We start from the raw sequence: 72,089 nt of genomic DNA, 5'->3' as shown, positions 1-72,089 counted from the left end.
TCAAATGTTGAAAACGAAAACTTTTAGAATTTAAGCAAAACCCTTTTTCCTTTTAACCAAAGCCTGGAATTATCTTGCTGTGAAATGAAGAGATTTCCTTAGACAATCTAAGCCGAGCGACGACTTCGTTCTAGTTAGGAATTCAGCCTTCCCGTGAAGTAGTGAGCCCCACTGATTCGATGAGTGAGGGGTCATAGGATAACACCACTTACAGGGAATGAAAATTACTTTGGTTTACTATTTCAAGGGTATCATCTTTCCTTTACCTTGCATTCAGAACAGGGATTAAACTGGCTCTGGTTTGCTACAGAGTAGGGCCAAAGGAATGGAGGGCCACAGGAGCAGATTTTGAGTTGCCATGAGGCAGAAAGAGAGCTGTGAATCAACGGGAGGATCTGCGCCTGTGAGACCTGATGTCACCTGGGGCCTCTGCCTGTGGAATTCCAAGTAAAGTGGACTTACCCTTATCCCTCAGGTGAAGGTCCTGAGCCGCCTGCAGGAGTTTGGCAAATCCTTCCCTGTGGTTAATGCTGACCCCAGGTGCCTGCTTGCAGCTGTGCTGTGTCTGTTTTGCAGCATGTTGGTCAGTTAGTACGCTCACCCCAACTCTGATTTTCACACACACATACAAAATTAGAGTGGGGCCAAGTAAAGCAGGAGTTGTTAACATCACAGGAAAACAAGAAAGAACAGCATAGTGTGCTAGACAGAAAGGCTGCTGCCAGCCTCTCAGCGGTGGCTGCAGTGGCCTCAGTCTCTCTCCCTCTTGCTAAATGCACTCTCTTATCTCTCTCTCTCTGCAAACCTCTCCGCCACCCCTTTCAGGAAGAACACAAATTATTCTCCTTGTCTCATACAGGACACCTGAGCATGGCACACACCACACTCTTGGGAGCTCACCATACCCCAGAGCCCCCAAAGTAGTTTATATTTCTCTCTACTCCTGTCATCAGTAGAATTCTGCTTTATCAGAATTATCTTGTTACACTTGGAAAGTAAGTAGTTCCTCCTGAATTAAGTCTGAGTGACTGTCAGAAACTTCCATAAGGGATTCCAGCTCTGGAGGTAGGAGGAGGGTAGTGAAGGGAGTTGGTAGTGAAGGGAGTCTGCTGTCCCTTCGACACCAAAACCCTTTAACTCTACCCTTCAGAAGTAAAGAGATTTCCAAAATGAGAATAGCATAACTATTAGTTCTAACTATGAAGGTAAAATGCATGCGTTATAAACAAACCAACCCAGATAATAAAAAATATAGAAATTAAAATAGTTCACTCATATTTTCTTCACCTGAAGGAAAGCGCTGTCACTTACACATTGACACACATCATTCGAAAGTTCAGATCCATACAGTGTGTATGTACGTATGTATGTATGTATGTACTTTATGAAATGGGATGGGAACCTGCCACTTTATGACCTGTTTTCCCCTCACTGAATATATTTTCATATAAACAATTATAATCCTACATCATCATTTTATTTATTTATTATTTTTTGCTTTTCATTATAATCTCTTTAGTATTTTTTAAATTAAATCTTTATTGTTCAGATTATTACAGTTGTTCCTCTTTTTTTCCCCCCATAGCTCCCCTCCACCCAGTTCCCACCCCACCCTCTGCCCTCACCCCTCCCACTGTCCTCATCCATAGGTGTATGATTTTTGTCCAGTCTCTTCCTGCACTCCCACACCCCTTTCACTCCAAGAATTGTCAGTCCACTCCCTTTCTATGCCCCTGGTTCTATTATAATCACCAGTTCATTCTGTTCATCAGATTATTCACTTGATTTTCAGATTCACTTGTTGATAGATGTGTATTTGTTCATAATTTGTATCTTTACCTTTTTCTTCTTCTTCCTCTTCTTAAAGGATACCTTTCAGCATTTCATATAATACTGGTTTGGTGGTGATGAGCTCCTTTAGCTTTTTCTTATCTGTGAAGCTCTTTATCTGACCTTCAATTCTGAATGATAGCTTTACTGGATAAAGTAATCTTGGTTGTCGGTTCTTGGCATTCATCACTTTGAATATTTCTTGCCACTCCCTTCTGGCCTGCAAAGTTTCTGTTGAGAAATCAGTTGACATTCATATGGGTACTCCCTTTTAGGTAACTGACTTTTTTTCTCCTGCTGCTTTTAAGATTCTCTCTTAGTCTTTTGCCCTTGGCATTTTAATGATGATGTGTCTTGGTGTGGTCCTCTTTGGATTCCTTTTGTTTGGGGTTCTCTGTGCATCCTGGACTGGTAAGTCAATTTCTTTCACCAGGTAGGGGAAGTTTTCTGTCATTATTTCTTCAAATAGGTTTTAAATATCTTGCTCTCTCTCATCTTCTGGCACCCCTATAATTCAGGTGTTGGTATGCTTGAAGTTGTCCCAGAGGCTCCTTACACTATCTTCATAGTTTTGGATTCTTTTTTATTTTTGCTTTTCTGGTTGGATATTTTTTGCTTCTTCGTATTTCAAATCTTTGACTTGATTCTTGGGATCCTCTTGTCTGCTTTTGGATCTCTGTATATTATTCTTTATTTCAGTCAGTGTATGCTTAATTTCTAGTTGGTCTTTTTTCATATCCTCCAGGATCTCACTAAATTTATCAGCAGTTTCTAGAAAATTCTTGAAAAACCTTATAACCATGGTTTTGAACTCTATATCCACTATTTTGCTTTCCTCCATTTCTGTCATTTGTGACCTGTTACTTTGTCTCCGCATTTTTTATGCTTCCCTGTGTTGATAGAGTGGCTTTGTGTGCTAGGTGTCCTATAGGGCCCAGTGGCTCAGCCTCCCCAATTACCTGAGGTGGACACTCTTGGTGCACCCCTTTGTGGGCTTTGTGCACAGTCTTGTTGTAGTTAAGCCTTGATTGTTGTAGGTATCACTGGGAGGAATTGGCCTCCAGGCCAATTGGCTGTGAGAATCAGCTGTGTCTGCAGTGGGAGAACTTCTGTGCTGAAGACACCCTTCTGGGGCAAGACTTGCTTCAGTGGGGCTTTGGTGCTCACTGAGTCTGCCCCCTGAGTGTGTCCCTTATGGATCTGAAGAGTTGTAATCTGGATGGTCCCACTCTGACCACTGGGTATGCTGGCTCTTGGATCTAAGGAGGTGCTAATTTAGCCTCTGCCTGAGGCTACCCAGCAGGAGCTACGAAGAGATCTGCAGATTCCCCTTCCTTGTTTGGGGTTTGGAGGTGCCCAGATGAGGCCCATCTGTGAAGCAATGCAAGCTGCTGTGGGGCCTTGGGCCTTCTCTTGGAAGTTCAGGGTCTGTCTGGCCCAGCTGCAATTTGTTAGGTAATTTTCAGATTGCAAAGGGCCAGAGCATTCCTTTGCAAAAGCCTCTGCTGCAGCCTGGGTGGGGCGGGGTCTCAGGGAATCAACAGGGCAGAGCAAACAGCTATGGCTGATCCTCAGTCCTGCCCTAAGAGGTCCTACGTCTCAGTGTCCCGGTAATCGCTGCAAGCACCGCTGAAAGAAAGCCGCCCTCGAGTTCCGAGTTCTGCCCGCTGCCAGACAGCCCAGTTTCTCCCCGTATGAGTCTGGGTCCCCAGAGTCTCATCCGGAATTGGAGTTCAGAGCAGTTGGGGGCTTGTGACTCCCTCCCGATTCAAAAAGACAGCCACGTCCTCAGATGCCAGCCTTTGCCGCGTGTGCCTCCACACCTCCTCTGAGTCTCAGTGTGCTTTTCTCTTTCCTGCTAGTTGTAGAATTTCCACTCAGCCAGCCTTCCTGTAGTTCTGGATGATGTCTGTTTTGTATTTTAGTTGTATTTTTGAAGTTGTTGTGGGAGGCAGCAATTTCCGGTGTTTACCTATGCCGCCATCTTGGTTTCTCCTCCCTACATCATCATTTTTTTTTTTATTGATTAAGATATTACATATGTGTACCCTCTACCCCCCCCCCCCCCGCTCATCCCCTCACCCCCCCGTTGTCCGTGTCCATTGGTTAGGCCTATATGCTTGCATATAAGTCCTTTGGTTGATCCTTCCCCCTTGCCCCCACCCTCCCCTACCTTCCCTCCAAGGCCCGACAGTCCAATCAAAGCCTCTCCGTCTCTGGATCAGTCCTTGTTCATCAGTTTATGTTGTTCATTATATTCCACAAATAAGTGAGATCTTGTGGTATTTATCTGCTCTCCAGTTCCATCGATGCTGTGGCAAATGGTAAGAGTTCCTTTTTCTTCTTCCTCTTCTTAAAGAATACCTTTCAGCATTTCATATAATGCTGGTTTGGTGGTGATGAACTCCTTTAGCTTTTTCTTATCCGTGAAGCTCTTTATCTGACCTTCCATTCTGAATGATAGCTTTGCTGGATAAAGTAATCTTGGTTGCAGGTTCTTGCTATTCATCTCTTTGAATATTTCTTGCCACTCTCTTCTGGCCTGCATGGTTTCTGTTGAGAAATCAGCTGACAGTCGGATGGGTACTCCCTTGTAGGTAACTGACTGTCTTTCTCTTGCTGCTTTTAAGATTTTCTCTTTATCCTTTGCTCTTGGCATTTTAATGATGATGTGTCTTGGTGTGGTCCTCTTTGGATTCCTTTTGTTTGGGGTTCTCTGCGCTTCCTGGACTTGTAGGTCCATTTCTTTCACCAGGTGGGGGAAGTTTTCTGTCATTATTTCTTCAAAAAGGTTTTCAATATCTTGCCCTCTCTCTCCTTCTGGTACCCCTATAATTCTGATGTTGGTACGCTTGAAGTTGTCCCAGAGGTTCCTTACACTATCTTCATATTTTTTGAATCTCTTTTCTTTTTTCTTTTTCGGTTGGGTATTTTTTGTTTCTTTGTATTTCAAATCTTTGACTTGATTCTTGGGATCCTCTTGTCTGCTGTTGGATCTCTGTAAATTATTCTTTATTTCAGTCAGTGTATGCTTAATTTCTAGTTGGTCCTTTTTCATGACCTCCATGGTCTCACTATACTCCTTGAGGGATTCATTAAATTTATCGGCGGTTTCCATAAAATTCTTGACAAACCTTATAAACGTGGCCTTGAACTCTATATCCAGTCATCTGTCCTCCTCCGTTTCTGACAATTGTGACCTGTTTCTTTGCCTCCGCATTTTGGCTGCTTCCCTGTGTTGATAGAGTGGCCCTGCGTGCCAGGTGTCCTGTAGGGCCCAGTGGCTCAGCCTCCCCAGTTACCTGGGGTGGACACTCTTGGCGCACTCTTGGTGCCTTGGTTGATGTAGGATCACTGGGAGGAATTGACCTCCAGGCCAATTGGCTGTGGGAAGCAGCTGTGTCTGAAGTGGGAGAATGGTCCCCCTCTGACCACTGGGTACAGTGGCTCCTGGATCTAAGGAGGTGCTAATTCAGCCCCTGCCTGAGACCTCACAGCCGGGGCCACGAAGAGGCTCAGCTGTGAAGCAATGCAAGCCGCTGCGGGGCCTTGGGCCTTCTCTTGGAAGTTCCGGGTCTGGCTGGCCGGGCTGCAGTTAGGTAATTATCAGGTTGCAAAGGGCCGGGGCATTCACATGCAAAAGCCTCTGCCGCAGCCTGGGTGGGGCGGGGTCTCAGGGAGTCAAAAGGGCTGAGAAAGAAGCAATGGCTGATTCTCCGAGCCCAGAGTCGCGCGTCTCAGTGTCCGGTAACGGCTGCAAGCACCTCTGAGGGAAATCAGCCCTCAAGTTCGCCCGCTGCCGCCTGACAGAGCAGCCGCTCCCCGTATGAGTCCTGGGTCCCCAGAGACTTCCCGAAACCGGAGATCAGAGCAGTCGGGAGCTTGTGATTCAAAAAGACAGCCGCGTCCTCAGGTGCCACCCCCTTTCCGCGCGCGCGAGCCGCCCGCCGTACCTCTGCACTCAGCCTCCGCAGCTCCTCTGGCTCTCAGCGTGCTTTTCTTTTCTTCTAGTTGTAGGAATTACACTCAGCCAGCCTTCCTGTTTTTCTGGACGATGTTTGCTCCGTCCTTTGGGATAATTTTCAATTGCTGTGGTAGGCGACTATTTCCCGGTGTTTATCTATGCCGCCATCTTAGTTTCTCACATCATCATTTTTGATAGCTACATAGAACCCTGTGATTTATTTAACCAACCTCTGATTTTTTTTGACATTTAGGTTGTTTCCAATTTTTAGATAAGTCTGCATGCAATAAGTATTCTAACATATATATATCTTTTTTATTTTTTGTTAATCCTCATCTGAGGATATTTTTTCTATTGATTTTTAGAGAGAGTGAAAGGGAAGGAGGGAGGGGGATAGAGAGAGAGAGGGGAGAGGCAAAAATATCGATGTGAGAGAGGTGCATTGATTGATTGCTTCCTGCACATGCCTCGGACCAGGGCCAGGGATTGAACCTGCAACCCAGGTACATACTCTGGACAGGAATCAATGCACAGGTGGATGCTCTAACTAGTTAGTCACACTGGCCAGGACCTAGCACATATATCTTTTTGGCTCAGGGGATAGAGCGTCGGCCTGCAGACTGAAAGGTCCCAGGTTCGATTCCGGTCAAGGGCATGTACCTGGGTTGCGGGCATATCCCCAGTGGGAGATGTGCAGGAGGCAGCTGATCGATGTTTCTCTCTCATCGATGTTTCTAACTCTCTATCTCTCTCCCTTCCTCTCTGTAAAAAATCAATAAAATATATTAAAAAAAAAGTTTCCTTTTCCTGAGCATTTTTGAAATTAACTCCTCTATCACACATCTTATTCATACGGGAACCTATTTTTCTTTACATTTTAAAGCTCTTTAACATGCAGTTGTATAATGGTTTTAAAAAAGATGGTTATCAAAAAAATGCTGTATTGTTGCATAATTAGGTAAAGGTAGGTCTTAAAAATTTAAAAAGGGTGTATTTGCATATATTCCAACATGATACACCATGTTAGAAAATATTTCCTATAATTATTATTGGAAACCCTCATCAACGTAATTTTTATCAATTTGTAGCTCACTCTATCACTTTAGGGAAAATTGAAATAATCTGTTTCCTATAGGGAAATCCAGTTTATATGAAGTAATGTATCCATAAAGAGACAGCTGGACTGTGATCCAAATGACTGTAATGAAGCTGATATGATATTTAACAATAAAATTTTCTGTAGTCAAATTGAGATGAGCTCCAAAATTCTACTTACAAAAAAATTCTTGGATGACCTCAAATGAGTTCTAATAGCAGGATTTCCTCTGTTTGGAAAAGAGAATCCTCTTTGGTAATGCTTTAAGATTGATTAATTGGAATTTACAATCTGACCTAGTGGCTATATCTACCAGTTGTACCGGTTAATAATGCGGATTTTGTAATCAAAGAAAACATGATAATTTCAAGAGAAACATCAAAAGTGCTTTATTCAAAGTAATGCCCATCCCTAGCTACACATTTCCCCCATCTTTCAGGTAATTTTTGGATACCATCCCAATAGAACTTTTCTTGTTTTGAGGCAAACCATTCAGAGACCCAATTTTCCACTTCTTTGTATGTTTTGAAGAGCTGCTCAGAAAGTGCCTGTGCCATCTATCGGAACAAGCGGTAATCTGAAGCAGCAAGGTCTGGTGAATATGGCGGGTGGGTTAATACTTCCCAGGCAAGATCTTTTAATGTATCTTTAACTGGTTTTGAAGTGTGTGATGGTGCGTCATCATGAAGCAAAATCACTTTGTTATGTCTTCTGGCACATTCTGGTCGTTTCACGATCAAAGCAGGTTCAAATGGATTATTTGTTGTCAGTAGCGGGGTCAGTATTAACGGTTTCACCTGGTTTTAGAAGCTCATAATACACCACACCTTCCTGATCCCACCAAATGCAGAGCATTGTCTTCTTTCTGAAGTGATTTGGCCTTGCAGTCAATGTTGATGGTTGACCTGGATCAACCCATGATTTTGTGCATTTGGGAGTCTCAAAATAAATCCAGTTTTCACCACCAGTCACAATTCGATGCAAAAAAGACTTTCTTTCATTGTTATTGAAAGCAATATTTTACTTTACGTTCTTTCATGCTGTTGAAGCAACATTTTACTGATGACTTTTCGGTTTTCCATTTGTCTTTCTTTCAGTTGATGTGGCACCCATTTTCCTTCCTTTAAAATCTTTCCCATTGCTTGTAAATGATTGGAAATTGTTTGCTGAGCAATGTTTAATCTTTCTGCAAGTTGTTTTTGAGTTTGACATGCATCTTCATCCAATAATGCTTGTAATTGTTAGTCTTCAAACTTTTTCGGTTGACCTGGATTTTCTTTGTCTTTCACATCGAAACTCTCACTTTTAAAGCATTTAAACCAGCATTCACAACTATCTTGAGATGGAGCATGTTCACCATAAGCTTCCCAAAGTTTACAATAACTTTTTCTTCAAAATAAAGTAATGAATTAAAACTTCCTACAAATGCTCTTTTTTGGGCACGAAATTTGACATTTTTTAAGTGTAAAAATATCTATGATGTTAACACCTTCAGGAAATTGGACATATGGAGTTTTGAAGCTTGATGTCAATACAACAAAATAGCATACATACCAAATCGCATATATATCAACATATGTGTAACTCCATCTATTAAAAAAATCCGCATTATTAACTGTTACACCTAGTAATAGTTGGTTAGAAGTACTTTTCTGATTATAAGTATAGAAATTAGTTCACGCTAACTTAAGCTAAAATGAGAAATTTGTTAAGTGAATATAGAAGTGTCTTGCCATTGGGTTCTTGGAAAGGTCCTGACACAAAGACCTGGAAGCTAAGTGACTCTTCTTTTTAAAAAATTTTTATTTTTATTTTTATTGTTTAACATATTACATATGTGTCCTTATCCCTCAAGTGACTGTTGTTGTTGTAGGATGTCCCTGCTTCTCCTAGCACACTGGCTCATTGTGCTCTTTCCCTGCATCCTGGCCTGTTCTGAAGGTTTCTGTGCTGGGGAGAGGCTCGCCCCACATGTCCGGCTCTCTGAAGAAGGAAAGCCTATTGATCTTGTACTTCTGTCTCCCAATTCCAAGTTTATAGCAACAGAGACTCTGATTGACCCAGCCTGGATTAGATGACTGCCCTTGACCCAATCAAATGTGGCTGGCAGGCAAGAGCAGGTTACTAGTACACATGACGGTTGCCTGGGAGGAAGGCAGCTCGAGTGGCCACTGTGAGCTAGGAAAAACCTCAGAAGCTTTTCTATGAGTACCAAGCTCGAGAGAGAGGTGAGACCTAGAGATAGAGAGAGCCGAACACCATCTATATATGTAAAGAGGTAATATGCAAATTAGGCTGGGATGTCATCATGGTTACAACCAGATAGGAGGAGGTTGCGCATGCAGCAGGCGTAGTGGGCGGGGACTTGCAGCGTTGGGGACTTGCATCACCATCACAATCCATCACCAGGAGGCCTGGGGCCAGGTGGAGGCTTCTGCGGGGCTCTGATGGATCAGCAATGGTGAACGGGGAAGCAGGGTGGGTGGCGGGAGAACCAGGCTGGCTGTCAGGCCATTGGGATCACCAGCTCATCCCCAGCTTCTTGGGGGCTCAGGCCTGCTGGAAAGCAACTTCACCTCCATGTGCGTGCACTGGGCCGGCCGCTGATGGAACGCACTGCCCGCTTGGGCAGCTCACACCGGGGTGGGTTGGTCTCAGGCGCGCCCTGAAGCTTCTGTCAGTGCCTCAAGCCCCAGCAGCAGCAGCAGCAGCAGCACCCGCGACCTACCCGCCCGGCATGAGGGGCCCCAGCGGGCAGTGAGTTCCATCAGTGGCCAGCCCAGCGCAGGCGCACGCAGGTGAAGTCACGGGCACCTGCTTTCCCGCAGGCCTGAGCCCCCAAGCAGCCCGGGATGAGCTGGTGATCCTAGCAGCTGGGCAGTGGAGGCGGCATTGGGCCTGGGGACTGGATGGCCCTGATTGGGCCGCTTGCTGTGACGCCCACTGTAGCCAGCAAACCACCCCATCAGGGGGTGGGGCCAGCAGCCAACCTCGCAGCCCCTTCCCGCTGCCTGCCTGCCCCTCATCAGACTCTCCCATCCCATCAAGAGCACGGCACAGAGAGCCTGAACCCTTCCTGGCAGCCCTGAGTCCATGGGGTTGAGAATTCTGATGGCCCTGCCCAGAGAGTAGAGGTGCCTGAGGGGCAGGGACAGGGACCACAGGCCTCCAGGGAGCACTGCAGAGTTGGCGATGAGAGGAGAGGGCCTGCGAAGGGGAGGAGGTGAAGCCAGCGGACATCAGCCCAGAATCCAGCCCTTCCCCTCCAGAGGCAGCAGGACCTGAACCCAGAACCCCAGCCCGAATTGGAAGAGCCTGAGGGAGCTTCAGGAAGCTCTACGCAAAGATGCGCATTGAGAACGAGAGACTTCGTAAGGCCCTAACCCAGACCACACTGCGGCTGGAGCAGCTCAAGGTGGAGCTGGAGCCCACCACGCAGAGGCAGGAGCGCTTTGCAGAGAGGCCGGCCCTCCTGGAGCTGGAGAGATTTGAGCGCAGGGCCCTGGGTCAGAAGGCTGCTGAGCTGGAAGAGGCGCTGAAGGGTCTGTCCAACCTCCGAGCTGACAACCAGCGCCTCAAGGATGAGAATGCGACCCTGATCCGCATCACCAGCGAACAGTCCAAGTGACCCCAGAGACTTGCCCCTGCACCCACATTTATACAGCTGCTTCTGCCACACGCACCCCTTCCCCTGCGTGAACATGAGTGACAGGGCTGCTGGGGAGTCTCTGAGACGCCATAACCTCCCCTTTGGACCTCCAGGCTGGGAGGGGAGGACAGAGCCCCCAGGAGCCAAGGGGGCCATCTAGGCCAGGATGGAGTTGGGGGGCTGAGCCAGGCAGGGGGACCAGGGCTACAGGCAGGACCGGAAAGGAACCGAGGACCAGGGAGTTCCAGGACCAGTACCTCAGAGTGGCCACCCAGAGGTCCCCTCATGTGTGCTGCCACCAGTCACCCCTCCAGCCCCTGAGCAGGGATCCTAGAATGTGCCAAGCATCCTGCAGCCTGGGCCAGGTGGACCTGTATATAGGGTCCATGTGCAATAGGGAGGGACTTCTTCTATTTTTTGCTGCCTCCTCCCCAACACTGTCCTGGGCAAGGGGAGAAGGTATTTTTCAGACATAGCACAGGCACCACAAATAAAAGTTGGTGAAGTTACCAAAAAAAAAAAAAAAAAAAAAAAGAAAGAGCTGGCCTGCCAGCCAATGCCCCCTCCCTCCCCCCACCCACGCCAGCCCTGCCCTCGATCAGCCTGCCCCACCACAATAGGCCCGCAGCTCCTCCCCATGGCTGCCCACCCATGATCACAACACCCCCACCCCAATAGGATGCAGGGCTGGGTGGCCAACCTCTCACAGCCTCTCCCCAGGCTGGCCGCACCCCTGATCCCCCCACCCCAATAGGGGGCAGGGCAGGCCAGCCAATCTCCTTCAGCCCCTCCCCCTGCCAAGCCCCACCCCAGATCAGCTCCCCCACCCCCATCAGGGCCAGGGCTGGCCGGCCAACCACCCATGGCTCCTCCCCCAGGCCACTGGCCCCAATCGGCAACCCCCACCCCATTCGGGGGCATGGCTGGCCGGTCTACCAACCACGGCCCCTCCCCATGGCTGGCCCTGCCCCCAGCTGGCCCCCGAACCCCAATCAGGCCGGTGGGGGGGAGCAGTTGGGAGTGATCAGGCCAGCGGGCAGGGGCACTTGGGGGTGATTAGGCCAGGAGGGGGGGCAGTTGGGGGTGACCAGGCAAGCAGTTGGGGGCAATCAGGCTGGCAGGCAGAGTGGTTAGGGGCGATCAGGCAGACAGGCAAGTGAGCAGTGAGGAGTCAGTGGTCCTGAATTTTGAGAGGGATGTCCGACTGCCGGTGGGTGATCGGACCTAAACCAGCATTTCCCAAAGGGTTCCAGATTGGAGAGGATGCAGGCCAGGCTGAGGGACCTCCCCGCTCCTTCATGCATGAATTTTGTGCACCAGGCCTCTAGTCCTATATAATAAAAGGGTAATATGCAAATTGATCGAATGGTGGAACTACCAGTTGCTATGATGGGCATTGACCACCAAGGGGTAGACGCTCAACACAGGAGCTGCTCCCTGGTGGTCAGTGCGGTCCCACAGGGGTAGCTCTGCTCAGCCAGAAGCCGGGCTGATGGCTCCTGCCTCCGTGGCAGCGCTAAGGATGTCTGACTCTGGGCCTAAGCCATCAGTTGGACATCCCCCCGAGTGCTCCTGGACTGCAAAAGGGCGCAGGCCAGGCTGAGGGACCCCTCCTCCCAAGTACAGGAATGTCATGCACTGGGCCTCTAGTTAGTTTATAGTTGATGATAACCAGAGGAATAGATGAGATCATGTAGTTAATTTTTAATTGTGTGCAGTAGGGAGGAAAGGATAAGAACAGAATCCTGAGGAATATGACTTATGGGCTGAACAAAGGAAGAGGAGTCATTTCTCCCAAAATGAACCCGACTTGTCAGTGAAGAGAACTCCAGGAATGTGTAAAGAACTGCCAACAAGGCATTTGCTTATCATTTCTGCAATTTATCAAGTTCACTGCTTGTTTCCCTCAAGGGATTTTCTAGATTCCTTGTCCACTCCCCTTCCCACCTGGTGAGGGCTCTATGTGTTTTCTCCTTGATTGATGATAATTCAAAGGCATTTCCTGTTCTGGCATTTCTCCACACAGGGAGGAATACAGTTTTGAATGGAACCTTGAAGTTCACATAATAGTAGGGACCATTTTAAGGAAAAGAATACAAAATTATAAATACAAATTAAGGCACAAAAATAAATATTTAGAATGAGAAAATAAATGACAATAATTACAAATTTTTAAAAGTTGGCAAATATCACAAGCTTTACAAAATCTAGAAAACCACATAATTTTTTAAAAAATTAACTCTTTTAAATACCTCTAACACAATTTCCCCCTAAATTTTTGACTTCCTAGTTTTAAATCTCCTTTTCATATGATTTTATAATTATTACTTTCCATGGAGTAAATAGGAAAGTAATTCAATCTTTCCTCTAGCATAGTTGTTTGCACTTGTAAAAATAGTTCAGAAAGGGTTTTTGTTTGTTTGTTTGTTTGTTTTTAGCATCAGAATAATTATTGATGATGCCATGTAAGTAACATTATTGTCAAATCTGGTAAAGCTATCAGGTTTCTCTCCTATCTGAGTTATAAAATTCGGAAGAGGTTTTCCATAGACTGGCTTCTGGTTCCATACATTCCATACAAACTGCTTCTTCTCCACTCAGCACGTGCATCCCCGTGCTGGCTGCCACAGGGTGCATTCACTACAACACCGCCTCTGGCTCTGCACTTTGGTGTCAGGACATCTCACACAGGAGATGGTCAGGGAAGGGGTAGTCAAGAGCTCAGCCTGGAGGCTGGTCTTGAACAGGCTAGTCACTGGGGTGGGAGACAGCCAGGTAGGTCACTGGATATCCTAAGGCAGTTAGATTTGAAGAGGAGTTGGCAGGAAGTTGAGGGAGTTCTTGTTAATGACTCCCTCATGAGACAAAGTTTAGCTATGGGAGGAAAAGAGGTTAGGAGTAGGAGGGCCAGATTTAGCAAATACAAATACAAAACATGTTAAATATTGCATGGGACAGACTTACACTGAAAACTATTCATTGTTGCCCAGCCAGTGTGGTTCAGTGGTTGAGGGTTGACCCATGAACCAAGAGGTTCTTGGTTCCATTCTGGTTGGGGCACATGCCCGGTTGCAGGCTCCATCCCCGGTAGGGGGTGTGCAGGAGGCAGCTGATAGATGACATTTCTCTCTTATTGATGCTTCTATTTCTCTATCCCTCTCCCTTCCTCTCTCTCTAAACATTTTTAAAATCTATAAAAATACAAAACACACTTAATTGCTTAACAGAAATTCAATTTTTTTGTTAATTCTCACCCAAGGATATTTTTTCCATTGAACTTTAGTGAGAGTAGAAGGGAGGGAGGAAAAGGAGAGAGAGAGAGAGGGACGGAGGGAGAGAGAGAGAGAGAGAGAGAGAGAGAGAGAGAGAGAGAGAGAGAGAGATGAGAGAGATACATATCGATTGGTTGCCTCCTGCACACACCCTGACTAGGGCCAGGGAACAAACCTACAGCCCAGGTACATGCCCTTGACTGGAATCTAACCCGAGGCCCTTTGGTGTGCGGGCTGATGTTCTAACCACTTAGCGTACTGGCCAAGGCTGAAATTCAAATTTTACTGGGCATTCTGTATTTTGTTTTACAATAATCCTAGGTGGGTCCTTCAGAAGAAAAGTGAAGCTTGGGCATAGTCATTGAGAGGATGAGAGCACTAGTCAGAGATCAGTACAGTGAGAGCCCAATAAGATTAGAAATCAGAAAGCTGGTGGCAGCGGTGGGGGGTGTTTCTCTGGTGGAGCTCTGAAGCTCAGGTGCAATGGCGTTCACACAGCCTCTGATACAGAAACAAGGCTTAAAATATGTGATCAAAGACGGGATTCAACTAGGTTTCTCTTCTTTTTTATGTTTCCTATTTGTGCTTTCAATAAAACCGAGGCAGCAGAAATTTTCAAAAGAAAGATGTACTGATTATGGATTGTAATCCAAATCACAGAATATGTTAACATAAGAATATTTTATTCTGCACTTCCCAAACATGCCATAATATATTCACTCAAAGAAATAAATCCCAAGCTGCACAAGCAAATTATAAACAAATGATAGAAGCTGAAGTTTCCTCTCAAAAGAGGCTAAAGAACAGATAATTTAGAAAGAACAGATTTTATTGAAACGTCAATAGTTTTCATGACACAGATACTTAAACTACTTGTTTTCAACATTCTCATATAAAGAAGATTATAAAAGGTTTTTGGGTTTTTTAAAGAGGATAATTTGACAGATGGAGTCTTTTTATGGGATCAGTAGAAGTGATAAAATTGCATAAATTACCAAGATTTTATCTCCATTTCTGTAATTCCCCCTAAAGATTTAGAGATGGCATATTGAATCAACTGGGAAATAAACTTGCATGTTTACAACAAGTCTAAAACAGGAATTAAAGACAAAAACTTCTAACTTGTTTTCAAGAATGGTTTGTCTTGAGAAAACCTGCTCTTCTGAGATTACACGTTTTCTAACCAAGTGTCAAGGTTCATCAGATGGGCATGTATGGCAAACGTTACGCAGCCATAAGTTCAGTGAACAGTTTACTGTCTGTTATTACCATTAGTGTCAAAGGACAAATAAAAATAATTGTGAATTTAAAAAATTGGGGCAATTAAAAAAAAAAAGAACTAAATTCTAAGTGATTGTCTATATGGGATGATTTGCTTATAACTAGGCTAGATGAGATTTTGAATAAAATCAAGCCCTGGTATTTTGGTTCATGAGACAATTAACTTTTATGATACCTGCGTCATGTGATATTACAAAACCAATAGTCCTGCCTTCTCCTTAAGGAGTGGGCACAGAAGGGACCCTGTCTGGTTGGTGGTGGAGTGTTGTATGCACAGAGCGTCTATGTATTACTTCAGGAAAAGCACGGAAGACCTTTTGCACTTCCTTCTCCTAGCCTTACTCACAATACACCAGCTCTGGCTTAGGCCGTAAAATGAATGGGAAGAGGCAGTGGGATGTACCGTTTGCATTAAACCATGGTAGGGGGTCCCTTGAGAATCGGTTGAATCTGTGCCCCTCATTTGAGGGGTGAGAATCCTGAGACTCAGAGTGGGGAAGTGTCTTACTCTGAGTTTCACACACGTACCAAGTGAGTGGCACACTAAGATGGCTAACAGAGAGTGAGACAAAAGGCGAAGCCTTAAAGGTGGAAACCTCTTTGAGGGCCTAGTCATAAATCAGCAGGCACTCTCGTCTTCTATTGGTTTTGGGCGTTCTCTAATTCAGGACTTGCATAAGAAATAGTGTTCTGTAAATTTTGTTTTGTTTGAACTTGTTCCATGATAACAGCTTTATAGATATACTTTATGTACCCACTGATAAGAAAAATATAGGGTGTCTCCTAAAATGTATACACACAATTTGAATAATTATTAAGACAGTGTTTATGAAAATACAGTTCATTTTCAAAATTGAGCTATCAGCTGTTAAAGTGTGTATACATTTTTTGGGAAGGACACCCCATATATGGTGGGCAAGGACTCATGTGGAATGGATTCATCAATTTCTTAAGAAGCAGAAAACTAACTCCTACTTTCTGTTATATTTTGGGCTGCTTATCTCTTTTCCCCATTTGCAAATGTTTGGCTTTGTTCTTGTATTCAATACATTTTATAATGTAAACAGTGAGCAAAATAACAAAATTTAGGATTCTTTGTGCTGTGTACCTACTTATACAGCAATGTGTTCAAAGCAGGACCACTTCCCTCTTCAACTATATCCATGGTGGGTAAAAAAAAAAAGCATCTTATTTTTAAATTATTTTAAAAATAATTTTTATTTTCTAATTACAGTTGGTATACAGTGTTATATTAGTTTCAGGATTAAAAAGAGGCATTTTAGGATTTATTTTCCTATTGGATGCTTTCCCTCAGTGTGTAGGATTCTGATTCCAAATTAGTGTGGTTGCTACATATAGAAGGGAGATTTGTCAAGAGAACATGGCCTCTTGAAAATGGAAATAACTTGGTGCATCCAAAGTAAGTACATTGATATCTCTCTTTGAGGAAACAAAAGACCAAGATATTATTTGGTTAAAAGATGACCCTAGAACAACCATGATGTTGACTTGGCTGGTGAGAGAAGCCAAGCAAACTTGTCACTGTGGTTCTCTTTTCCTTTCTTCTGCCAAGACCAGAGCATATCTTCTGGTCCAGGTCACCTGGCTGAAGGCACATCCTACAATCACCTGGAGACCTCTCCTTGGGCTGCCCAGGCAATGTCTGTGCCATAACACAGGAACTTCTTTTCTGGATGGAGTGAAAGAGGGAGGCCTCAGGAGGGTTAATCCCAGTGCTGTCATTTACCAGCTGTGTGACTTTGGGGAAGTCACTCAACTTTACTCAGCCTCAGTTTCCACAACCGTAAAACTAGGATAATAATCTGTAACTTTCAGAGCTGCTGTGAAATTAAATGAGGCACAAGTTGTAAAGCACATAGCAGTTCTTGGCCTAGCAAAGGCTCTCACTGCTGTAAACTCATTTCTATCCCACCTCCCCCAACTCCCCCACTGGGCTACTTCCACTCTGGCCAGGCTCTGAGAGCAGCCTGCTCTGTCCTCTTTGTCTGGTTTTCTTCCCATCTCAGTTTCAGATCCTAACCTGTCATCTCTCCAAATCTAGTATTGTATAACAGCATTAGTCTAAAGTTTGAAGATGTCCCTATGCTAGAAATATCGTGGATGTTTTCTGTCTTTTCTTGCTTCCAGCACCTTCTCCACTGCGTTCTAGTTTAGTGGCTCCATCCATGATGATGGCTTACCTCAAATCCATGTCCTATCTTGATTCCTTGAACCAGTCATAGTCCTCACTGTTCCTAGATCTCCGCTGTTAAGAGGAAACCATACTTTCTGCAATTAGACATTTTGCAGAAGCAGCCTGTGAATGCATATTAACATTACTGCTTATTGAGCACCTATTGGATCTGTGTCTCTGCACCAGGAGATAGCACAGGAGGGAAAGCATGTAGTTTCCACCATCAGGGACTCCTGGGTCAAAGAGGGTTCTAGTGCCAGGTACATGCATGGCATAGCTATAAGCAGGTATCACTGAAAATAGAAAGTTATTTTCATGTAAACACTATATCACCTTGGCCTTTAATGCTATCTGAAGAGCCAGAATAAACCATTGGCAGTACTATCACATGGCAAAGGATAAAAGAAAGAGAGAGAGGAGGGGGGAAAGGACGGAAGGAAGGGAGGGAGGAAGGAAGGAAGGGAGAAATAAAAATTTAAGAACAGAAAGGGAGAGGAACTGTGAGGAAAGAGAAAGCAGAGGTATCCTATATAATAAAGAGGTAATATGCAAAATGACCCTCATGCCCTCACATCACAAGGTGGCCGCCTCCATGTCATCACAAGATGGCCGCCCCCATGTTGTCACAAGATGGCCGGCAGGGAAGGGCAGTTGGGGGTGATTGGGCCAGCAGGGGAGCAGTTAGGTGTCAATCAGGCTGGCAGGGGAGTGGTTAGGGGGCAATCAGGCAGACAGGCAGGTGAGTAGTTAAGAGCCAGCAGTCCCACAGGGATTGGGCCTAAACCAGCAATCAGACATCCCTGAAGGATCCCAGATTGGAGAGGGTGCAGGCTGGGCTGAGGGACACCTCCCCCTTTCCCCCCAGTGCATGAATTTTGTGCACCGGGCCTCTAGTATACAATAAATGTCACCTAGTGGAACTCCCATCTAATGCTTGAGTTTCCACTAGTGTTTCCACCCAGCTGTGTTATACTTCTGCCTGAAAAGTTCCAGGGACAGAAACACTGATGAATATTCTTGGAGCACATTCCACACTGGACTGTGATAATTATTAGAATCACCTTTCTATCGTTTTCCCCCATTGATTTTTGGTCCCCTCTGGGCCCTAAAGTTAACGGCCACTTGTTGCCCTGACCTTCAGATGCCTCCCGATTTGGGCATGTCTGGCTCTCGCACTTCTTGTGCCCTGTGCTTGCCGGGGGCCCCCCATCTCAGTTCCTCTATCTTCCCCAGACGTGCCTGCCCAGAGCCTGCTGACTAGAGCTCTTGTCGGCTGCTCTTTGCGTGAGACACATGCACAGGCAGATGCACAGAGAGCCTTCAGGTTTCAGCTCAAGTGCTGCCTTTCTAGAGGCGCTTCGCTGACCACCACAGCTAACATAATCCTCCCCTTGGGAGGCCTATAAGCCAAGTCGGAGATAAAGAATAAAAAACTAGGGAAAAGATTTGTATATTAATAGTACAGGGCTATTTTCCCTAAAATATAAAGACTTTTTACAATTCAATAAGAAAAAGACTAATTGGATTATTTGTCTAACGTGAAAAAAAAATGGACAAGGGATATGAACAGTTTACCAGAAAAGCAACCCACATATGCTGCCCAAACATATGAAAAAGTACTTAAACTCACCTACAGGAGTGTGTTTCATCTATCAGATTAACAAAGATGAAACAATAATATTGTATCAGCAAGGGTATGGGAATCAGGCACCCTCATATCCCGCTGATAAGAGTGTAACACGGAACAATTTCTATAGAGAGTAATTGGATAATATTTATCAAAATTACAAACACAAACTCTTTCACCCAATGATTTTTACTTCTAGAAATTTGCCTTACAGATATTCTTTCAAGCGTGGGAATTGATATATGGCATGTACAAAGGTACTCTTGGCAGTGTTTTATATAATAACAAGAGTCTGGAAACAGTACTGGGGTGTATCAGTAGGGGAATGGATAAATAACTTAGAGCGCCTTCACGCAATAAAGTAGCACCAGTGATTAAGAAGAATGAGGCAGATTTCTTTGTGGCACTGCAGCACTTAAGGTGCATTTTGTATTGGGTTGTAGGCATTTTATATTTGCTATTTTATAATTTTTCCTTAAAGAGGGCCCCTGCAATTGTATGGGCTTCAGGCTTCACAAAATCTGTGTACACTTTGGGCCCCAACACGTCTGGGAGATGGGCACATGCCTGTTAGTAACAGAGGTTCATACCCCCGTGAGGGAGGTGGAGGAAGTGTGGAGGGATGTGAGGGGTGAGTAGGATGGGGGATGGGGATGGATCAAATTTGAGAGCTTGGAAAAGTTTCACAGGTGATTCTAATATGCTTTACCCCCAATCCTGCACAGCCCCCCAGCCCCCACCTTCTTCTTAAGCCTCCAAAACCACTCTACTCTCACACAAAGACTTACCTCTGCAGCTAGGTCCACGTGGCCTCCGTCCATTTCATGGCGCCCTCTGCCTTTGCCAGCCTAGTGCTCTCAGCCCTGGAGGGCCTGATGGAGCTCAGAGCAGCCATCCTACCCCAGAGCTGTCCTTCCCCTGGCATGTCTGACCTCCGATTCGAAACACAGCTGGTTGTGTTTAACAAGAAGATGGCAACATAACATGAAGTTCCCAGATCACTCTCTGAGCCAGTGGTTCTCAACCTTGGCTGCACATTAGAATCACCTGTTTCTTTATTACTAATGTTGTGGCCTCACCCCATAACAAAGAAACAGAATTTCCGGAGGATGAGGCCCAGAAATCAGGATTTTAAAAAGATTCCCAGGTGATTGTAATGTGCAGCCAAGGTTGAGAACCACTGCACTAAACAGTTCTTATCTTTTAAAAAATCACCTGGGTATTCACCTTCTTTTTGCCAGTTGTCAAACACATGCGGCTTCCGAGAGTGGGGGTGAGGGGTGGGGGTGTGGAGAAACTTTGAGGAGGGTGGGGAGTAAACCAGGCTGGCAGGAAAAATTACTGGCACATAATCAAGAAGTTATATGGTGTGTTTTTTTAATCACTTTTTTTTAAAAAAAAAAAAAGTAAAGGAGGCAGGGATCTTTGAAAAAGAGGGGGCAGACGAGGAGTAGCTCCACTGTATTCCATTTACTCTCATAACCCTTCTTTCTTCCCTTCCTTCCTTCCTTCCTTCCTTCCTTCCTTCCTTCCTTCCTTCCTTCCTTTTTCCCTCTTTCCTTTCTTCTTTTTAAAAAGGCGCTAAAAACACTCTACAAAGGTTTCTTTTTATTAGCATCATTTTGTGGTGACGCTCAGGTTCTGCCATCTGACTTGCCCTCAGACTTATAAAACGAGGCTACTTCGAGCAGTCCCACACTGAAGATTCCAACTCAAATCCACAACTAGGATGAAAGCAATTTATTTTTAAAAGTTGAACTGAACCCTGTATAATTATATATTGAGAGCGAACAAAAGAGATAGGGTAAAAACCAGCCATTCTTCGTCAGCCAAGGAAATTTTGTTAGAAACTCCAACCTCCATCACCATCCACAGCCCCTCCCCACTTCCCTTCCCCGGAGGAGCCAGTGCTGGGGAAGAAAGCCGATACACAGGAGAAGCTGGAGAATGGCATCGGCATCCAGCACGTGTCACCCCGGGTCCTGACAGCTGGCCTTGGGGGACTTTCTGCACATCTGGGCACTAAATGGGATACCAAACTGTCAACATAAGAACGTCCAAACCTGTAGAATATTTTACGAGTTTATGTGAGCCAAACTGAGGACATGCCTGGAAGCAACATCGCAATGTGTCTGAGAAGATGCTCCAAGGATGGCAGTTCCGTGGTTATTTTATACATTTGGGATTAAATGAGGGAACGTAAGGAAGATTACATGAATCCATTGCAGTCCATAGAGATGGTGTGCGGGCACCAAGATAATGTGTTCCCTTGCGGGTGGTTACACCTCCAAGGGGCCTAGCGTTTCAAAGCTGTGGTAGCCCAGATTCACAAGATGGACAGGGCTCGCTTAAGGCAAAGATAAACCCTCTACTATGGAAGTTATAGGCCTGGGCCGTCACTACCCCCATGCTCTGCCCAGTCTGGAATTTATGATCCAATCACTCTGTCACTGAGGTTGTCTGATTTATTACATAGCCTCCTTTTCCGTCCCCAAACTGCTGGAAGTTCCTACTAAGGTCAGCTATTGTGCAGAAACACATTAAAGGCCTCTCAAATAAGATGATTAATTGGCTGGGAAGGCTTAAAAGGCATCTTTTTCTACTGAAAAGAGCTGAACATGGCAAAAGGAGACCTAAACACCTTTAGGAGATAAGTAAGCCTGTGTCGTTGGAACTGCAGAAGGGGTGGCCTTTCAGGAGACTTGATGCTTACTGCTCCCACGCAAGTCCAAGCCCCATCAGTTCTCTGCCATACCCATCCTTCTCCCAACCACTCTCTACACAGCTGCAAAGTCATTGTGGGGGTCCAAAATGGGACACCCCAAGCCATGCCACAGTGGTATGCAGATTGGTCTGAGCTAAAGGCAACTTTAGCTGCAGGCTCAAGAGAAACTTCTGCCCCTCCCTTTAACTACCTAAAAGAACTTGAATTGGGGGCCTTGTTCATAATAAGAGATTATCAGCAATAACCTTTGGGACCCAAGTCCATGGCAGGGAAACTTTTGTTTATTAAACATCTGCTCTTCTTATCGCCCTGCAGTGGCCCTTTGAGGCGCCTAGGTGCCTTAGCCCAGCCCTAGCTCAGGATTCTCCCATACGGTACCTCGAGCCCTCTTTCTATCTCTGAACCTCATGGTTATGTGGGGTCTCTGATTCTCTCGTGTATGCAAGGTTCCCATACATATGAACGTATTAAATTTGGTTATTTTCTCTTGCTAATCTGCCTCATGTCTATTTAAGTTTTAGACCAGTCAGAAGAAAGAAAATTCCGTGTAGAGGAAAGTTTGTTCCTCTCCTACATTATCTTTTTTAAAAGTAAAATAAAACTGTGCTCCAGCTGAAAAGTCCACAACAGCTTTTGGTCTTATTTCATAAATAAAAATAAGTAAATAAAACCTAGGGATCAACAACCTTTTCTGTAATGGAAAACATAGTAGGTATGTTAGGCTTTGCCTGGCCTGTGCTGTTGTGCTGTAATGATGGCTGTGCTAGAACCAAGTGAAAGGAGACAGTATCTCAGCAAGCAGGAGAGAAGCCACAGACTACACATAAAGAATGGGCATGCCGAAACCGGTTTGGCTCAGTGGATAGAGCGTCGGCCTGTGGACTGAGAGGTCCCAGGTTCGATTCCGGTCAAGGGCATGTACCTGGGTTGCGGGCACATCCCCAGTAGGAGATGTGCAGGAGGCAGCTGATCGATGATTCTCTCTCATCGATGTTTCTAACTCTCTATCTCTCTCCCTTCCTCTCTGTAAAAAATCAATAAAATATATATTTAAAAAAAAAAAGAATGGTCATGACCATGTTCCTTTAACACTATATCTGGCCCACAGGCTGTATGCACCAAATTCTCATATCAGAGTCTTTGCATTTGCCCTTGTCTCTTCTTGGAATGCTCTTTCCTCAGACTTTTGCATCGATGGCTCCAAGTAGTAGATAACTCAGTAAACAGATGAAACATATATTTGGAGAACCAGAAAAGAAAGGGCCCTGAAAATGAGAAAATAATTTGGAACAAATTTGATTTTAAATATGTCCCCCAAAGTATTCAAGCAGTTGTCATGGGTGAGGGAGTGGGTGTCGGAACTTTGTTGACGTTCTTTGCATGTACTTTAAACCTTGGTTGGCTTCTTCTATTTTGAATCAACTGGGGGTGAGTGGGAAGGAGGGAGTACGTCACAGCCTTATCCTGTCTAAGGCCTCACGGTGGCCCTGCTGGCTCCTTTTTAGGAACCATGGCCTGAGGTCAAGGCTTGTCTTTTCAAGTGCGGTTTCTCTGACCAGTGACTTGACGGTGCCCTCCACACTCACCACATTCCGCTGTTGTATCCTCTCACAGCATTTAACCACTCCCTGAAATCATTGTGCTTATTTATGTGCTCCTAGCAGAGTGCCTGGCACATAGAAGGCATGCAAGAAAGCATTTGTTGACCGACTAACTTAATGAATGAATGCTTAACTGAGGGATATAAGAACTCAAGAGCTAAAAGTATTTTGAGAAGAGATCCAATCCTATGTGAGATTCTCTGCTTGTCCCACACAAACCCTTAAAAGTGACTCAGAACCTGAGTTGGATACCTGAATCAGTTTTGCTCTAATAGCTAGTGGCATTAAATCAATTTAGGCAAAAGCAAATTTGTCAACAGAAGAATTGGGACCAAATCAGGTCTGGGAGAATATTTTGCTACTAGTGCATGGGATGACTTTCCAGCTCTTTATATTTTATTAATTCAGTCTGTTTTTCTAAAATGTTTATTTTTCTTTTTACTTTTTAGATTTTCATTAACTTTTGGGTTATTCTCTAAGGAAACACAATTTAAACATCCAACAATCAAGAATATATCAAGAATAAATCTGGCTTCCTTGATTTCTGCGTACAGTGAACATCTGATTTGTGTCAGGCACTGTGCTGGGCACTGGAAACACTATGAATATGTCCCTGCTCTCAGACCAAAAAAAAAAAAAAGTCAAGTTTTGACAAGAAAATAAACAAGGTGGTAAGGAGGATTTTTTGAAAAAAATGACATAGCAAATGATGAGAAGCTACCCTATAAAGGGTAGGGAAAGTGTGTTCCAAGGTGAAGGTGCCACAAGCAATGTCACTGAGGAAGGAGAGAGCTTGGCCTGTTTCAGGAACGGGAAGAAAAGTGATGGGACTGGGTCCCGGAGAGTGAGGAAGACAAGGCACAGTGACGAGATGGTCCCTGGGGCCTCATGGACCATGTTAATGAGTTTGGACTTTATATGCAGAGGTTTCACAAAGGAGAGTGAGGCCATATTTTTTACGTCTAAGGAAGATTGCTCTGGCTTCTGTGTGGAGACTGGACTGATGTGGGGCAAGTGTAAAAGTAGGGAGACTTAAGAGCAGGCTGTTGCAGTAATCCACGTGGGAGAGGATGGTGGTCAGACTGGTGGTGGCAGTGGAGACAGGAGAGGAAAGGCTGGAATTAAAATAGGCCGTAGAATTGAAAGGAGTTGTCAGTGAATTCGATGTAGGAACTGACAGTACGTAGGCATATCAGTTAGTGTACAGTTGGGAAAACAGAAATCATTCTGGATATTTCAAACAGAGGGAATTTATCCTAAGAAAATTAGGTTATCTGTTAGAATGCTTTTAACTTCTAGTACAGTAAACCCTCAATATGGACCTTGATTTAACGGACTTGGGATTTAACGGACAAAATTTCCAGTCCATATGTCTTATATGAAAACTGACATCCTGTTAATTTAAAAATGCTTTTAACCAAGATTTTCTTATAGTTAAATTAACAGGTTACTTGTTGTTGTTATTAATTCACTTTTATTTTTAATAAATTTTAGTGAATAGATCGTATGTTGGAAAAAACACTGTAGTAATTTTGCCAATATAAATACATATTATATATCTACAACCATATTCTACATATTTAAACCCAAGAGTCAGGGCACCTAAACAATGTTCAGTGAATTAATAGCACGTGATCACACCACGTGGTGCATGGTAATTGGTTCTGTTGTCTCCTGGCATGACTTTCTGCAGCAGTTTTAACACCCGTGGCTGGTGTCCCCACGTGGGCTAAGCCATGCCCTGGCCCTGTGTATTTGTTTACTATTGGTGACTGGTGAATGAAAGCATTCACTAGAAGTATTCGGTATAAATTTAAAATTACTTTAATACATATAGAAAACTTCTTTGCAAAATTTTTCTTTTTTTAAAATTTATATATATATTATTTAAATTCTTTATTGCTTAAAGTATTAAATATGTCTCCTTTTCCCCCATTGACCTCTCCATGCTGTTCCCACCCCCAACATATGCCCTCACCCCCCTACTGTCTGTGTCCATGGGTTATGCTTATATGCATGCATTTAAGTCCTTTGGTTGATCTCTTACCCACCTTCCCCCTCCCCTGCCTTCCCTCTGAGGTTTGACGGTCTGATCGATGCTTCTCTGTCTCTGGATCTACTTTTGTTCATCAGTTTATGTTGTTCATTATATTCCACAAATGAGTGAGATCATGTGATATTTATCTTTCTCCAACTGGCTTATTTCGCTTAGCATAATGCTCTCCAGGTCCATCCATGCTAATGCAAATGGTAAGAGTTCCTTCTTTTTTATAGCAGCGTAGTATTCCATTGTGTAGATGTACCACAGTTTTCTAATCCACTCATCTGCTGATAGGCACTTGGGCTGTTTCCAAATCTTAGCTATTGTAAATTGTGCTGCTATGAATATATAAGATACATATGTCCTTTCTGATTGGTGTTTCTGATTTCTTGGGATATAGTCCTAGAAGTGGGATCACTGGGTCAAATGGGAGTTCCATTTTTAATTTTTTGAGGAAATTCCATACTGTTCTCCACAGTGGCTGCACCAGTCTGCATTCCCACCAGCAGTGCTTGAGGGTTCCTTTTTCTCCACATCCTCACCAGCACTTGTCATTTGTTGATGATAGGCATTCTGACAGGTGTGAGATGGTACCTCATTGTTGTTTTGCTTTGCATCTCTAGGATGATTAGTGGTTTTGAGCATGTTTTCATATGTGTCTTGGCCTTCTGTGGGTCCTCTTTTGAAAAGTGTCTATTTAGGTCCTTTGTCCACTTTTTGATTGGATTGTTTATCTTTCTTTTGTTAAGTTGTATAAGTTCCCTATAGATTTTGGAGATTAAGCCCTTATCGGATATGACATTGACAAATATGTTCTCCCATGCAGTGGGTTCTATTGTTGTTTTGTTGATGGTTTCTTTTGCTGTGCAGAAGCTTTTTATTTTGATGTAGTCCCATTTGTTTATTTTCTCCTTAGTTTCCATTGTCTCAGGAGATGTGTCGGTAAACATATTGCTAGGACATATGTCTGGTATTTTGCTGCCTGTGGATTCTTCTAAGATTTTTATGGTTTCCCATCTTACGTGTAAGTCCTTTTCCCATTTTGAGTTTATTTTTGTGTATGGTGTAAGTTGGTGGTCTAGTTTCATTTTTTTGCATGTATCAGTCCAATTTTCCCAACACCATTTGTTGAAGAGACTGTCTTGATTCCATTGTATGCTCTTGCCTCCTTTGTCAAATATTAATTAGGCATAATAGCTTGGGTTGATTTCTGGGTTCTCTGTTCTGTTCCATTGGTCTATATGTTTGTTCTTGTGCTAGTACCAGGCTGTTTTAAGAACAGTGGCTTTGTAATATGGCCTGATATCTGGTATTGTGATCCCTCCAACTTTGTTCTTCCAAAATTATACTTTTCCTACATACTTAATTTTAATTCCACAAAATATGTCTATGTAAGTAAAAACAGGTAAACTAATTTGTTAATTTTTTAACATGTGTATTCAGAAAACCTACTTTATTATATAACAGTCTTTTGGCTTTAACGGACACCCCCTTACCCAATTAGTCCATTATATCGAGGTTTTACTGTAGTTACAAAACTGTTGGAAAGGTGAGAGAAATAGAAAGGGGAAGGTGTGGAAACCGAGAGGTGAGTGTCTGCAGGAAGGCAGGACCACTCCCAAGGCTGGAGGAAAAAAAGCAGTGGTGATGTTATCAGAGCCCAGAAGTGTCTGGCATCTGACACTGTGGAGCTGCGGATGCTGCTGGAGCTGGCCACTGCCCCAGCCACCGATGCTGTTGCTGGAACTGCCGAGGCTCCTGGAGCCCACAGCCGCTGTTTGCTACCACAGCCACTGCCAGAAGCTTTAAAAAAAGGGTCTCTTCCTCATCCAGTTTCCCACCAGTGCTTCCCACTGGCAGCATCTAACTGAGCCAGCTGGCAAAGGAGTCTGGGAAACTCAAGTCAGGATTCCAGCCACCTCCAACAGTGCACACAAAGGCGGGAATGGTACTAGCGCCAATAAGCCACTGAATCCCATATTCTTTACAAATACACATTTCTTTTTTTCTACAAAGGCAATATGTTTCCATTAGAGAATAATTAGAAAATACAAACAGGGCATTAAAAACTGCCATATTCATGCCCTGACCGGTTTGGCTCAGTGGATAGAGTGTCGGCCTGGGGACTGAAGGGTCCCGGTTCTATTCTGGTCAAGGGCATGTACCTTGGTTGCGGCCGCATCTCCAGTGGGGAGTGTGCAGGAGGCAGCTGATCGATGTTTCTCTCTCATCGATGTTTCTAACTCTCTATCCCTCTCCCCTCCTCCCTGTAAAAAATCAATCAAATATATTTTTTAAAAAAACCTGCCATATTCCCATATACCCAGAAACAATCATTAATAGCATCTTGGGGTCTCTCTCTCTCTCTCTCTCTCTCTCTCTCTCTCTCTCTCAAAAAGGGACTCTTACTCTATATTCGGTTCTATAACGCACTGTACAAAATTTTTGCAATAAAACACTTGCTGGACATTTATTTTGTTCCAACTAGTTCCCAGTATTGAATATTTATGTTCTACCAACATTTTCCTATTATAAATATAAAAAGGGAATTATTGCCGAAACCGGTTTGGCTCAGTGGATAGAGCGTCGGCCTGTGGACTGAAAGGTCCCAGGTTCGATTCCGGTCAAGGGCATGTACCTGGGTTGCGGGCATATCCCCAGTAGGAGATGTGCAGGAGGCAGCTGATCGATGTTTCTCTCTCATCGATGTTTCTAACTCTCTATCTCTCTCCCTTCCTCTCTGTAAAAAATCAATAAAATATATTTAAAAAAAAGGGAATTATTGCTTGAAAACAAATTTGCAATTTATAAAAACAATTTATAAAGAATATAATCATAATCTGTAGTTTGACTATTATGAGATTGTTTGCTTAGGTAGAAAGAGAAAACTATTTTAAACATAAAGTAAAATGCCAGGTCTTTTCCTATCCTATTCATTTCTTTTGTTGGGGAGCAAAAAGCACTGTAGAATTTCCGAGCTGGGGATGCATGCAGGCCAGAGCCGGGGAGGAGCGTGATTTGCAGGCTGTACTAGAACCGTCCTGCTGCCCTCTCTGTCGCTCTTCATGGAGTCAGACCTCTGATGAGTAAGCTGGTCCTCTGGAGTGTGCAGAAGGGTGACATGGAGACAAGGTGCCTTTAAGAGTGGACCCATCACCATGGCCACTTGGCAACCATTTCTCATATGTTATCTGTTAGAATGTTTTTGACTACTAGTGGCTGGACTTCCATTGGCTTTAAAAGTGCAGAAATGTATTACCTCACATAACGAGAAGTCCAGAGGTAGGACAGGCTCCCAGAACAGTGAGATAAGCCACTCAGTGATGTCACCAAGGTCTCAAGTCCTTTCAACACTCGGTCCCGCCTTTCTGGGTGTTGGCTTCATCCCGAGACTGGCTCCCTTCTTGGTGACTAGATGGCTGCCAGAGGCCACAGAGCTGCCTGCTTCCTTTTCCACGTTTGGCAGGATATCAATTCTTTTCAGCTTAAGCAGACCAGTGGTTTCAATACTGTTGCACATTAAAATCATCAGGAGTGTTTTTGAATTATTTATGTATTAATATTATTTCATTTTAATTTTGTTTTATTTATTTATTTACTTAATTATTTGCTATTGTATTTTTTAACTGTCTAGGCCTTATCTTTAATTTTAAAAAAAATTGATTTGGTTGAGAGAGAGGAAGGTGAGAGAGAGAGAGAGAGAGAGAGAGAGAGAGAGAGAGACAGAGACATAGATTGGTTGCCTCCTGTATGCGCCCTGATTGGTGATTAAACATGAAGCCTGAGTATGTGCCCTGACTGGGAATCAAACGTGCCATCTGTTGGTGGTATAGGACGACACTCCAACCACCTGAGCCACACCGGCCAGGACCTTGGCTTTATCTTTAGAAAATTAATTTATTAGTCCAGGGTGGGGCCCAGCTGGAGGTAATTTTTAAAAGCTCCCAAGTGATTCTCAGGTACAGCCAGGACAGAACCACTGGATTACACTGGTTTAGGTGACCTGCCTATTGCTAGACTGACAGTCACCAGGATAATACTGATTAGCTTAGGAAAATGGATCTCAGAATATGCTCTCCCCCCCCCTTCCCCCCCCCCCCCCAGAAGCAGCTCCAGGGAGCCTGTCAGAAATGCAAATTATCAGGCACCACCCAGACCTATTAATTCAGAAACTCTGGGGGTGGGGTCAGCAGTTTGTGTTTTAATAAGCTTTATGAGGTCTGTGGGGCAGTGAATCCTGGGGCACGGGACCCTTTAGCACTCCCTCCTCCCAGCACAGGCCAGAGACAGAAAAAGGGATCAGCACCTGAAGCCGGAGACCCCTGGCTGTGCAGAGAGGGCCTCTGAATGTTGCCACCAAGCCTAAGTCCCTGCGGTGGGCTCTTAGGAACAGAAGAAGACATGTTGTGTTGGTATCCAATCCTTTTACCCCAGGGGACTCTCTAGAAGTTTCTGCAGGAGCTAAAGGGCTGAAAAGACTGACTTGGCATACACTTTCCCGAAAACATTGTGAACTAATTTTAACCACAGCGCAATTTCACTAGGGTCCTGGAAAAGAAAAAGACCATTAGGTAAAAACAAAGGGGATCTGCATACAATGAGGACTTTAGTTAATAATATATCAGTATTCATTTATAAACTGTGACATATGTACCATACTCCTGTCACATAACTACAGGGGAAACTGGGTGTGGGGTGTATGGGAACTCTGTGAAATCAACTTTCTTTCCCGTAGATCTAAAACTGTTCTAAAATAAAAAGGTTCTTTTAAATACGACACATTAAGATGTGAAATTCTAACAGATGGAAACACCTTTGTAAAGGGTTTATTAAAATTAAGCATAAATGTCTCTTTAAAATGCTTCATATTAATATGACCTTGACACTGTTATATTTTCACGATTGATACCATGTTTTTTTGCCGTGTTTTTAGCCAGGGCAAATGCTTGTTGAACATTTTTAGTTTAAACAAGAGCTGAATTTGAAACTATTAATGAAATTCCTAATATGCCACATTCTCAGAATCTGCACATGGCCAGCATTATCAAAGAGCTAATGGAAGAAGCATAACCTTATCCATGTGCTTAGGAAGAATTAAGAACATATATAAAAAGTCACTTCCTTTCCCCTCAGACTCGGAAAGAAGGAGGGCGGCTGGACTCCACGGGGGATGGGCTATAGTCAAAGGCATCTTACTCAGAACGCAGTTCATAGTGAGCTCAGGCAGACATCCCCCTCAGGCACTGTCCTGTTGTTCCAGCAGCTCCATTTCAGTTAAATGTGATTCCCGTGTCCTGAGGGGTGACCCATGCAATCCCGTGGATAGAGGGGTGGCTCATTACCAATGACTCATCTCAGCAGAGTGTACATGAGTGGAATGTGCAATTCCTGGAAACACTGGGTTATATTGGAATGGAGCAAGGAGCAAGGAGCGAGGAGCAAATCTTATAGTTTGGAAGGATCCCCTCAATGTAGTCCGCTGAGTAATTTATGGTAAGTTTTGCTTACAAGTACTAGTAAGGAAACTGATAACTAAGATGGTCCTTGCAGGGTCAGAGTGTTATAATTAAGAGTCATAACAGAAAGCGTGCTGAGGGGCAGTTCTGGTGGGGGCGGCCTCCCCAGGACAACATGCCCCTCACTAGGCCCTCCTTCACCCCCTTCCAGAAGAGGAGCAGAGGGCACACCAGAAGCACCTGGTGCAGAGCCCCAGTTCCCACTTCATGCCTGTGACACGCCCAGGACGCTATAATACCACCACTTGTTGGCCCTGCACAAAAGGCCGTTTCCTGTGTAGGCTGCTCACTGTCCTCTGTCGGCCAACAGGAGGAAAAGCAAGGCTGACAGAAGGATGCTCTTTCAGAAGCAAGCAGCACTGAAAGCACTCTGAATCAAGATGAGTAGGGAACCAGCCCAAGGAACACATTTTGGATAAAAAATAAAGTACTTAAGGGCAAAACTGTTGCCGTGCCAAGCAAGTAGCTCGAAATAATGTTCCCCCCTGATCTTGCTATGTTGGAATCTCTCAGATTTTTTCCATCATTGTTTTACTCTCTCACTATGTGACCTTGAACACATTCCTTAGCCTCTCTCTCTCTCTCTCTCTCTCTCTCTCTCTCTCTCTCTCTCATTTTTATCTTCACAATGGGGAATATTAATAGTACCTATTTCTTGGCAGTGTTGTATGAATTCATCAAAGTAATGTTTACAACACTTTTAGAAAAGTGCCTAGAATATGGTGTTAACAAAAGTGTTTGTTTAATAAATTAATAAATGAATAAATAAGATAGCCCTTGCTCACACTGAAGTCATTCAATGCAATAATAGACCTCTTGATGATATCGCATGGCAAAAACACAGAAAATAGTGCTCAGGGAGGGAGCCTCAGGCATGGCAGGACATTGAAGGAGAAGAAGAAACAGAAAGTTTTCATGAGAAATAAAAGTGAATGTGATGGGAAACTCCCATATTATTGGAGGAAATGGAAAATGATGCAGCCCTTTCGAAAACAGTTTAGCAGTACCTCAAAAAGTTAAACACAGAGTTACCATATGACCCAGCAATTCCACTCTTAGGTCTATACCCCAAAGAACTGAAAGCAGGTACTCAATAACCAAAAGATGGAAACAACCAAATGTTCATCAGCTTATGAGTGAATAAACAAATGTGGCCTATCCGTATAATAGACTATTATTCCGTCATACGAGAGAACAAAGTGCTGATAAATGGTGCAACGGGGATGAACCTGGGAAACATTATACTGAGTGAAAGAAACCACACACAAAAGGTCCCATGTCCCACGATTCTACTCATAGGGACTATCCAGCATTGGTAAACTCATAGCCACTGAAGGCAGGTTGGTGGCTGTTCAGAGCTGGGTAATTGGGGAGTAACTGCTTAATGGGTGGAGGGTTTTCTTTTCTGGTGGTAAACATGTTTGGAAGTAGAGAGTGGCAGTGGTTGCACAAGTTTGTGAATGTACTAAATGCCATTGAATTGTTCAGTTTATAAGGGTTCATTTTATGTTTTGTAAGTCTTACATCATAAAAAATCATACATACGTAAGTGGGACCAGAGTGAGTGCTGTGTTTGTCCTAGTTGAGAATACAGAACATTCCAGACTCCTCTTCCACTCACCAGAAACCTTATTTGAGAAAGTTATCTAATGGGCATTCCTTCTGGGCCCTGGTTTCCATATCTTTAAGAAAATGAAAGTGGACTAGGTGATTATGAAGAGCCCTTTCATTTCAAATTCTAAGGCAGAGAAATTCAACACCTCTCTTTCCTCCCTGTCTCATCCACATGCTTGGAAACAACTGCATCTGTATTGCAGATGTATACTGGAAGACAATGAATGTTGTTGTAATTAAATTACAGGGAAATTAATTTGTTTTAGTTATTCGTTGTAATATTAGTTATTACAATGACACAAATTAATGGGCAAATAACTGAAACAAATGCACGTTAGCAATTAGCTTGGAGTTTGCCACTGTGATACTTAGGCTCGGAGCCCGTGCACGGCTCCAGCCTGTCTGTGCCCTCCATGTAAGCACACACTGTGCTTTTGCCAGTCACAGTATCTCAAGCTCTCCAGCCAAGTGCAGTGCTGGCAGAATCACGTTGATTGGGAGGCCCTTGATTGATTAATCGATGCCCTTGCCAAGCAGGATGGTGACGAGGGATTGAATACCCTTCTGAATGGCCCACTCTTTGCAGCCAAGTAATCTAGAACAGCTCGAGGCCATCAGTCATTAGAACATGCCATAGACCACTGCTCTAATTACAACTAGACTAGTTAGAGCTTTACTCTAAAATTATTAAAATGTTATTTGAATAGTAAGCCAAATTTACCCAGTCCTGGGACTTAAAGTCTGGGAGGTGGGTATGTAATTGTCTGCATAGTACCCATCACAGCAAGAGTCCACAAGTTGTTGAGGACAGGCCATTGTGAACATCACTAATTCATGGAGTTGCTAGGAGTCAGAGCCGTCTCAATGGCGCATGGCACACACACCTCCACCACCTGCTACTGCAGGTTACCGGTCTTCTGTAAATTCCTTCCTAATGATTCCTAGGAGTCTCAGGTGCATCTACATAGACTTCAGCTGGAAGCATTCCAGCCTTCTACCAAGGTTTATCAGTCACCTCCCCACCCCTTAAATTCTGGTTTCTTCAGGGATATCTACTTTGGAGGTCTACAATAGTCCCCAAAGCTGCACCAACCAGAAACCACAGTCTATCCAGGCCCACATTATTAGACAACTATTGGCTGCTAATTTCAGGAGGTCCAAGCATGTGGGCTCCAGGCCTCATGGAGCAGCTGAGAGAATTTAGACAGTGCCTTGAGGCTGGCCAAGTCAAGCCTCCTGAAAGGTCATACCAATGGTGCCAATAACTTACCCTCTTGGCTGAGAGCCTCTCTCAATATAACTGGAAGTTCCACCAGTTTCCCATGGACTACTCTTCTTGAACGTTCCTTCTATCTACTTCTTTCCATCACGGAGCAGCAGCGTCCCTTTCCTCTTCCACTCTTCGTTGTTGGCCTGGACTTCATTCCGTTCCTCCTTTCATATTTCTCCTCTCACATGCAGAGAGGAGAAGGCTATAGGAAGGAGAATAAAAGTGAAAAAGCTGGAGGGGATTGTATACAAATTAAGCAATGCCTGTAAACCCTGTACATCCTTCTATTCAACTTAGATGAAGAACCTGAGTGCAAATGAATGTAAAATTAAAAATATGAAAATAGCTTTGCATCCAACTTATGAATCTTGTTTTCCTGATTTCGATCTCTGGTGTTCATTAGGAAATAAATAAGATAAAAAACCCATAAAGCAGTCAGCTTATCTTTGGGTAACTAAAAACTCTTCTGGTGATATTCCTCCCTCCCTTCCTGTAGGGGAAGAGAGATGAGAACATAGTCTATCTTTTGGGCGATATACCTGAACTGGCTGTTACACAAGCATGTGATTAATTTTGAAGGCTGACTTTCAGAACACTATATTTGAGTAAACTTGAAAGATAAGTCAATGAAAACATCCAGCAAAGCAAAATAGGTATTTTCCCGTTTCAATCAGATGTCAGATATGACCCAGCATTTCTTCATTGTGCATTGAACACAGAGGGTCTTGAATACAGTAGAGGTTAGAGAAATGTTTGTTAATTTTAGTTAAAATGGAATTTCTCTCAGTCGCTCGGTGGCTTGAACTTCCTGACTTGAGGAAAAGGGAATAAGGAAAGGCATCATGATGGTAAAGCTAGAAAGAGATCACTACTTAACATACAGATAATTTGTTCCTGGGTTTATTACTTTGTTCAAAAGCCTGTGAGGTGAGCAGCCAGAACGTGGCAGTAAACTGTGCTATTAATTCCATTTATATTTTCAGAGCTGGGAGTCAGGTTTTCAAGTTTGTTCTTGGACTTTATGCAAAACATATGCAAATGTATAGCATTCTAAAATCCCGTCTCTTTGCCAGCCCCTCCCCTAGTCACAAACAGCCAGGGCTGCGGAATGGTGGACCCTGGCGGGGGTGGTGGGCGGGGAGGGGGGGGAGTGGGGGAAGGGCTGTCCGCGAGGCGGTCCAGGGGCGGAGCCTGGGCGGGGCCGGTGACGCGCCGAGTTGGCCGGCTGCGGGGCTGGACCTCAGCCTTTCCCCGCCTGGGGCCGCCGCCGCACCATTGGTTGCTCCGCGTCTCCAAAAGGGGCCCTTGGACTCCTCACTGGGTCAGTCTGGTGCTGGGTCGTGGAGCTCACCACAACTCCCGCTGGTCCGGAACTGGATCCCTTCTTCCCAGAGTTGCGGGCAACTTTCCCGTCTCCCTGGCGCTGCAGTGGCTCCGGGACCGGGGCAGCCGCCGGTAGCTGAACCCAGGGCCACGCTACCCGCGCCCCGGCTGAGCGCGCGCGTTGGTCTCTCTCTCTCGGTGCACGCTGGGGGTCCCGGAGCTCCGCTCTGCCGGGGAGATGCCTCTGGGACACATCATGAGGCTGGATCTGGAGAAAATCGCCCTGGAGTACATCGTGCCCTGTCTGCACGAAGTCGGCTTCTGCTACCTGGACAACTTCCTTGGCGAGGTGGTGGGCGACTGCGTCCTGGAGCGCGTCAAGCAGCTGCACAGCAACGGAGTCCTGCGGGACGGCCAGCTGGCCGGGCCGCGCGCAGGCGTCTCCAAGCGCCACCTGAGGGGCGACCAGATCACGTGGATCGGGGGCAATGAGGAGGGCTGCGAAGCCATCAGCTTTCTCCTGTCCCTCATCGACAGGCTGGTCCTGTACTGCGGGAGCCGGCTGGGCAAATACTACGTCAAGGAGCGGTCCAAGGTAGGACGCGCGCGGGCGCCCCACCGCTGCTGCAGCCCGCAGGGACCGGAGACATGCGGAGTCTGCTGTCTGTCGCCTTCGCAGGGCTACAAGCGAACTTTAGGTTTTAACCAAGAAGCAAGAAAGAAGTCAGTCTGGTCTTCCCATCCCCCAGGGAAAACCCATGCTAAGGGACTTAGGTGTATCATTATAATGACCTTCTGATAACTTTGAAATAATGGCTCTGGTGGGTGGTACAAGCCGGACAAGCTGTGGCTTTTTGGTCTGATTTTAAGACGTGGAGGTTCTCAAAAGTCCATACGAGGGACAGGTTGTTAGAAAGATTGTGTATGATCCGAGACACACATGAACTCATGATCTTAACTGTCTACTTTAAAGTCACCTAATATTTGCCCTTCATTGATTTCAAAGGGGATTCCCATGACCGAACTTTTAAAGAATGCCGGAGACAGCTGTGATTTTGCAATGTGGCATTTGGTTTGTGGAGTTTGGCAGGTGTGGGAAGAGTTTGCCCTGTGAAAGAGTAAAGCTCCTCTTCACTTTTGAGTGCTGCCCTTGGCTTGTTGCACTCAGGACACTCAGATCATCTGTTTGACTGAAAATTCTCTCCTGGTGCTGAGCCCACACCACCACCTTCCCTTTCCTAACTTTCAGTTGATGGGGAAATCTACTCAAAACCACCGGTTATGCCCTAACCGATGTGGCTCAGTGGATAAGAGCGTGGACCTGCGGACTGAAGGGTCCCAGGTTCCATTCTGGTCAAGGGCATGTACCTTGGTTGCGGGAACATCCCCAGTAGGGGGTGTGCAGGAGGCAGCTGATTGATGTTTCTAACTCTCTATCCCTCTCCCTTTCTCTCTGTAAAAAAATCAATAAAATATATATATTTTTAAAAATACACCGGTTATGTGATCAGAATAGGGTAGTCAAGTGCCTCTGGAAAGAAATTATGTTTTCGTTCACAGCCAGAAGTGACTCCCTGGGTAGAAATTTATCTTGGAAACATTTAGAGGTAGGTTGGCAGAAATGTGGGAACATGTCGTGCCATGTACATTCATTTGGGATAGTCTAGCCACTCAGTCTTTTCTACAAATGACAATCCAGCCTGCTTTCCAGTGGCAGTTCTGAGAGTGATTAGCATTTCTTTTATTGTGGACTGGTCAAGGGGCACTCAGAACTGTAGAAAACTTGCACTTTAACACAGCGAGGCTACACATACTAGCGTGAGAAGGAAGGTGAACATTCACCTCTGTACCATTCTTTAACCACATGGGTAGTATTTCTCAATTTAAGATTCATCCTCTGATAGCATACTTTGTTGTCTCATTTATTCCATAAGCTGAGAGGAGCACTCTTAATATAGTGCAAGTAGTGAAGATTGGAAATGTATAGAAATGAAGGGGTTGGAGTGGGTGAATGGAGTAGAGGAGAAGTAGATTGCTTTCAAACTAGGGGGACATGAATAGAATATCAGAAGGCATTGTTATTAATCTGACACAAAAAGTAAATCTTAGAAGAAAATGCTGCTTTCTAACTTTTACTTTGATTTGGGGAAAATTCAGAGTTAGCAGGAATCAGTAGAAGATTGATGTTATTGTTTCTCTACTCTTCCATCATTTGGGTGGTGGATGAGAAAGTTGTTTGTCTTGATCAGTCTTGTATTTGCACCTTGCCCGTCTGGGGCCCGTGGGGGAGGGGAGGGGAGGGAAATGGCTAGCCTCAGTATTTCAGAGGTGCTTGTAGCTTCAACTTGGAAGAGCAGATGGCTCCTTACCAGTTTTTAAAACTTTCTTTTAAACTTAGGCTGAGGAATCCTCCCCTCCCCCCACCTCCCTCGGCATTCTAGGAACAGAATTCGCTTTGAAGGAGGTCAGAATTAATTGGCAGAAAGAGGTCACTAACATGTTTGAATGTTAAGTATTTTTATTTAGCTTTGACTTAATGAACAGTGGTAGGGTTTTAGGCTAGAATTTAACTCCACAAAGGGAATGAAAACCACTGTATATGTCTGGCTAAGGACAACAAGATTTATAGATATGATTTTTCAATTATGGATTATCTTCTGGGTAGAAGAAATAAATTTTCAGTTAACCCTTTCAGTAACAGAACATGACTGTGAATTGAAAAGAGGAGATACATCTGTTGTCCATGGAAGAGACATCTGTCTGCCCATACCTAGAGGTCCAACTCTCCTTTGGCTATTTTGGCACAAAACTCTTCACTCCTTCCCTTTAGAAAAATCACCTCTAGATTGGGATATTCCCGACCAATGAGAACCAAATGCAAACCAGGTTTGAGCAAACAGTTGTTATAGTAAATTTTTTTTAAAGTTTGATTTGCTTGTATAAAGAAGTCTCTTTAGTAATGTCTGTGGCCTTGGGTCTCTTGTTTGAAGTTCATTATTAAAGCATTGTAGAAAAACACATTGCATTTCTACATGATTTACATTCGTTTCACCTTAATTTAACCTATTTACTTCTCTTCCTTCAACTGAGTACCTTACCTTTCTGCTTCCCAGAGTAATGATATAGACCCACTTTTTCCATACCCAGTTTTAGAAAAACTGAATTTTTAAAAAGCAGAACATGTAAATTTATTTTAAAATTTTATTTGTAACTTTTTATGAAAAATTTCAAACATATTAATTTAGAGAGGCTAGTATAATGAACTCCCATCCCCCATTTTCAACATTTGCCAATGCATACATTTATTTTAGACCAATTCTTTTTCAGGTACTTTAAATTTCTGTGCTTATTAGTGTATTGACTCTAATTAAGTACTTTTCCCCCTGGATTTTTAAAGGTCATTGAATAATGTAATAATGCCCTTTATCTCAATGAAGCAATAGCAAAGGCATTGGTAATAAAATAGGAATATATACTGGAATTGAAATGGAAATTGTGGAAGAATATGGAAATATTCAAGGGTTCCCTCTTCCCTGCCAAAAAGGTTATTACAGGTCAGAATTTATCTACCTCCACTTTGTTGGAGAAAAGTCCTAGGGTGGTGAAGACTCTGGGGCAGTGGTTTCCTATAATGTAGTACTGCAGTATGGCGCCCCCTAACTGCAAGCATGATCATTGCTTTCAGGCTATCAAAAGATTTATCTGTTACTTCCTTTTGGAGATTTTAGACTATATCCAAGATAAATATTGGTTATAAATTGCTCCTTTTGTTTTGGCTGCCTAGAAATGGCTGTTTTCCAGCGAACATGTAACTTATAGAACCGAATGTTCTGCTTGAAGCATCTCATTATAGACTCACTAGTGAGTAACTAATAACTACATTTTAATGAGCAGTTCGCTCTGTCTGGCATTGTACTAATAAGCACTTTAAAAACACTGTCTGTCTGGCTTAGTCTTCAAAACCACAATCTTCAGCAAATTGAGTGATTAAATCATTTACCAAAGGTCACAAAGTCAGTGGTAAGAAGCAGTGTATCATAAAAGTTAGGACAAACTCACAGATACAGACAATAGCATGGGAATTACCAGAGAGGAAGGGGATTAGGAGGAGGTAGAAGAGGGCACAGGAAGGAGATTTGACTTGGGGTGGTAACAGCACAATTTACAGATGATGCATTACAGAATGTACACCTGAAACATGTAATTTTATTAACCAATGTCACCCCAATAAAGTCAATAAAAATTAAAATAAAATAAAAGTCAGGAGCTTATGCCGGGGGTTACTGACCCTGTAGGTAAGTTGCTCAATTTTCACCAAGTGTAAAATGAGGGCTAATAATACTTTAAAGCTTTTCAGGGAGGGAGCATTAGATAAGATAATGTACATAAAATTCTTTGCAGGATTCTAAGCCTTCATAAACGTTACAGGCTGTCAGTGGAAGACTTGGGATTCTAACCCAGTTCTGTCTGACTCCAGAGTTTGTGTTCTTGACTATGATGCTCCGAGTTTTCATCCTTTCATTTCTTCGGCAAGTGCTCCTCAGCGTGGGATACTGCGCAAGGCTTGAGGTACAAAGGTGAGCAGGCGTAATCCCTGCCTCATGGGGCTTAACATTCACTTATGCATTTGAATGCAGGATCCTCTAGTTCACACTTGATTAATTCTCAAGCCTAAAAAAGAAAAAAGACAAAGCCCAAACGTTGCAGTGGGTCAGCTACATACATCTGAGGAAGAAAGTGGAGGGCTGTGCTAATGCTTCCCTACTGTTACTGGCAGGGAGGGTTTGTTAACAAGGTTGCTTGCTAGGACCCCTGACTAGAGGAGTTCTGGCCATGGGGTTATGTGGGTTGTATTGTGCACAGACAGATCAGCCCTCCCGTGGGAACAATGCAGAGAAGTGATGAAACAGCAATAAGTTATGAATAAAAGAAAAAGTGTTGTGAAGTGGTGGGCTTGTTCCTTTGCTATGTAGCAATAAGTTTGGCCCACCCTTCTCATGTGATGTCAGGAGTATCCCTTACTCAGTGGAACTTTTCATGGTTGCAAACTGCTTTAAGCAAAAATGGGATAATGCATGTTGAAGATCAGGCTCTCTCTCAGGAGCCAAGTGCAGGAAATGCAGTCATGGTTCACAGAAGAGTAGGTGGAGCCATGAACTATGAACCAGCAAGTCCTAACTACCCAGGGCAGCTTGGGTGTTAGTTCTTTTCTCTGGCGCTTGATGGCCTCCATCTTTGCTTCTCTGCTCGTGCCCTTTATTTCTCCCCCGCTCTCCATTCCATCCAGCTTTTTCTGCTTTTCCATGCAGGTGGCTCAAAATGGCGCCCTCCCCCACAGTGGCCACCTCAGCCTCAGTCTGAGATCAGCAAACACTTGACCAACATTTAGAATCTCCTTTTCATCAGCCTTGGTTGGGGAAGTAGAGAGGCATGTGAAATCACAGATCATAACTACGGTTGCCTGGACCCCTGAGAAGTGCAGTGCTTAAAGCATGGGGCTTGAGGACTAGATCCAGAAACGGTGTCTGTAATTACAAATCTGAAAAATCTGTCGGAGCTATTTTAGGGGGAGGAGGCACTGAGTTTGAAAGACTGGAACATTTTTCTGTAAGGATGTGAGGGATTCCTATAAAAGGTTTTGTATTTAAAAATAACTTAGCTCTTGGAGGAAGGAAATTAATCCAAGGAAATAATTTACAGAATTCAGCGTCAGTGACAGCGAAGCCAGTTTCTCCATTGGGTGGTTTTCATAGTGTCTTTTGTCTCTTCTGCTGAGTAACACCTGGTAACAAAGAAAAGAAGATAGGCGTGTGTGCATATGTGTTTGTACTTTATAATTTCCTTTGTTCACTTTTGGGCCACTGGCCACTCAATCACTACTTTATCTGCTTGCAGTGAAGTGGGAAGTCGGGGGTATCAATTTAATTTATTAATTGACAAATTGTTAAATGTCTTGTACTGTGGGAGACCTGTAAGTGGCTGGGAGAAGGGAGGTGAAAGGTGATTATAAAACCACCTAAAGAAGCTAAAAGTTGAGTGGTGTGAAGTGATTGTCACCAACTTTGCTTTCTCTTTTCTAATTAAACTGCACTTTTACACTGATTAGTCATTTTTGTTTCTCTTCTTCAGGCTTTCTCCAATTTCTCTATTTAAAATTAAGTGATCAACATTAGTAACCAAAACTATACCGAACTTTAATGATACAGGTTTTTAGAGCTAAAGAGAGGGATCAGAAATCACATCTCTCCAGTCATTCAATCATTTAGCAGTTTTAATATTTGTAGAGATGAGATCTTGCAAGGGATTGGGGTGCTGGGCCTAAGCAAAGGCACTTTAGTGGATGGGGGCTAGCTGGCTGGGGTTGCTCCCTGAGTCAGGTAGACTGCGAGACAGGGTCGGCAGGTTAATTCAGCTGCATGAGCATTTTATTTGTGAATTTCAAATATCATCCTAATTTAAAATTGACAAACATCCTTTCATGGAGTTATATAAGCCTATCTGTACATTCAACTTCTGGGTGTCATGAATTATTTCCTTTTCTGACCTCACTAAACCCAGAGCAATTTTGTACATTCTTTTCTTTCTTTCTTTCTTTCTTCTTTTTTTTTTTTTAGAAAAAAATATATTTGTATTGATTTCAGAGAGGAAGGGAGAGGGAGAGATAGAAACATCAATGATGAGAGATAATCATTGATCGGCTGCCTGGGCATGCGCCTTTGGCCAGAATTGAACCAGGACCCTTCAGTCCACAGACTGATGCTTTGTCCACTGAGCCAAACCGGCTAGGACTGTGCATTCTTTTCTGATTCCTGACTCTGACTAGAAAGATTTCAGATTTTATAAATAACAGGCAGCCTTGCATGTTACGGCTCCATTCTGAAAGCACACCATGTGTGGAAGACATCTCGGATAGCAGATGGGGACAGGGTTTGTCCCATAATGAGCAGGGCACCTCTGAGAAGCATCTCTAAGCACCCCGGCACCGTGCATTTCATTAGAAAGCTCAGAGGGCATCTCCACTGTGGGCGGCCTTTGCTGAGTTTGGCGAGACCTCTCTGCTTTGGACCCACCTTTGTAGCTGCAGGTAAATTAAGTGACATTTTGACCTGGGCCTATTGAATACCAAGGAGCAGCTTTCGGGTTCACACTATGAAGATTATTAATTCTTTGTTAATTGTTACTGCAGCAGACTTGGTAATTCCTTTGGAACACCACTTTGCAGCTGCTAACTAATATTGCTCCAAGAAATGGGTGTCCTTTTTCTGTAGTGTTTGTCAAATGCACGTGTTTTGACAGTAATGATAGTTCAGATGTATTCTGCTGGGCAACTGCCAGGGGTGCCCAGCGGGTAGCTGAATCCAGAGGCACTGGAATTGTAAGTGTGACAGGCAAATCATTTTATGATGCCAGACTAAGGAATTCAGCTTTGGCAGATTGCCCAGAGCCGTTGATTTGGCTCAGGTTCAGAGCTATGTGTCCATTTGCCAAGAGATTAGTTAGCTCCGCTCATTATATGTAGAATTTATACCCCACTTCCCTCTATTATTTCAGTCTTCTACCAGTATGCCTCTTCCCTTAATTTTGTATCTTTTGATATTGGGATTTGTGGATGAGGTCCTCTGTTTGTTTTTGGTGAGCTGGTAGTGACTGTTATATTTTTCACCTCCTGCCCCAACCCGGTCCCAGTCTTAGAGACATGTGGGTTTGCAGTTGTGTAATGCAGACTTTCAGGTCTTATGCTGGCTTCCTTCTGTACCTACTTACTGAGAGTACTCCATGTTCAGTACCATGTCAATACCTCCTGATGAAGTCAAGACAGTTTTTGATTCTTTAGGAGATACAATGATCAACATTTCTTAATTTCTGAAGTAAATGTATCAACCTCATATTAAATATTGTTTCCTTCCAACATGAATTTCAAAATGCAAAGAATCAAAGAATCCGACAGCCATCTTGATTATTTGCCAGTGGGAAGAAGACAAAATGGAAAAGTCAGTTCCAGGTGTCAGTGACGTCTATTTTTGGTTCTCTAAGGGAACTTGAAGTTGTTCTGGGGTATTCAGGATAATACTCTTCTATTTGAGTATTGCTTGGAAGCGGTAAACATACAGTGTTTTAAGCAATCTGAACATCCTTTGGACCTTGCTCTGTATTCTCCAGACCCAGAACAAGAATCTGCCTGTGCCCCTCCCTCCAGATCCCCTCCCATTTCTACTCATCTGTCTAGTCAAACTGAGGGACTATTACTCAGAAATCTCAATACCTTACACAAAATTGACAGTGAGTCATTTTGTTTGTTTGGATTTTGGATGGCTTTTTTCCTATTCATATTGTTTTTGAGTGATGGGAGTAGATAAGTAAAGCCTTTTTAAACACAAAATATTGAAGATTCAGGCAGGAACATGCAATATTATTGCTCAAAGTTTGGCCTATTTTGTGCCATTTTCGCTTTTTATTATGTTTGTTTTTTAGGTTCACTGTGGAGCCTCAAGTTTTGTCTTTTCTTAAAAAACTGAATTTTGTTTTCCTTTCCTAGTAGAAATCCCTGAGGAGGAAAGTATTTTAAAGAGACTTAGTTTAACCATAACTCACCCGCCTTTTGTTTTCATTCTCCCTGTAATCCATTTTCATGTGCTTTTGTCAGAGTGTGAACGGCCCCAAACCCATCTCTAATCGTGCAGTCTCTATGCTTAAAACCCCCCAACCGGGCTCTGTCCCTATTGTCCACTCTACGTGCTGTGCACTTCCTAGTGTGCCATGTAAGCCCTTCCACATCTGACCCCAACTGACCCCATCTGACCCCATTGACCTTTCTATACTTAATCTGCTCACCTCTTTCCTTCTCTCCCAACCCCTGAAATGCTAGGAACTGATTTTGCCAGGCACATGGAGCTTCCCATTGTTTCTACTCTTCAGGATCCCTCTTCGTGCCTTCTCCATGAAGTCTCCCCTTCTGCTCCCTAGAACTCTGTGGGTGGCTCAGTCCAGGCTGCCCTAGTACATTTATTTTTTTGGCTGCTTCCTCTGATCCAGCAGTTACTTAAAAATTCCATTGAGGCAGGTATATAAACTTAATACATACTTTCAGTGCCTTGAACAGTCCTTTACAATTCATAGGTGCTTGTTGACTTAATTTCATTTTCAAAAGGAACTTTGATTTCAAAGGATGTCAGGATGTCAAAAAAAAAAAAAAAGGTTTTGCAGCATGGTCCCTAATTTGATGCCATAATGTTTAAATATTGTATTACATTAACATGCTACGAGGAACCATCTTAAAGGAGGGGCTTTAGCTTTGTGAGATTCTTTCCTCCGTTTTGGAATTCCATGCCTGGCCCTGGCTTTGGAAACTCACCATAGAAGTCCAGGAAGCAAGACACAATAGAGACGATGAAGATGTCAAGAAGGCAGTGAATGAATATGATGACATCCTGGGGACATATATTCCTGTATTGATGGCCCAGGCAGAAAATGTACTGGAACCTCGAAAGTTATTCAGTGGTAGAAGAGATCTTTCGCAAATCTGTGGAATTCTGCAATGAGCATGATGTGTGGAAGCTGAATGTGGCTCATGTTCTCTTCACAAAAACAAACACAAAGACGCCATTGGTTTTTATGAGCCTGTAGTCAAGAAGCACTATGACAACATCCTAAAAGTCAGTGCTACTGTACTGGCTCACCTCTGTATTTCATACATATGACAAGTCAAAATGAAGAAGCTGAGGAGTTGATGAGGAAGACTGAAAAGGAGGAAGATCAGCTCTCCTATGATGACCCAGATGAGAAAAACTACCATCTGTGGATTTGCTGATAGGGACACTTTACTGTGCCAAAGGAAATTATGACTTTGGGATTTCTCGAGTTATCAAAAGCTTGGAACCTTATAATAAAAAACTTGGAACTGATACCTGGTATTATGCCAAAAGACGCTTCTTGTCTTTATTACAGAACATGTCAAAACACATGATCATGTTTTGTGAGAGTGTTACTCAAGAATGTGTTCAGTTTCTAGAACACTGTGAACTTCATGGCGGGAATGTACCTGCCATTATTGAACAACTCCTAGAAGAGGAAAGAACACATATTGGAAAGAATGCAGTCACATATGAATTCAGACAGTTAAAATCTTTGATTTATGAGATTATAGGATGGAATATGTAGTCATGTCTGATAATGGCTTGCATCATAATGGCTTTATATCTGTATTTTATACTGTTTTATTCGTATTTAGCCATTGGCATCTTTACTTCGTTACATGTTGAACTTTGTACACTTTACAATTATTTAACTAAAAAAAGAAGAAGAAAAGAAAAGCCCAGCTGGTGTGGTTCAGAGGTTGAGTGTCTATCCATGAACCAGGTCACAGTTCGATTCCCAGTCAGGGGGTTGTGGGCTCAATCCCCAGTAGGGAGTTGGCAGGAGACAGCCGATCAATGATTGTTTTATGTTTCTCTCTTTCTCCCTCTCCCTTCTGATTCTCTGAAATCAATAAAAACATATTTTAAAAAAGAAAAAAAATAAAGAAAAGTGAGACTAAATTATCATCTGAAAGGGCAAATAGGTACTTTCAGTGCCTCTCATTGGGTTCCCGAAGAGAGCTGGCTCTACCAGCAGTCACACCCCAGGGAGGGTGACTGCCATGACAGTAATCCTCCGCAATTGGACAGAGTTACAATTGCAGTGTTTCCTGCCAGCTTGAGGGATCGCACTGCTGAACCTGTGCCAGAAGCTGCCCTAGGAATTCCCCTTGCTCCCTGCTCTCCCCACCACCTCCTGTTCTCCAAATTAATAGTGCAGCTGACTGTTTACCTTTTATCTCTTAGGGGGAGGCATCGCTCCAGAACTCTTGGTTTTGCCACTTTTTGTGTCTGAGTCCCATTTTCTATGTTTGTAAAATGGGGCTTGTCTCTATCTTGAAGGAACAGGGGGGCAATTAAATGAACCATTCCTGCTCCCCAGACTCAGAGGCAGGCACGCCTTTATTTCTAGTCCCCTTTCTGCTCCCCAACATACTTCACACATTTCTCTCAGATGCTCTTTTGACTTTCTACCACTCTTGAGAGGTTTTCTGGATCTCACCCCTCCTGAAAGCCACAGTGGGTCTGCATCCATTGTGACATAATTAATGTAATTTTAGCAAGTTCTGCATTCAGTGAATGCTGATTAACGTGGTAGTAGAGGGCGGAGATGTCTCCTAAACAAGTGTTGCACCTAGTGAGGAAAATTTATCCCATCCGTGTCTTCCCCAGGAAGGCACAATTTTGTATTTACTTGAAAAATTTTTCTTAATTGGTAATTTATCTCCTGACTTTGAAACAAGTCTGAGATCCTTACCTGCTGTGGACCTGCTTTCCTCCCATCGAACCTTGCAGGGGCAGAGCAGCCTGCGGCTCAGATTTGAGCTGACTTTTGACCAATTGCATGTGAAGCAGGAACGGGCCCTGCAGGGGCTACGAAAGTACACTGTGGGATGGATCGGGCCTGTCCTGCAGTGAGTAGCTGAAGCAAAGACAACTCGGACAGCTAGTTAGTGCTTTGCCACAGGATTCAGAGTCAATTTCCTTTGCAAGGATCCTTGCTTTTGTTATACTCCCAACCCTCACCTCCCGAGCATTTAGTGCATAGACTCAATTGAAAGCACACTCATTTTTCATATTTTTGCTTTTTGTGATTTTCTATCATTATGGAAAGGATGGTAGGCCAGGGTAAGAGGGAATCAAATGCTTCAAGTGGAACTGAAGATCTTAGTTCCCTCAAAAATGGGGTGAATTGATTAATGTTAGACATTAGATAGACTGCCCTGGTAGAGTATGATTTGGTTATTAAGGCCTCCCACTCTGCAGCCAGGCTGACTCGGTTCGAAAAGACAAGTTACCTAACCTCCTTCTGCCTCAGTTTCTTCATCTGTAAAGTGGAGGCAGTAATGGTTCCTACCTCATGAATATCGAATGAGGTAAGATTTGGGAAGCACAACACTATACAAATGTTTGTTCGGTAAGTAAATATGCTTACTGGATTACATGAGTTCTAATTCTAACTGATTTGCTGTGTGTCATTTCTTTCATTCAGCAGAAATATTTTTCCAAATGCTGAAATGCAAATGTAAACGTAAGATTTGGTTTTCTAAAAAGTTTTTTGCCTTTATTTTTTTCTAGCAGTTTTAATGTTCCAAGTTAATAGTCTTAAAATCCACTGGGAATTGCAGGCAAAGTGTTTTCCTGGTTTCTCTTTAAAATATTGCTTCCAGGCATTTTTCAGGGCATGTTTTGATTGGTAACTATATTTTTTGTAGATTACCCATTAATAAAACCCTGTCTTAACATTTGTATTTAAGTTATCATCGATTCCCGAAAGTATTTCAGGATTTTCTTCAGATGAGAATTTAAAGACAACCATACTCTGACATTCCGACAGCCACAAGCATCCTTTTTTTCTGTTACACTTGGAGCCTTTAGAAAGCTACAGGTACACTTTTCTTTTTCAGAGAGGGCGGCTTCTCACATCAAAGGAAGTTAAATATTTTGACTCCCTATCCTCATGTAGCTTTAAGAATTACTCATGAATTTGTTTTTCTATAGAATAAGATAACTTCTAGGTCCATATAACTTCCAGGGTTAATGACTTCTGAGAAATGAGCAGTGACTCATGCAGATGACTGCTGCTCACTCCTGCCCCTCCCCCATCACGCCCCCACCTCTGTAACCAGGAAATTAAATGAGGTGATATGTGCAAAGCACCACCTAAAGTGCCACCTGGCTCCATGGGTCCTCAGGAAATGGCAGCTGCTCCGCTTTGGGGAAGGGTATCAGGATGGATGTGGTTAAACGCCTCCTAAAGTCCTTAACCCTGAGCCTGGCTTTTACCGATTTCATAATTGCAAGGAAGCCTTTATTCAAAACATGTCTCTGGTGACTGTGGTAGTGGCAGGGGGAGGGACAGGGGGGATGCTCTCCTATGCTTGTTCCCTCCCTGGTCCCGGGCTGTGTGCTCGGGTGTGGGCTGGCTGCCACCCTCACGCAGCGCACGTAGCCCTGTCACTCAGCCGTCACCCAGCTGGCTGGGAGCCAGGCCGCCACGGGAAGGGCTGCCTTCCCAAACCCAAGCAGCCTGCATTGATAGGTGGATGTTCCCGGGCCTGTTTACTGTGCTTAATTGCAGGGCTCTGGCTGAATCCCCTCCAAGAGGAAGAATTAATCACAATTCAGGGAGGAATGACAATAGTCTCTCACATTCCTGGCCTCTGAGTGCTTCAGCAGCTTCTCGGGGAAGGGTGATTTACTTAAGTTCCTGCACAGAGTGCAGGAGCCCTGGAGTAGAATCTTGATCTAAAGCAGTTAGACGTTAAGGACCTGTGAGTCCTCTGTGACTGCGTGTATGTGTGCACATTTCCAGGGGTGGGGCGGGAGCCCAGCTCTTTAATGTAAGAGTCTCATGGCACTATTTTCACTGAGCTAGGAGAACTACATAGAAGGTTCCAGAGTCTTGGCAATTGTTGATGGCTGTGTGGATGACCCTGGATCTAGGACCCAGTTCACAGTAGAGTCAAACAAGGGCACCGATGAGAAGGTCTACCTGGGGACAGGTCTTCAAGTAAAGATGAGACAGTCCCTGCCAGGGTGCTCTGGCCTGACCAGGGGGCCGGCAGACCCACTTCACCAGAGCCACTGGCTGTAATGTCTTACTTTTCATTTTCAGAATTACTGAAGGTCCTGCCTTCCAACAACATTCAGGAGTGGGGCATGGTGATGACTGTTCTGAATTGGAGATGAGGTTATGTGTGTCAAGCGGTGTTGGGGTAGGTGGGTTCAGAGGCATTTGTAGTGTGGAGGTGGGCAAATGAGGGGGCAGAAGTAGTTCTCAGTGTAGAGACAGAAGAGTAGAAAGTACTTCAGTAAGTAACTTGGGGTTTGCTGAAAGGATCACAGTAAGTCCTCAGTGTTGTCAATAGGTTCTGTGACTTTAAACAAAACCATGTATAATGAAACCAATTTTACCATGGGCTAATGAACGTAAAGAGTTACGTTCCTACAGCAACTCATCAATGTTAAAACAGAACGATGCTAGTCAAGCGGCTGCTGTACTTACCTGCCCGGTATTTGACTGGTGTTCTCAGTCTCCGGAAACTTCTAGTCAGATGCTGAAACGTTGGGAAGGGGAATGTGGGGACTGGACTCAGCTCATGTTGTTGCCCCCCGAAAGCATATTTCCTATTCCCTCCTCATTTTGTTACATTATTCTTTAACTAGAGGCACTAGGAGGAAATAGCGAGGCCTCTCTTAACCAGCAAGAGAGAAGACAAACAAGATGCCAAGAGAGCTAATGACAGTTTGCACAAAGTTCCCTGCTTTTTTCTCTGAAGTACCTACATTGCCTGCCGCTAATTTCTTTAGGCCAAGCCAGATGCAGTGAGGATGAATATGTACAAATTCTAAGGCACTTTTGAAGCTTATGCGTTGTTCATCATCACATTGAGAGCTTGCTTTTTTGTTTAACTTCGCATAAAGGAGGCGGCTGGCAGCAATGTGAACTTTGCTTAAGGACCTCTCCTTGAAACTCCCGGAGAAAGCTTTGCACAGTTGTCATCAGCTTGTGACGATGCCCTGTGAATATTGTGCTGAAGTAATTTAATTTAAGTGGCAACAACGGGCCCCACAGGTGTCCTTGAAGAGGACATACCCCTGGACAAGGAGGATGGGGAGAGACCTCTGCCTTCCAGTCACTGCCCTTGCAGAGGATTTGTGGAGTTTTCTTCACTCCTTGTCACAGCCAAATGGAAAAGGATGGAAAATGACATTTTGGCTTAATTTATCTTTAGTGTTATTTTAAATTTATTGTTGAAAGTATTACATATGCTCCCTTTGTGTGTGTGTGTGTGTTTTTTTTCCCATTGACCCCCTCAACCCTGCACCTGCCCCTCCCAGGCCTTCACCAGGCTATTTATTGTCGGTGTCCATGGGCTGTGCATATCAGTATATAAGTTCCTCGGTTGATCTCTCCCCTGGCCCTCCCCCAACACCATCTTTAGTTTTTCTGTTTGTTTTTTACAGAGCAAAACTTGCCAAGATCATGCCTCTTCCCATTTCTCTCCCACACCAGCCTTTCCTGTGGTGCCTGCACTTAGCATTTTGAATAGGTAAAGATTTTTTAATTTTTCGTTTTCTATTAAACTAAGAAAATTTCAATTTTAGAGCAGCTGCCAGCACATGCAGTGCCTTTGTTCCAGTTCTTAACACCTCCCTACAATGAATTACCAGATGAGGCCCCTTCCCCAGCAGATGCCTTTATGAATACAGGACATAAAGTGTACAACCACGGGCTGCCCTGCTTACTGTCCACTTTAAATGTACGTGTTAAAATAAAATATGTGCTGAACACAAACCACCCTGAAAAATGGCCCCAGGAATATAGCCTTTGGCACCTCCACCCACAGCTGACTAGAAACATTGGCAAGTTTGTCACCTAGGCTGTTGTCACCGAATATAAATTATACCCACTTCTGGCCAGAAAACTTCAGCTGTTACTTTCCCCGCTAGGATAAGTTGCTTGGCTGTTTTTCTAAGCTAAAGCATGGGCGTAGTCCTGTGTATTTCTTCTCAACTCTCTCCACATCTAATTCTCCAGGTAGTTGGTGCCTTTTGGTGGAGTGGGAAGGATCCTGGGTCCCCTTCTCTTTGTTCAGAGTGGACACGGGGGAAGGACTTGAGGGGAAGAAGGTGTGGAGGAGGCATGTGGAATGTGAATGGCGCTGAGGGGCAAGGCTGTGCCTTTGAACAGCAAACATCTGAACCTGGAGAAGAGAGCAGGGAAGGTGCCCATGGATAGCCCAAGAGCAAGTGCAGGGTGGCTCGCTTTCTTAGGAGATCTCAGACAGTGATCTACAAATATAGCCTGATGTCTTTTTTTGAGGCCCTAATTTAAAAATTGGGATAAAGATATTCAGGAGTGTTAACCCACAAATCCAGTTTGGTTGTCTACGGCTATCCTGGAATGTGAGGATTTTGTAATACTGGGCCCTCATTGCAAAGGAAGGTAAATTCCGTGATGCAGGTAGCATAGCATGCACTCCAGAGTTCTGACACATACATCTATACATGATTGGCTTCGATTATTTGTGCTACTCACACGCTCTGAAAGCTGTTTGAATTTGCCAGCTCTGGATTTGAAGCTACAAATCCCTTAAGTAGGATCAGATCCCTGAAGGAGACATACTGAAGCCGCAGTTGAGGGAACAGAAGCATGCATATCATCAGCTTTAAAAATAGTGAACATTAGGCAGCATAAGGAGTATCTCCTTCGAGCCTCATAAACCCATTTTACAGATGAGAAAACTGAGAGGTTAAGTACAGGTTATTTTGTACTTAGGCTGCATTTTATTCAAAGTATGCTGTGTTCAAGACCATTCATAATTCAAAACAAACCCTTACAAAGATTGGCTGGTATTTCTGCATAGCAGTTAGATGAGTCTTAGCATTTGGCAATGGACCAAAATGCCAGTTTAAAGGTCACTCAGCCAGACAGCTTTGAAGTTATGCTATTTTTTGACACAATTTAAAAAATGAATTCCCATTTATTAAAAATTTTGCAAATAAAGTGAGACTTGATTAATATTTCAATGTGTGGAGCTAAAATTTACATAAAATGCCACTTTACTATAACTTGTTCAAGATCAAGTCATACTATTGAATCTGACTCCAAACTTATATGTGATGTGAAATACATTTCTATAAAATTCTGTGTTGTTGCTTGTTATTGGAGAACTAGTGAGCCTAACTGGAGGTTGGGGTGGGACAGATATACCCCCTTGCCACCCGTGAGTCTAAAATGATCATCATTGCTACATGGACAGTGGAGGCTGTCAACGCCAATTTTTGAAATGGTTTATCCGTGGAATCAAGCTGTAGTTGGTGTCAATCAAGAACACTCTATTTAGACATTGGGGTGGAAATCCTGGACTTTATTTTTCAACTTTACCTTTGGGATTGATGAGATCTGGTTGTTTATGAAGTCAGCTTACCAATAACTCTAATAGAGCAACTGTTTTCTTTTCTGCTTGTAGCATTTGGGGAGCACATTTTGTTACTTGTATTTGGCTGTTAAAGTTTATATATCTGTGTGTATCTTCAAAGAACATACACATTTCCTGCCTGAACGTGGCCGCCACAGCGTCTAGAGTACATTTCTTTGGTCTGGAGCCAGCCTGGGAGCCTGGGAGAGGTTCATTCCTCAGCTAATTTTCCTTTGGCTACAGAGCTGTGGAGAGGCCTCTAAGGTTGGTGGGAGGGGGTCCACATTGGGGTCAGAGGAAGGAATGGGGAATGCATAAGGGGATATGTGGATTAATGTGCACATCCAACAATAGAACTATCAGGCCGTCAGGGGAGGGCATTGGGGGCAACCAGGCTGGCAGGGCAGTTGGGGGCAAGATCAGGCCTGCAGGGGAGGGCCATTGGGGGTGAGATCAGGTCAGCAGGGGAGGGCAGTTAGGAGCAATCAGGCAGCCAGAGGCAGTTAGGGGTGAGATCAGGCCAGCAGGGGAGGGCAGTTGGGGGTGAGATCAGGCCAGCAGGGGAGGACAGTTGGGGGCAACAAAGCCAGGAGGGGAGAGCAGTTGGGGGCGAGGTCAGGCCAGCAGGGGAGGGCAGTTAGGGGTGATCAGGCAGGCAGGCAGAGGCAGTTAGGGGCAATCAAGCAGGCAGGCAGATGAATGGTTAGGAGCCAATGGTCCCAGATTGCCTGAGGGTTGTCTGACTGCCAGTTTAGGCCCGATTCCACCCCCTCCCCCTGTATGAATTTCGTGCACCGGGCCACTAGTAGAACCATAAGACTATGTAGTATATGTGTTAGTAGATCACACTGACATTGAAAATATTAATCCAGTCAGGAAGTTTTGACAAATACAAAGTCTTTCATAAATGAGACATCTTCCTGATTGGTGTCAGTGTCATTGCTTGGCCTGTTTGTCACATGATAATTAAAGTGCTTTAGCTCTGTCGGTCTGAAGCATTCTCCTCCTTTACATACTCTAAATCCTTCCCCGAGCTTGATGAGGTTTAGATAGCAGCTCAGTTGACCCAATCAGTTTCCGGGATTTGTTCCTGCCCTGTGCACAAATTGGCACAGAAATGAGTGACTCGTTAATGACGTGATTCTTGCTTTAGAAAGCATCCTAAGCCTCCTGGTTTTAGACTGTGCCAAAGACCAGCAAATAGCTAGGAATGTGTGCAAGCCAAGACCCATCTCCTATGGCTGTTATCCAGAAAACACTGATAAAATTGGCTGTATGAAGTTTCAACAGGCCCACTGAGGCCCACAGTGATTTCCTTCCATTGTTTTGGACTTGATACAGTGGCTGCAGGAACCAGGAGAAAGGGTGAAGATTCACTCTGGCCAGAGAAATTCTCTCTGTTCCTCTCCCTTGAGCAATCAGATACTTTGCTGACACTTAGAGGTTTTGTCCAACTGGTAAGTCCCCTGGAATGTGCTGCTAGCTCTTCTTCTGTGTGTGTTTTACAGATGCAGCAATTCATAAAGGATGTGCTTTTATGAGTTTGTATCTAATTTTTCAATATTTGAGTCTAAGTTGAGCCCTCAGATAGATGTGCACTTCATACTGCCCTGAAGAACTCTCTCTCTTGCTTTTGCTTTTGGGGGGTTGATGCTTAGATTTAGTCTTAGATCTTCTTGGACTGTCAGAGGCATGTAACTCAAGCCCCTCTTTATGGAAAAGAAACCAAGCCTGGAATCACACAAATAGCTGCAACTAGTGTGAACTAGGTGGCGGGCATCCAGACTATTGACCGTTGCCCTGGAGTTGAGCTGTTTGAGAATAGAAGTTTATGTAGCGTTGATGGAGCACTTTTTCTTTTCAGGGCTTCACGGTGGGGAGATGCTGAGATAGTAGGGAATGCAGCTTATAATTATTTGTAGCTTAAATGACTTTCATTTTTGGCTCAGTGGTGGCTCTTATAATTCTAATAGCTGCTTCCAGGGATGGGTAATTCCCTTGTCATTATTGGTGAGTTCATTTATCTCTCCTTCCCCAGTGAGGCCCATCGTTTCTGTTTGCTGCCAGCCACCTTCCCCCAAGCCATTCTTTGCTTGGTGGTACCATCATTTGTTAAATCTTGATTGGAGTAGCCTCCAAATATTTCACCTTCTGAAAGATGTTCAAGCTAACAGCCTAACTTTGTCTCTAAGATGACATTGCATTGACCTTTTAGGTGTTCAAAGGGTAGGGGGTGGGGATCGCTAGCTGCATAAGGATCTAAAGTTTGATAGATATGGCGATTTTAGCTTTAAGATCACCATAAAGCCAAGTTACCTTCAGTCTTATTATTGTCCCAGAGGTATGGTTTTTTATTAAGTCAGTATGCCATGTGTGCGAAGTCTTTAAAGCTGTATGCCTAGTTCACGCCTTCATGTTACCACTGGTAGTGACTTGGCACCCACGGCATTGAAGCTGATTCATTGAGTGCACTAGCACATTAGTTTGGGCCTCTATCCAACAGATTATTTTAGCAATATAACAATCCTGCCATTTATAAGAGAAAGTATGAACTGGATTGCTGTATGTATATTGGAAGATAGGTTTTAAAAATGACAGAAATTTATAATGATTCAGGTAAAATACATACATACTCTTTGGAGGAAAGAGTCATTCACTAATTCATTCATTTATATCTGCTTTTAAACAGACACCTCTATGTATCAGGCACTGTTCTAGGCACTAAAAATACATCAGTGACCGAAACAGGAAAAATATCCCTTTTCTCATCTTATGTTGCCAGCTCCAGTATCTTCTCTGCATCTATCTCATCTTTATAAAATATTTTAGGAATATGTCAGTGTCTGTGAAAAGAACTAGCTTTTTGTACTTTGCCTATGTTTTTCTACTCCTTGCTATAATTTCTCCATAGAATAATTAGAGGTTTGTTACCCTCTTAACAGTAATTCTCAGGAGAATTTATAGTAACTTTCAATAAAGTTTTTAGTATGACTTTCTGCTTTATTCCCACACTTGGTTGATACAGGTAGCACTTGGGAAAAGGAAGAGAACTTAAGGTTATCATCTGATTTGGTAATTATCAGTAGAAAGAAGACAAACATTGAGAAACATAAGCTGGGTGTCTGTGGCTTTTTCTAGGAATCAGGCCGACTGGTTCTATGCTAAAAAGTTAGGACACAGCTTCCTATTGACCCTTCCCTTTTCCTTTTGTCCTAAGCATTTTATTGAGCAAGACTGACCCTTTTCTCCAAGATATTTATAAATACAAATATCTTGTTAAAAAATATATATTTTATTGATTTTTTTACAGCGAGGAAGGGAGAAGGATAGAGAGTTAGAAACATCGATGAGAGAGAAACATCGATCAGCTGCCTCCTGCACACCCCCTACTGGGTATGTGACCACAACCAAAGTACATGCCCTTGACTAGAATTGAACCTGGGACCCTTGAGTCTGCAGGCCGACACTCTATCCACTGAGCCAAACCAGTTAGGGCAATACAGATATCTTGAGCCCTAGTTCTAAAATCTGTGTGAATCAGGGGCACTTGCTAAACAGGCATAATTCCATACCTAGTTATTCCGATTTTGTGGGTCTAGGGGGGAAACTGCTATTTTAAAACGGATTGAAGAGAGGTGGGCATCCTAATGAGATGTATATGGGTTACATTCTACAACCATGGAAATATTGTTGAACCACTTTCTACTGGGCTGAGCCATAGGGATGACTTGGCCTTTAAATCTTGTATGCTGAAAAGTCCAAATTTATGTACTGTGTGTGCACTTAAGAAGCCAGCAGCCACCTATAGATGTCACATAGTACCCAAGGAGACTGTGTCACTCAACTGCTCACTAGTGGGAGAAGATCGTCTCAGCTTTGTTAACCATCTTTCTCGGGGTTTCTTCGTAGGCAATGGTGGCTTGCTACCCAGGAAATGGGACAGGTTATGTTCGACATGTAGACAACCCCAACGGTGACGGCCGCTGCATCACCTGCATCTACTATCTGAACAAGAATTGGGATTCCAAGGTACTTGGAATAATGGGAATAGAGTGTGGGGTTAGAAACTAAAGGAAAAGACGGGGGAGAGATCAACCAAAGGACTTATATGCTAGCATATAGGCCTAACCAATGGACACGGACAACAGGGGGTGAGGGCATGAGTGGGGGGATGGGGGTAATGTGGGGATAAGGACACAAATGTAATAATCAATAAAAAATTTTTTTTAAAAAAAAAAAAAGAAAAGAAGGCAGATGACTTAGAGGAGAGTTTGGAGTTCATAATTCCCACAGATGCATCTTTTCGTTTTCAATCCCCTCCCATACCCCAGGGTACTAAAGTTGAGATGAAAATAACAGATATCAAGTTAGTGTTACGGGAGTAGGTAGAGTCATTCTTAGGATATGGAAGGAGTGCTTGATGAAGAGAGGGTAATTTGTTATTTTAGGGATCGATGTTTTTAGGGTAATCCAGAGCTGATGGGACTCTCAGTGCAGAATAAGATGTACACTTTTCTCTTCTAGCAGCAACATTGAGAGAATTTCACAAAAATAGAGCTGTGGGATCTAAACCTCCCCAAGCGAGGCTTCCCACACAGCCCTCTCTCGGGGTGATACATCTTATTGGTGGCTGCCTGCCATGGCTTACTGCGGTTTGGGAATGCCAAAGGCTTTATGATTTATTTTTGTTTTTCTGAACATATAGATAGAAAGAGATAGGAAGTCTGGTTCCACACGTACAAACGTTTGTCTGGAATGTGTATGCCTTCTGAGAGTTAAGGATGATTTAGGAGTCTGAGAAGTCAGAACTTTTTAAGCTTGTTTAGCTTTTGTACCTTCTGCACCTCCATGTCCTGCTCATGAGGGCAGCTGCTGGCTGTCGCTGGGCTAGGACATTTTATCTGGGGTCAGAAAAACCAAACCTGGGCAGCCAGTGGCTCAGTGGCAAGGCTCATCTCGTCTCCCTGTTGGGAAACGTGGTTGGAATTCGCCCCTTGATTGTCCTTTACAAACTTGAAAGGTGGTGTTACAGGCAAGTAAAGTTGTCAGGTCAGTGATGATAAATTGTGAAATATGAAATCATTCAACAAATAGTGGAGTGCCTGCTAGTGCCAGGCATTGTGTTGTGGGAAACACTGAAGTATGAGGCCTGCATTCTACCCTGCTATGGTTATTCTAGTAGGACAGATTGGGCAAACACGTAAAATGAAAAAGTAATTTAATGAAAAGAGAGATACATGTAATAAAAGGTACCGATAAGGCAATCTGAGAGTTTAGGGGAACAAAGCATGTCACTTCCAACTAACAAAGTCATATAGGAGCAGAGGAAAGCTGTAAATTCTAATTGAAGGGGAATGATTATTATGTGGGACAACTATCCTAGGAAGCTGTTAATATTAGATTGAACCATATGAAATTGCTGGGGGTTTTTTTGTAGGTCAAAATCTGTCGTATATTGGTGATCTGTATGATTGAACCCAATAGAACTCCATTTTGTGTCCATGGGCTTCATGAGTGGGGGGTGGGAAGGCTTCCTTTGGCATGAGGTCAATAAGGAAATAGCTCTAGTCAAGTTTGAAATAAACTTTAATACAAAGTATGAGGCCGAAGTAAAAATGTAGGAGTCATATATTCTTAGAGTGGATATTGGAAGATGGCTTTGTTTTTAAACAAGTCTTAAATATCATTGTTAATTAAAGATGTATGAGGCCAGAAAATAATCCTCCTTCTTTGTGGCCCTTAGCTACACGGTGGGGTCCTGCGGATATTTCCAGAAGGGAAGTCATTCGTAGCAGATGTGGAGCCCATTTTTGACAGACTCTTGTTCTTCTGGTCAGACCGCAGGAACCCACATGAAGTCCAGCCTTCCTATGCAACCAGGTAAGAGCCAGGGCCATGAGTCCGCGTGAGTAGTTTCTTGTACAAACACCAGTTCCTGGAGAATTCTCTAAACTTGTGTCTTATGCAGATGAGGGAGTAACCACACCCAAAGCTGATAGCAAACCTGTTTGGAGTCCATTTTAATTTTTCTTAAAGTGGAAGCTTTGGATTCTTTTTTAAAAAAATACTTTTATTGATTTCAGAGAGGAAGGGAGAGGGAGAGAGATATAGAAATATCAATGATGAGAGAGAATCATTGATAAACTGCCTCCCGTATGCCATCCACTGGGGATCGAGCCTGCAACCTGAGCTGAGCATGTGCCCTTGACCGGAATCAAATCTGGGAACCTTCAGTCCACAGGCCAATGCTCTATCCACTGAGCCAAACTGGCTAGGGCGCTTTGGATTCTTTAGTATCCAAAACCTAACGTGGGTTTGAACTATTAACAAATTGTTTTCCATTAGGTGAGCATATTGGATTCTAAATTTCCCAGAGTGTTTGTCTTTTCTGTCCTTTCTTCCCCACTCCTTTCAAAAACCTAGTGTTGAACTGCTCCCCGAGAATGTTGGCTGTCACACCCAGGAATTCTGTGTGGTCAACTCTGGATGTGTTTATGAGTTGCCAGTTAAAAGCAGAGAAAGAATCTTGTGAAAAGAAAGAGGAATTTGTTTTGACTTATATTCTTTTTTTTAATCATTTTCTTAGCATAAAATTGGTTTGGGCTCACTGTTCCGATCAGATTCCAACAATTGGATGTAAAATATTAAAATAATCATGTCCTTAGATCATACATGGGAAGATTTTCAGAGTAACTGAACAACTTAGCACTGTTTAGTATTAATCTACAAACTCTTGATACAATCTTAATTTTGGATTCTGCCTTTCATTTGCTGTTGTTTTATGGTTGACACTGTAAATCAGGCAGTACTAGAGTGCTGTGAGTTGCAGCTTGAATTGGGAATAGCAGCTCTGGGCAAGGGGTGAGAACATGGGTAGAAGGATATTGACTAAACCTTAACAAGCCTAATTAAATGAAATTCATTGAATTAAATTCACACAAGTAAAGTTCTTAAGATTTATGTGTCCCCCTCCAGAAGTCACAGAGCTGAGCCCCACACAGAGTCACATATTAAATGTCAAAGTGGAATGTGCCCTAGGTGAGCAGGTAACTAATTCTACCACCAAAGCCTGCTTGTGGCTTGTTTAATGGGTACAATAATTGGCCCCTGTGGCTTGTGCCAGAATTCCCTTGTTATTCCACAATCCCTTGATGGCTGGAGTCATAGGGAACATTAGCAAATGTTGATGGGAAGCCCTTGAAGAAAATCAAGTGCTATAGAAATTTGAGTAGCTAACAATAGCTATAAAATGAAACTTTGAAAACTCATGCATGAAGCAACTCCTATTCCAGTCTAGCCCATAGGTGGGATAAAGCTTATTAATGAGAATGCAGTAGAAAGCTTGAGGGCATCATTATTCCATTGCATCTTTGCCTCGGTGTCCAAAACTAAAGAAAGACAGCCAAGAGTTTTAGGTGTCCTGTCATTTAAATGAGTTATTCTTCAAAGCTTCACTCAGATGTCACCTCTTCTTCTCCGTGCTCTCCCCACTAAATTGGGTCTCCCAGTCTTTAGCAGGATTATTCCTTTCTAGTCCTTTCTGTGTAGATCATTACACGGCCTGTTACAGTATTTGTTAATTGCCTGTCTCCCCACTAGGGGCTGAGTTCCTTGAAGAAGAAGCAGATATATTCACATGATCATTTAAACTCCCATTGCCCACGTTGATGCCTGGTGCATACTTGGAATTCCTTACACGTTTTATTACATTTAAATAGAATTGAAACCAGAGAAGTTTATTTTAAATTAAAATTGGAATGGATTTCTAAAAATAGGAGACATTTTAAAAGCTGGCTTTATAAATGACTCCGAAGGGGGATTGTACTATGCATTTTTATTTTTTGGTAGTAATTTTAAATCTCTTTTCTTATATCTGCTTATCTTTCACAGATACGCTATGACTGTTTGGTACTTTGATGCTGATGAAAGAGCAGAAGCCAAAAAGAAATTCAGGAATTTAACTAGTATGTATTTGATAATTTTCTGTGACTTTTGATCAAGTCAGTCTTTGACTTTAATTTTTTAAAAAATATTCTCATCTACTCTGTTCATTCTCAGCTGTGCCTTAGCTTCATATATAATGACATCTTGATGGGCTTAATCCTGAAAGCCTAGCCTTAGCTCTGCTGGGAAAATCAGAAAAATGCAAAGGACATCCTTTGTGAATGCCCACTTTTGCCTGAGAGGTTATAATTGATGGGAAATTGTTAACTTTTTATTATTAATGTTCACCCATCCAGCATAACATTAAATGTTGCCCATGATTTTGTCACATTGCAAAGGAAACATGATGGAGCCCAGCTAGAATGGTTCATTTATTGATGTGACACTGTGACTCCCAATATAGAAACTGGGCTCATATAGTATGAACTGAATATGACTTAAGAACTGTCCCCTCAGTACTGTAAAGCAGCATTTCCCCAAATACATTGTACAGAAACACTAATCCTGCTAGTCTTGCCAAGGTGGTTTATGAGAAGGTAAATTCCTGGGCCCTACAATATGGGAAATGTATTCCTCTCTTAAAGAGTCACAGTGCCATTGGCATATTAACCAAGAAAAAGTAATCTAAGAAATCCTGCAGTAAAGGCATATGTAATATTGCCTAACTCATGACTCATTTGGACTATATGCCTATCAAACACCTAAGAAAACACATTTTGCTAAACTCTATCAGGAGGCACTCTGCTCGATTTTGTTCTGTAAGATGGGAAGTATTTACTAGAGCTTTTTGGATGACATTTGTGATATAAAACTCGTCGGATCTGACTCCTTACCCTCTTCATTTTCTTTTTTGTCCCGAATCCAGGGAAAACAGAGTCTGCCCTCACTGAAGACTGACTGTGTGCTCTGAATCCGCTGGCCTCATTCATTTTAGCAATGGCTTCTGAATTCTCTTTAAGAGTTGAGACCCAAAGAAGGCCTCTTCAGTGAATTGGTGATGTGCAACCCCCTCCTGCTTGCGTCATTCACATCCCTGTCTTGCGAATGGTACTTTGTGTTTTCTTGCCAAGACTGCATCCATCTTCAGACACTCTCTTTGCCAGATGAACTCATTGTCTAACTCTGAAAACACCTGCAGACGACCTCTCTTGCCAGCGGTTTAACTGATAGATTTGGTAATACTGTCTATCAAACAAGAGCCCAGAAGCATGGGTGAGGGAATAAATCTTATTTGCACTTTATGTACACTTCCTGATTTGAAAGGAGGAGGCTTACAACGAAGAAAAAATGGTGACAGGTGCCACAGAGAGGCATCTTTGAAGCCTTTGACAGCAAGAAACAGGAATCTGTGCCACCTGAACAATTTCCAGATGTTTCTAATCCAGGGCTGTTGGTGTTTCTGGAGAATTATCACAACCTAATGACATTCTTACCTCTAGAAAGGGCTGCTGTCTCAGTCACCCATTTACAAGTGTCCTGTGGGTAGATACTCCTTTTTCCTTGTCCTACAACCTGGACTTTTGGGTTCTGCCTCATTTTACTGAACATATGACTTTCTGATAAAAAAAAAAAAAAAAGGCAAACCAGGTGTTTTCTATTTTCACTTCTTACTTGGGGAACCTAGTTCCTCAGAGGCAAAATCTAGACATTAATTGTTTGATTGCTTTGTTGAAATGGAATTTGAATTTAAAGCAAAGGGGAAAGATGTACCTGGTAGTTTAGCGCCAGCAACCTCTGATACTGGTGTTGAAAGGTCTGGGCCTACAGATATACAACAAAGTGTGTGCATCGTGAACGTTTTGCGAGCGAGATAGAGTTAGAAATGTGGACATTCTCATTCTTCAGTTTCCTTTTAAATGAGCTCACCCTTCTTTAACAAAATAAAATAATTTTTAGAAACAGGGTGCTGTATTTTAAAAAAGGAAATGGAAATAAAACAAACGTCCTGAAAAGCTTGGTTGAGTTCTTTCATGGTTTCTGTCCCGAGTTGCCTTTTTCAACAGACTGGACTCTGCAGACCCACTGCGGTGGGCAGTGTGGAGAATCGTGGGGCTTGCTGGAACTGCTGCAGTAAGCACTGACCCTTGGAGCACTTTGCGTCGAGTGTCTGCTCTATGAAAGTTACTCTTCCTAGTTTTCAATTCCATTTTCATAATTTAAAAATCATTCAATTATTTGCTTGAAAATCCCATGAACTTTAAAGGGCCAGGAATATTTTCTTTGGCCACTTACAGACTTAGCAAGAAACAAGCTTATTTTTTTTTCTTTTCTGGTTTTAGAAAATTTCTAGCTAAGACGTGTCTTCGTTCTCACAACTGCTCTCTTTTTTTCATGGTACTTACCACCTTCTAACTTACTATGTAATTTTCTTATTTATTGTGTTTATTATCTTGTATCCTTCCTCTAGAGCAGTGGTTCTCAACCTTCTGACCCTTTAAATACAGTTCCTCATGTTGTGACCCAACCATAAAATTATTTTCGTTGCTACTTCATAACTGTAAGGTTGCTACTATTTTGGATCATAATGTAAATATCTGATATGCAGGATGGTCTTAGGCGACCTCTGTGAAAGGTCGTTTGACTGCCAAAGGGGTCGCGACCCACAGGCTGAGAACCGCTGCTCTAGAGTGTAAGCACAAAGAAGACAGGGATTTTTGTATGTTTTTAATCAACGGGATGTATTCCCAGCACCTAAAATAGTGCCTGACACACAGCAAGGACTTGTTGAATAAACTCGTTCTCCTACCTTTGAACGTCAATGGTCGGATTAATTTCCTTCATCTTTGGCAAGAAGGACTCGCTAGAATTTTTGGACATACATCTCTCATTGTTGACTTATAAATCTAGGCTAAGAGTTTTAGAAAGCTTTGGTCATCGTGTCATTTCATATTTGTTTGCCTATTTGAACAGGTCATTGACCACTACGCACCTGAAAACTGAATGAAGAATTATACCCTTTGGTAACTTCCACTAATAGCTTCAGACAGGGCAGAACACATTCCTCCTTTGGAACAGTTTTGAAAAATGTCATTAAGAGAGAAAGAAAGAAGGTTATTTCTTAGGAATTCATAGTCTATAAAATTGTAACTAAGATTTTTTTCCCATGATTACTAATGTCATGGGAATGACAGACTATTCTGAAGGAATACCATGTTTCAATAAAATGCCTTATATCTTTCATTTTGCTCAATATTTTGACTTATCAAAATATCAAACCTTTTAGGCCTTGCTTACTCCTTCCAGACAAAGGTCCTATAAACTAATAAACTATATATCAAATCAACTTTTAATGCACTGAGTTTTTCCTGGATGAATTTGAGTTCTGGAAGACTAACCTGGAAAATACAGCTATAATAGTGTCTGCTATTTTGCTTCACTGACAGCCCACTTAGGGGAGGACTTAGCCTTGCTAAAGCAATATTATTTGGCAAATAATCTGATCAATTTACTTTATATTCTTGGCAATGAAATATTAAGAGCCTACCTCAGTGTTACATCATCTATATAGTGCAGAGTCCTTGGCAGGAGATTAAATTTTGAACCAAATATCCAATTTCGTGGATATAAGAGGTCTTACTAAGTGCATTAAATAGATCTTCAGTAGAGTAGTTAATACCAATTAAATGCTAAGCTGTCTGAATCATGAGTTATCCATTCAGACATGATTTTGTTTTTCCTTCTTTAAATAACTCAGATTTTTTAGAGGCTGGGCCATCCTAATTTACTTTGGCCATTCAGTCTTCAAATTTCCTGTGTTTCAGAAAGCAATGATGAGAAATGCCATGCTGGGTCAGCAGTTTGTGTAAAATGGGATTTTGGACATGTCAGGTACTTTCATATTTGATAACTATGAGGACAAGCACAAGGGATGTTCTTAGTAAAGTTATTTCAAATGAAAATAGTACAAAATTGACAGTTTCAGTCTTGAATCTTTTGAGTGACATGACAAGAATACTGAATAGCTAGTTGGTTAGAGACTATTGTCAAAACAGTGGAAATAAATAGTTATTTTTCAAAGGGAAGCTGGCTATAGTTGAACTCTTTTGGATAATATATGCTCCTTTATATTAAAGACCCAATGTACTTTTAGACTCAGTCTACTGTCCAAATGTGATTTTTTTTTTTTTTTAACATGCTGCTGTTTCACTGTGTTGGCAGTGTAGACCCTTTGAGAGACTGGATTGCCATAGCCTGTCTCCTTTATGTTTACAAGGCCAAGTTCAGTAGCTAAACACTCATGATATAAAACAATTGGTAAGATAATTCTTAAGCACTCAGAGAATACCTGTATGCCATGCCTGTTCTACATGTTGTCACATGTTATTCTTCGCAGCCTCGGAGACAGTTCTTCCTCTTTACAGATAAGGAAGTGTACTCCAAGTGGTTAGGTGGCATGTCAAAGGTTACACAGTGTTGAGGTAACACATCAGGATTGACTCAAGACTTCCAACTTCCCCAGTATTGCCTTTGCTGTCTCCTACCTGCAGAAGGGATGCCAAACAAAAGAGTGAATGGAATTGGCAGAGAGGGGGCTTTAAATAAATGATTGTTACTTGATATTTTTATATAATACTAGAGGCCTGGTGCACAAAATTTGTGCATGGGGGGAGGGGTCCCTTAGCCCGGCCCTCAACCTCTCGCAATTAGGGACCACTGGCTCCTAACCGCTCACCTGCCTGCCTGATCACCCCTAACCGCCTCTGCCTTGGCCCCCACTGCCGAAGCCTCATCCGGAAGGACGTCCAGAATGACATCCGGAAGGTTGTTCAGCTGTCTGGTCTAATTAGCATATTATATTTTTATTATTATAGATTTTAATTATCAACAAGGGTCTCATGCCAAACATCCTAAAGGAATGTCAAGCTTTCAATATAAACCACGTGAACAGAAAACACCAGGTTCATATTTGAATTCTCTGTCAACTTTGCAAAGGGATCTTTCCTGCCTGCATAACAGACAGTGGAGAAACTTTGGGTATATGTCCAACATTGGCCCCTCAGGCTAATGCTAGGCTTGAGCATATGGTGCGTGCTGTCACCAGTGCAGCAGAGTTGAGCAGTGTGGACCATCTGGAAGTGAAAACAGATTTGGATTTCCTGGGTGCAATTTGGAGACCTCCCAGCGGGCCGCAGAGCACTGGGACATTTAGACAATGTATAAGCTGCCACCCTTATGCCCTTATTGGTGGAAGTGGGGTATTCCTTTCCCCGATGAGTGCTAGGGTTGGGTTCCTTACAATATCTCTGATAGATCCTCCCTTCCCCCAACTGGTGGGCAGAGTAACAGCAAACATGACTTAACCTGCAGCCCGGAAGTACCTGAGTGTCTAACCATGTACCTTATATGGACTATACATTAAGCCACCAATCAGCACCTGCCAAATACCCTAAGCCCTTGTTCCTATATGGACCATACATTAAGCCACCAATCAGCGTGCACCGAGTACCCTAAGCCCCCATTCCTCCCCATTCCACCCCTCAAAAGGAGTGCCCACCTCTGCAGGGGTTGCTGCTCTCTCATTGTGAGACAACTCAGCAGGTCTTTCTCCTAATAAAGCCTGTAGTCCTGGTTTTCAGCTCCCGACTGGTCTTTCATTCTTGAGAAAAAGATTTTCTGAGACTTGCACAAGAGGATAAGTGACTTTTATTTGTGTGGAATTATATTTCTGGGTTTCCAAAGCCCCATTTCCATAATCCACTCTTGGAAGAAGTGCAGCTGGGGATTCAGTAGAGCTAGAAGAAAAGCAGGGTCCAGAGTTTCCATTCCATCTTGGAAATGGGTCTGGCTTAGCATCAGGCTGCTTGCAGTCCATTGTCCATTGTGTGGGGAGCAAATGCAGGAGCATGAGAGCACAACCAAGAGCAACCAAGTGGGCCAAGAGGGAAAGAGAATGAACTCTTTTGTTTAGGAGATTAAATAACCCAACCTCCCCCGACACACACACACACACACACACACACACACACACACACACACACACAACTACTCTGGCCAGTGATCTGTTCCCAGATTGAAGTACCTTCCCTATTTCACCCAGGCTTTATTAGGCATGTGTGTCTATTCTCTCTCTGTCCAGTCCCTCCCTCCACCTCCCGAGATCCCTGGGGAATAGACCAGTGGCCCCCTGGGGAGTGTTAAACTGCAGCTTCCTGGCAAAACTGCCCAAGTGACAAGCCTACAATATTTGGCCTTCCCTTTGCTCCTTTCCTGTTATTAATAACTAGGTTAATTACTACAGTGTCGGATGCACTCTGAGGGGGAGGAAAGGAAACATTTCTTTCTATTCCTGATGCATCTAGCATTCCAGCTTGGGCCTGAGGTAGAGCTGTCAGCGGAGTTCTGTTACTGACAAATGCTTGTATGTGATACATGGAAACTAAGAGAAGAGACTGAGCAAGGCCCTGGATCGCAGGGAGTACTTTTATCACCTCTGAGTGATATTGAGAGGAGATTTACAAACATTGTTGAATTCTCAAAGGCACTTGAGTGATCGCTACCTAATCTTTTTAAAGTGGCTTGTAGAAGGATGTCATTTTATTTTTTTATTTTTTATTTTTTTATTTTTATTTTTTTAAATATATTTTATTGATTTTTTACAGAGAGGAAGGGAGAGAGATAGAGAGTTAGAAACATCGATGAGAGAGAAACATCGACCAGCTGCCTCCTGCACATCCCCCACTGGGGAAGTGCCCGCAACCCAGGTACATGCCCTTGACCGGAATCGAACCTGGGACCCTTCAGTCCACAGGCCAACGCTCTATCCACTGAGCCAAACCGGTTTCGGCAGGATGTCATTTTAATTTCTTTAAAACACAGGGCTTTTGCTTAAATACTATGAAAGACTGAGTTGAAGAAGCATCAGATTTCTTTCTCGAATCCTGTTTGTTTGACCTTTGATAAACTTAGCACTGAGAAAAGTCAGCTTTTTAAAAAATTGTTGCTGCTCGTGCTCCTGAGTGCTGAAATTTTTCAGAAAATTTATAAAGACCATTTTTGTGACTCATTTTTTAAAGTTAGGAAAACATCCCAGAGCTGTTGTGTTTTATTGTCACAATTTTGCGTACAGATTTAAGGAGTTGTGGAGAGAAATTCATTATTCTAGAAGCAGATAAACACTGGGTCATTAGAAATTAATTTAACAAGTAGTCTTTGTTTCTTGGCTGTTTAGGGGAAAATGGTATACCCCTTATGATGGATGTCTGGTGGATGTGGATGTAGAAGTTGACTTGGGACTGAGGAATGGAAAGAGCATTGATCACTCCAGAGCTTCCAGGGGAATGGAAGTTAACACGGGGTCTGGGTGCAAAATCAGATCTCAGAAGCCCTGTTGGAGGTGGTGGTGGTGGTGGTGATGGTGGCAGGGGGCGTTAGGAGTGGGCAGTTGCCTGGCGAGGATGAAGGGAACAGTAGTGAGCAGCAGGGAAGTAGTTGCCCACTTCCTGCATTCTGAAGCATTCATCGGGCCCAGGTTCCCTGCTATAAAAATGCTGGGAAGTAGGAATTCCCAAGAATCTTTTCCAAAGACATTTATTTATTTATTTATTTATTTATTTATTTATTTATTTATTTATTTATTTTTGGAAAAGCTAATAAATGCACTTGGAAAACCAAAAGCAAAGAGTTTGAAACACGTATTGAGGGGGAAAGGTCTCTTTCCCCAGGGCTATCTGACTAATCCTGAAAAGTTAGCACCTCAAGAAAGGCCCTTCCCTGCCTGTTGGCACATTTGCTTGGTCATTTCCTCCTATTTTTATGCTTATTCATCCTGTGGCCTGCGTTCTCCGTGACATGCCTTTTTTTTTCCACCCTCCTGTGGGGAGAGATAACATTCTCAGGACTTAATTCTCATCTAATACATTTTATTTTTAACCAGCCTCTACATCCTTTCCTCTTTGCTTCTTATTTTCACGAGTCTTTTCTGCCTTTTTTCTCTGCCTTTTCTGGCTTCCTCAGAAGGTGTGAGCAGAACATCCGGTTATAATATATTGCACCGGGGTTTGGGGTCCAGAGCAGCTGCTCAGGGTACTGGGAACCTGGCTCAGCTTCTGAGGGCGGGGAAACTTTCTCCTCTGCCCACGTTCCTTCCTGTTTTAAATGGGGCAATTCACTCTTATCTCCTCCTCCCCTCTGGGCTATCTGTAAATTTCCTTTTGTCTGTGAAGTTATCTTATCTTGATGAAGGAAACACGCTTTAAAAAAACAAGACAGCTGTGGCTTGCAGTGATTAGAAGGGACTGAATGTCCCCTTGGCAGTGGCCTTGCAGCCACTGAGGGCTCCGCAGTGTGACTGAGCCTTGACTTGACATGATGATTCTGGGATTGAGATGAATGAAAGCAGCCAGTGTCCACCCAAGTGAAGGGAAGGGGTTTTGTTTGTCTTGTTTGTCATGTGACCTCTGACTGCGGCTTTCCCAGACAAGTATGTTAGGAGTAAGCTGACCTCAGCTAGGTTAAGTACATATACATTCTTTTTTTTTTTCTTTTTCGTCTTTGCCCTGACACGCCCCCTCCCCAAATATGACTAAATATGGTTATGGCTGAAAGTTCTCCAACTAACACTGGGGTAAAGAGAAATCTTTTAACCTGAGAGTGGCGTGGGGTTTGCAGTGCCTGGCTGCATTCCCCAGAGAGGGTTGTGCATGGGAACGTGCTCGAGACTTGAACTTCATGGCCTCCAACTGCATTTGGTTCTCAGCGGACCGGTCTTCCCTCAAGTATCACTTAGCTTTGTCACACATCCCATATACAGTTGCTATGCATTTCCTATAACACTGTGACAGGTACTTGGAAACAAAAGCTACAAACAAAAAGAGATCCACGGTGTAGCTTCACAGCATGGCAGACTAATATCAGAGGATCTAAGAATAATATCGCTAAGCTGTAAGTACTTGGTCATGTACCAACCAGGGTCCTGGGAAGAAATGGATGACGTACAAATTAGGGTAATTGGAGGGGAGTTAAATAAAGGGACTTTTTTTTTTTTTTTTTTTTTTTTTTTACCAAGGTCGGGAGGGTAAACCATCAGAGACAGCGAGCACAGAACCTCCCTGGCCATGAAGGGGTGGCCAGGTGTGAACCAGTTTTGTGGATGGGGGAGGGGAAAGGCAGAGCATCACCTAGTTCCCCACCGGCTGTTGGGCTGTTTCTCTGGGAAGGGGATGTGGGCGGGGCAGGCCCCTCTAGATCACACAGGGTCTCATTCACTGTTCTGGTCCTTGTTAAAAACAGAAGTGAAATAATTGCACGTAGTCTCATTTAACAAAAGGTGAAAGCTGTGTTTTACTAAAACACGTACTGACATAGTGGTAGGCTGCGTACTTGCGTCTTCACACGTGCACTGATCTGTGAGTCAGATTTACCGTTGGACATCCTGGCTCTAAGTGCCTGAGACACAGGAAATAAGTTTCAGAAGGAGGTGAAGGTGGAGTAGAAGGAGGCTGGGGAGCTTGCGGGGATAGGGGTGGGGGGAAGGGGAGTGGGGGTGGGTGGAGGGAATGGCACCCTGCTGGGTGGCAGCAGCCTAAGGCACTTTTCCCTCATTTCCCAAGGTGGGCTCTGCCTCTGATAAAGTGAAGGGAGTGGATGAGTAATGAATAATGGCCGGACTGAGCCTTGAGCTGTACAAATTAGATCATGTCTAAAACCCACATCGGAACTGGTCTTGGGAGTGACCTGTACAAATGAAAGTAATATTATTATGAAGTTTCAGCTTCAAGGAGAGTAATTATATCATGGTCATTTCTTTCCTTATTAGATTATGGCCAGGGGCTTCTTGGGCGGGGGGGGGGGGGGGGGAACTACTCTGTATTTACCGGACTTACTAGTTAGCATTTCCCCCAAATCCCAGCCACGTGTTCTCCTGCTCCCCTGTGCGCCCTGGAGGCAGCCTCTCCATAAAATCCAGCAAGACGGTTAGCCACACCCCCGCCACCTCTAAAAGCAGAGGCGTTAGTGACCTGCAACCACCTGAAGGGCTGAGCTCCTTCACAGCTGCTGCTCCTTTAACGAAACAGCCCAGCGCGGGCTTGGAGGTGTCCTTACGGTCAGCTGTTCCTCCCCCAGAAGCTTGAGTTCCTTCCCACCAGTTACGCCTTTTTCGCCAAGACCACAGTGAGCCCAGCTCTGTCCCCTGCCCACAGGGTAGGAAGTGTGGCGGTGCACTGCCGAGGGTCTGGACCCAGGAGCTGGTTCTCGTAGTGTTTTCAAACTCGGAAAAGGTGCAGCTCTGAGATAAGGAAAGGAAACTAGCTACATGGTGAGACACTTGGGACATTCTTGGGTAAATGGTGCTGCTTTGGGGGAATTAAACAGCACGAACAGGCAGGGAATGTTGCGAGCAGCTAAGCACAACTCCGGGTGTGTCTGTGAGCTGTGGGTGATTCTCTTAGAGCAGTGTGGTTCTCAACCTTGGCTGCACATTAGAATCACCTCAGAATCTTTTTTTTTAAAATATATTTTATTGATTTTTTTTTTCACAGAGAGGAAGGGAGAGGGATAGAGAGTTAGAAACATCGATGAGAGAGAAACATCGATCAGCTGCCTCCTGCACACCCCCCACTGGGGATGTGCCTGCAACCAAGGTACATGCCCTTGACCGGAATCAAACCTGGGACTCCTCAGTTCACAGGACGATGCTCTATCCACTGAGCCAAACTGGTTAGGGCACCTGGGAATCTTTTTAAAATCCTGATTTCTGGGCCTCATCCGGAAATTCTGTTTCTTTGTTGTGGCCTCACCCCATAACAAAGAAACAGAATTTCCGGAGGATGAGGCCCAGAAATCAGGATTTTAAAAAGATACCCAGGTGATTCTAATGTGCAGCCAGGGTTGAGAATCACTGTCCTAGAGAGAGCACTGGTTGCTTGGGGTATGACACTCCATCCCCTGTCCCTCACAGCAGCTTGGCAGATGGTAGGAAGGCACCATGGTTTATTGGAAACAACATGGACTTTGGAGTCAGGTCTGGTTTTGAATTTCAGTTCAGCTGCTTTTAACTGTGCACCTGTGTAAGGTGTCTGTGCCTGTTTTCTCTATGACTTTGCTTAATGATTATATGATAACTCACTCACGCAGCGTTTCCTGTCCCACCTGAATCTGGGTTCTGCTAACTCAGCGGTCTTTGTGCCTGAAGGACAAATGCAAGTCTATTGAATTTGGATGTTGAGAGAGCTGCCTGGCCATTGTGGCCTCAGGAGTTGCTACTGGGTAAAAGGGCAAGAATGAATGACAACAGCACAGCCCAAAGTAGGCTGGAATGATTGCTGAAGCTGCCCAAGGAATATTCAGAGAAATATGGATGGCACATAGCAGGGCTTCCCCGGGGGTCTGTCCTAGGACCACCATGCCCGGAATAAAGGGTAACAAGCAGCTCTAGCGGCACTCCTCAGGCGGCACTGCCTGGGGCTCAGCTCCACCGGGAATGAAGGTTTAGGGTACTGTTCCAGGTAAAGAGCCCCGGACAGCTGTGGAGCTGGTTGAAGGAAAAGGAGGTGCGATAGGGAGTGATGAAGTCAGACAGGTACCAATGTACTGCCTCTCAGCTCCAAATCCTCCCTTCGTTGCCTTGATCATGGAGCTCCAGGGCTGGGCAAACTTTTTGACTCGAGGGCCACAGTGGGTTCTTAAACTGGACCGGAGGGCCGGAACAAAAGCATGGACGGAGGGTTTGTGTGAACTAATATAAATTCAAAGTAAACATCATTACATAAAAGGGTACGGTCTTTTTTTTTTTTAGTTTTATTCATTTCAAACGGGCCGGATCCGGCCCGTGGGCCGTAGTTTGCCCACGGCTGATAGACACTGTAGACATGTCTCCTTTGCCATTGGGCACATGCTAAGCTTCGTTAGAGGATGCTGGAGGGGCATCACAGGAGGAAAGGGGAGTCTTTCTGTTTGCAGTGCGCTCCTGTTCTGCTTGCCCCAGCGTTGCCTGTGGAATATGTTAAAGGACCCTGAGTGGCCTTATCCTCCTGTAATCTAAAAAAATATATGTTTTTATTGATTTCAGAGAGAGGAAGGGAGAGGGAGAGAAACATCAATGATGAGAATCATTGATTGGCTGCCTCTTGCACATCCTTCACCGGGGATTTAGCCTGCAAACCAGGCATGTGCCCTGACCTGGAATTGAACCCTGACCTCCT

At 43.6% G+C, this 72,089-nt stretch overlaps 1 protein-coding gene across 1 annotated transcript; it reads left to right on the top strand.

Moving 5' to 3' along the window:
* The first annotated feature begins 34,957 nt into the window (after positions 1 to 34,957).
* Positions 34,958 to 61,897, top strand: EGLN3 (egl-9 family hypoxia inducible factor 3). Its single transcript, XM_081089964.1, has 5 exons — positions 34,958 to 35,598; positions 55,915 to 56,034; positions 57,749 to 57,885; positions 59,896 to 59,969; positions 60,815 to 61,897. Exons 1-5 carry the CDS (start codon positions 35,242 to 35,244, stop codon positions 60,844 to 60,846), a joined length of 720 nt encoding a protein of 239 aa, XP_080946090.1. The 5' UTR covers positions 34,958 to 35,241; the 3' UTR covers positions 60,847 to 61,897.
* The last annotated feature ends 10,192 nt before the right edge of the window (positions 61,898 to 72,089 follow it).

The sequence above is a fragment of the Myotis nattereri genome (genome assembly GCF_964212035.1).
Source record: "Myotis nattereri genome assembly, chromosome: 1".
Lineage (NCBI taxonomy): Eukaryota > Metazoa > Chordata > Mammalia > Chiroptera > Vespertilionidae > Myotis > Myotis nattereri.
The sequence above is the reverse complement of the archived record's forward strand: the minus strand, read 5'-3'. Positions and strand labels throughout refer to the sequence as shown.

What these genes read in the sequence shown, in the direction of transcription:
- EGLN3 (XM_081089964.1), top strand. Translation starts at nt 35,242, where the DNA reads ATGCCTCTGGGACACATCATGAGGCTGGATCTGGAGAAAATCGCCCTG. An exon ending in ACAAGAATTGGGATTCCAAG is followed by an intron (nt 56,035 to 57,748) that starts GTACTTGGAATA and finishes TGTGGCCCTTAG; the next exon opens with CTACACGGTGGGGTCCTGCG. An exon ending in GAAATTCAGGAATTTAACTA is followed by an intron (nt 59,970 to 60,814) that starts GTATGTATTTGA and finishes TCCCGAATCCAG; the next exon opens with GGAAAACAGAGTCTGCCCTC.